Source organism: Gymnogyps californianus, chromosome 12 (assembly GCF_018139145.2).
Source record: "Gymnogyps californianus isolate 813 chromosome 12, ASM1813914v2, whole genome shotgun sequence".
Classification (NCBI taxonomy): Eukaryota; Metazoa; Chordata; class Aves; order Accipitriformes; family Cathartidae; genus Gymnogyps; species Gymnogyps californianus.
The window spans coordinates 2985740-3053951 of record NC_059482.1 but is presented as its reverse complement, the minus strand read 5'-3'; the positions used below and the strand labels follow the sequence as shown (position 1 = coordinate 3053951).

Genomic DNA, 68212 nt, shown 5'->3' with positions numbered 1-68212 from the left:
TATGGCCCCACTGCACAGCAGTCCGGCTCCCACGGCAAGACCAACAGACAGACCGCGATGGTGCAAAATGACCGTTGCTGAGCGAGCAGCGCGACGTTCGACCTCCGATCTTTATGGGTCTGCCAGAGCCGCGAGCAGAGATGATACAACAGCGTCCAGCTTCAGCCCCGGGCTGGCTCTGCTGGGACCAGCGTTGGGATGCAGCGTCGGGGAGCTGCTCTGGACAGACAGACGGACACCCTGGCAGGGACCCCACACCATCCGTGGGATTTGCAGCCTACCGCAGCCCCGCAGCCCGCATCAGGGAGCGGCACGGCTCCCCGTGTTCCTCTGGCTGCATCTCCCCTCCGCCATGCTCTCACGCCGCCCTCCCCGGTGCCGCGGGTGAGGCAAAAAGACACGGCAAAGCAAACCCGAATCGCGGCTCAGCGGCACTCGGTGCCAAATAACCCCACGCCCTCGCCACCGCCTGCCCGCTGAACCAGCAGCACTGCCGTGAGCAGCCCTCGCCTGTGTCCCGGCCGGGAAACCGGTCGGAAAATGAAAATTAAGTTTCCCTAACCAGCAAAAATACTGCGGTGAGGCTGATTATTTTAGGTGATAGCTCCAGCCAAGCAGAACCAGGACTGGGCTGTCCCCCGCCTTCAAGCAGCACCCGCTGTTCTCTCACCCCTCTCTAGCGTGTTTCCTGCCGTCACCCAGCCCCGGCGATTTCTGGGATGCTTTGTGCAATTAATCTCCGGCTGGGTGGGATGAGAGAGGGGCCAACATCATGCCCAGACCCCCCGTCAGCACCCAACGTCGTACCCCAACTCCCCATCAGCACCCACCAGGAAGGATGCGGGGTGATCAGTACAAGGTGCTGCATGCAAGCGTAGCTAGAAAAGGGCTTTATTTTCTTACAAGCTCCATTATTTCAATGCAAAGCTTTTTCTTTCCCCCACTGTGGCTTCTCACATGCAAGAAGCCACGGTGAAGCCCTTTCTCAGGAAAGTCACTGCTCTGGAGGGATTTTGCAGGGCGGGCAGCCGGCACAGAGCTCTCCCTGCAGCGGGGGGTGAGATGGGGAAACGCTCCGAGATGCTGTACGAAAAGGCTGAGCTATTTTTTTAAAAATTTTTTTTTTTTTTTCAGTTTTGCACTACCTTGTGGCTTTATGGGAACTCGTGGGAGTCTTTCGGCATGGAGCATTTTCATTAAGGAACAAGAATCCTGTTTTCTTACAGATCTTCCTCATCACCAAAACCCAAAGGGAAGAAAGAAAATTATTACCCAGGAGACGGCGAAAGCAGGTCTTCCTAAATACGTGTTTCTCAGCTTGCTGCTCCTTGCAAAGGCTGCAAACAGCAGGGACAAGCCTCTGGGTCCTTTGCAGAAAGGATGGAGTGAAGGCTGTGACGCTCCAGTCCCAGAGCCCGGCCGGGGTCTGCTGCCCAGAGCAGCATCTTCAGCTCCATCTGGGCCAGAAAATGAGATTTTGTACATGGGAAAAGGCCCACAATCTCTGTAAGCCATCCCTGCAACACGCTTCTTCACATTTCCTAATTGCCTTTTTGCAGAGGTTATTATTGAGTAATGCCTATTTTGTTGAAAAATTGCACCATAAACAGCCAATGGGGAAGGAAATAAATAATTGCTAATAAATGTCAAAGTAGATTAGCAAACCAGAAAGGCCAAGAAAGAACAACTTTTTTTTCTTTTTTTTTTTTCAGCTTGGAAAATAACTGCGGGGTTCTTGCAAAGATTGTATTTAATGAAAGCTATTCCAGTACCTTGCAGGGGAGTTAATGCTTTGTCATTTCCTCAGACTGGGTTAAAATACTGTCTGACTCCTCCGCGGTCTGCAGCAAGCCTGGAAAATAGCCTTTTCTTCTGCAAGACAAGGATAAGAAGTAAAAAACTGATGTTTTTTTTTTCTGAGCACATCGGGAGCTCAGAGGATGCAAAGGGCTCTACTGGGCTCCAGTGTTGGGAAATTTGGGGAGTTTATTAGATCTCCGGAGTCTGAAATTACACAAGATAATGTGCATTTCACTGACGTTTAGCATAAAATAAGCTTCCAAATCCCTTCAAAGCAAAGCAAAGCAAAGCTGGGGAAAATAGAATTTAAAGCCTTAAATGAACTCTAGAATCATATATAAATAAAGATGAAAATAAGAAAAAAATCAAAAATAAAGATGAAAATGCTGTTACTTCGCAGACGGTTGGTGTCTGGGAGTTTTCTGCATCTCTGACACCCTGGGCTGTGCATCCCCAGCCCGGCCCTTTCTGGAAGGAGAGGCAACATTTGATTTGGCCAACACAACCCTTCAGCTGCCCCTTTGATTTAAAGACTCATTAACATCGGTGCAAAGCTGCGCTTTCCAGGCTGACTGCTGAGAGCCGTAAAAGCGACTTGTGGAGAAGGGGAACAGGGAGAAAGAGAGGAGAAACCCCACTCAGCTCTGCCCATGGACCCACCGGCACAACCCCGCTCTCCTTCCCAGGGTGTTAACCTTGCCAAGAAAGGGCTGGTGCCTCCGGTCTCTGCAACGACCTCAGCTTTCAAAGTTCAGAAAGCTGCCTTTTTTTTAAAGAGTACACAAAGAAATGGCCCAACACAAGCTACTTCAGCACAAATCCTGGGCAATTTTTTTTTCTTTTCATTTTCGCCTCTTTACTCAGCAGAAACCCATATTTCCTTGCTCTTGTATTGAAGAAATAAAAACCTCAAGAGCATAGAGGATGCAGAAATTAATAGCTAACCCTTCTCTTATTCCTCGTGGCTCCCCTAACTACTGCCAGCTCAACTTGTGGTTGAGATTACAGCGATAAATCACAAGCTGCTCTTTGAAATAACAGCTCTGATTTCACTCAGCGCAAGGAAGAAGAAGGACCGGCGGGTTGTGCAAGGTGGGGGGACGGGGCCGCGATGGACTCCCCTGGGCTCAGTGGTGGGTCGAGGGGACCCGGACGGGACCGCACACCTTCAGGCATGGCACCAGCTCATGGTTCATGGCTGGAAACATCAGAGAGAGATTTTCCCCTGCTCCAGCTGCCGTCCTCATAAAAGGCTGGAGGGCCGGAGCATCCTTTCGGGCACGATGGGGCTCAGCCAATTTGCACAGATGCTATCAGGCGTGTGTGCAATTACAGGGAGATGCTGGGCTGGATGCAAGCCTGGACCCACTGGACGAGGTGAGGGGGCCAGACCCCGGGGTTTTCATCCCCAAATGAAAATTTGTGGGTACGGCATGGGTTTAGCACCTCTGGGCCTCAAGAAGGCAGCCCCTTGCCCGGGTGGTGACCCCAAAGAGCAAACACGGGCGACGCACGGAGGTGATGGTGATGCCCCGCTAACTCCACACACAAGAGCTACCACGCTGCCACATTTCTCCTGCTTGAGCTTCCCCGAGCAGAAATAAGCCCTTCGACACAATCAGCTCCTCCGTTAAGCCGGACCCAGTTTCACCTTATGTTTCAGGATCTTTTGAAACTCGCACCGCGCCCTTATTTTTAGCCCGTCCTCTCGGTCCCAGCTGCTCTGGCTGTGAGACCCTCGCAGGACGCCTGCGGCCGGGTGGTATTTTTAGGTATTTTTAGCCGTGTCCATCTGCGATGGGCCGGGCTGGGCGAAGGCAAGTGTGGTTTGAGCATCTGCAAGCGAGACCGGCCGGGCAGGAGCAGCAGAAACGGCTCCAGGGTTTTTTGGCCGTGGCCGGCAGAAAATGTGGAAGTGGCTCCTCGATCCTGGGGTCGGGGAGGGTTAAATAAAGAAAAGAGCCGCTATGGCCAGTGTGTCGTTTTGGGTGCAGCTGAGACCGAGCTCGCCGGTGGGATGTGGCTACATAGGAGGGGGACCGACGGAGAAGCCCCGTGCCCAAACCCATCCGTGCAAAGCCCTAACGGGGCAGAGGGTGAGGATAAGGGGAGGCTTCTCCTCTTCGGTATCACCCGTGTGTCTCATCATGCACCTCCCGGCTCTGCCACAGAAACCTCGGCATCGCTGTTGCGTTGCCCAAGGCCTGATGCAACCCGGGGTGCTGGGGCTCACCCCCCGTCTTTGCTCTCCTGAGGGGCACCCACAAGAGATGCACAACCCCGCAGCGCCGATGGCCCCAACGCTTCCCCTTTCTCAGAATAAAGCATGTTTCTCCAAAAACAACAGCAACAACAACAACAAAAAAAGCACAGCCCCAAAAAAGCAATGCTGGAACTTTTACTTTTTTTGCGCCTTTTTAGGTGAGTTTTGCTACTTTTCGGGTGGGATTTGGGAAGTTGCCGCAGGTTTGGTAGCTTTCAAGTTCGTGTTTTCACTTTTTAAAGTCTACTGCGGTGACTAATATCTGCCTGCCTGTATCACACTACCTTGCCCTGGAAATACCCACCGGTACACGGAAAATAAAAAAAAACCTATCATCTCCAAAGGAGTCTCTGATTTCTCTGAAGGCCTCACCAGAGTCCCCGGGGGCCAGCGGGGGCCGGGAGCATGCAGGGTGGGTGCGAGGCAGCCGGCTTCTCCAGAGGTGGTGGCCAAGGCCAGTGATGATGCCTCCAGGCATGGACCTCAGCAGGGGCCACCTGACCTCGCCGATGCCGCTTCCCCATCACCCAAACCTCTGTGGGGACACGGAGCCACCCAGGACTTCAGCCCCCATTGGGTGATGTGGGTTGCAGCCCGGCATCACCTTCACCATCGTTGACCCAGGGGAGTCCATGAGGTCCTTGGTGGAGTCTCCACCCCAAGACTGGTCACTCAGAGCCACCCAGCCCGAGCCCCGCATTTGCACCATCCCTGCTGGCCATTACCCCAGGGACATCACCCCACGCTGTATCACGCAGCGTCCGAGCCTGCCGTGACCCCACTGTGCACGCCGGAGCCGGGCTTTCGTACAGCCACTCCGTGTCGCGACGGCTGCTCTTCCCCTTGCCCTCTCCCGCACACTTCCTAGCCCAACAAGAGCGTGTGCTTGTCTTCAAAGCGCAAGGCTCAGGATTTATAAATAAAAGAAATAAATAAGGTCTTTTTCTGTTCAAAATTAGCCCCTGGCAGACAATGTGTACGCGCAGTGAAAGACTCGGTTTCCTGTCTGTTTGTTGAGGCTCCTAACAAGCTTCCTCTGTATAACAAACCCGGCCGGAGGGCGGAAAGGGTAAGGACCAAACTGAAACGTGTACAGTGGGATTGCACAACATCCCTGGCCACTGGCGGTCTCTGGGCTTTGTAATCCAGGGAGATCCGGGAGGTTGGGGGTGCAGTGTCCCTTCTGCACCCACCTACCCGGGGTAGTTTAAGATCCCCAGCAAGCCATCGGCTGCAAGCATCGGCATGGGACTGCGCCGGGGAGGCGCACGCTCTGTCCCAAAATAGTTCTTCGGATCCACAAATGAGTCATTTGATTTCTTGACCAAAAATATCTTCCTTCTCAACACATGGGTCTTAATAGGAAGAGCCGGACGCCGCCTGCGCCGGGCGCCGTTCAGTGATGCTGCCTTGGGAGCTGCAGCCAGCACCGGTGGATCCGTAGCCCAGAGGATGTTTGGGAGGATAATCCCTGCCGGGAGTGTGGGAAGCGCAAAGCCAGCGCTGAGAATGATGACACAGCGTTGTTCTTGCGGTATTTCTGGCCCAGCCAGAAGTGGGAAGTATCAGAAATCTCATGAGATGCAGCTTGGCCTTGTGAGATTTCCAGCTATTTTGCAAACCCCCCGAGGTCTGGATTTGTCTCTGACCTGGTTTTCTCCCTCTTTTTATTGCTTATCCCTCTCAAACTCCTCCTTTTGCCCGAAGGGGATGCCTGCCTGGACGCCCAGCTCTGACTCACCCTCCCGGCACAGGTACAAGGACGGGGCAGGAGCAAAAAAGTTAATGCGTCATCCCACCCTGCAAACTCCTGCACCAAAAAACAGTGAAAAAAAAGAATGAGGAGTCCAACGGCATTAATAACAGCAGCAAAAAGGAAATATCTCTCTCATTCACTGGCGTACTCAATATGGCAGGGAAAACCCTGCTCCTCAGCCCTGCAGCTTGTCTGGTGCAGTATTTATTGAATAAGGAAAGTGTGGGATGCAAGGGAAGCTCCTTCATTAACTGCTGACTCTATTAAGCACATGGATGGGTCCTGCTGTCCCCAAGCTCATCTCCCGCACCCGTGCCGGGCAGGTCGGGGCTGCGGAAGCGTGGGGCACAGCCGCCTGTAGCATCCCAGGGTCAGGCTAAGGGAATCCACGCTCCAGCAAGCAGCATCACAGCTGGAATACTAGCTCCCCTCCATCAGAGCGCTTTCATTTCCTTCAGGCCTAAAGATGAACGTTTGGGCAAACTGCCTTTTTTAGTTTTGTTGGGGATGGGCAGAGTTTGAAAATTGCAGAATTGAAGAGAAATCAGAGGAGAAAGTTATCTTCACTTTTTGTTCTGAATTTCAAATGGACGAAGATGCACGAACCCTTTGATCACTCCTAGCCTGCACGCGATGGGACGGTACGTCCTGGAGCCGATACCCAGTTTCCCTTTCTAATGCCTCCCCTTGCCTCCCATCTCACCCGCGCAAACAAGGGTGCTGTGCATGCAGACGGACGGATGAAGCTGCAAACACTCGATTTCCCCTCCAGCTACATTTTTGCCACTTCTGAGCAATCGAGCCCTTGCAGGGGAAAGACGATGACAAAAAAGCAGCCCTAATCCCAGCAGCGTTAAGCAACCAGCCTGCTCAGGGTGCAATGCAATTATTTTGCAGGCGTCCCTGCCATGTGCAATGGCACGGAGCGAGCTACAATGCTCCCTCGAAACTGGGGACCCACGGAGCCACCCGCTAAGGAGTTTTACAGCAAGCCGATGCGTTGCAACCTCGATGCCCAGGCTGACCTCTCTTCTCAGAGCTTCTCTAACTCCCCTGGGAGGAGAGGGACCCGCAGCAGGACACCACGATGGGTGCAGCTTGGCACGGCCGATGCGTTGTACCAACCCAACTGAGCGGGGACAATTTATCTGGCCAGTCCTGGAGAGGGTCCCAGAGTCCCTGAGGGTCCCAGGGGTGCCCTTATCATTGGCAATGACCATCGAACACTTAATTGCTCTTAAATTCTTTTGAAGTTACCACCGGGGAGAGGGTGAGCTGTTGCTGGAGGTGCCCCAAAACCAGGCAACCTCCCAGGAGGAGGGAGATCTCCGGGTGGCCTGCAGGGCTGAGCAAGCAAGACGGGGGTTCCTTTGGGGTCCTGCGCATGGAGCCCCGGGGAGGGGGGGGACAGTACATGCGGGAGCCTGGCACACACCAGGGCCACAGGACGCTGTCAGCTTCCTGAGCAAGAAGGCTTGCAGGTGCTTCCTCACCGTCACGCCACACGCAGCACCGGGAGCCCCTCGAAGCCCGCGGCAGCTCAGCGGCCAGAAATAACAACGGGACAGGTACAAGCTGCGAGCATCGGCGTTAGGCTGGGTGACAGCCTGGGGAAAGAAAGAGGAGCGGTCTCCGCACAGTGAGCCCTGGGGGTTTGCAGCTCCGTTTCCTAAGGCAGGAGATGCATGCAATGGCATCTGTGCATCTGCCTCCGTGCCTCAGCTCTACCTGATTTCAGCAGCCTCAAAAACGCTCAATTCCTGCAAACCTCCTGGAAATAGCAAATATACAATAGAGGTGATGAAGGAGAGGCCGAAGCACATGCTCAACGCCATTACTAGACACCAGTGAATCCACCCATGAGGAAAAGAGGCTTCATAGCTCGCAGGGCTTTTTGACCTCTGAGGTCTCGCTGCCAGCCCTGAGAAAGACAAAGCAAACGGGGGGCGGTTTCGGGTCGAGCCGGGAGCTGACAGGAAAGCAGCTCACGCCCGACTTCTCGCTCGCTGAGATGTAAATGTGCCCCGAGGCCGCCAGCCCGGGACCAACCCCATCACTGTCAGTCACCAGGTCTCATCGAGTCACTTTTTCTGCCAGAATTTTCAGGAGGAAATTCTGATTTTTAAAGCAGGGACACCCCCGGGCTCAGCATGCCACGGTGGGAAACCAAAGAGCCGAAATCTCGGTAAGAGCAGCACGATGCAGATTAATTAATTCCCGGCAGAGGCCAAAGTCCAAATTCAGACCCAAGGCTTGGCTTGTCGTCAGAGGGAATGGATCTTATCCCCGGGAAGTGGCTCATCCCAGCAGGAAAAGTCCTCCTTGCCTCTTTAGGGAGCAGGACGAGAGCTCAGTCGAGCAGAATAAACATTTATTTAGTGAATTTTGCTTTTCTGTGTGTACAGGCTTTGTGCACCGGAGCTCGTTTGTTTAATTTTTATCTATTTGCTTTTCAAAATTTGGTCTTAAGCCAGAATCCGTCTTTAAGTCAAGATATAGGAGGAGGCTGTAACAAAAGCACACAGCAAATAGCTGCAAAAAGGGCAGCGGTTACAGGACGGCGAGGCATTTTTGCAGCTCGTTTCAGTGAAACTCCAGGTTTTGCCAGCGTATAAAACTGAGAGCAGCTCTTGGCGTCAGGGGGAAGGGGCTGGGGATTTTTCTTTTGCAGCTTTGTGGATTTTCAAAGCTTAAGCACTCATCTTTCGTAGGCAGCGGGGCTATTTCGGAGCCAGCTGAAATAGCTGCACCTGCAGCCTCAGAAGCTGAAGCGTGTGATGGAAAAATGCGGGTTTGGGGGAGAATTAGGTCTGTCCCAAATCCACCCCGAGAAAAGCTGGTTGAACACACAGGGCAGGGAGCTGGCCAAAAGCAGCTCTGACCCTGCCAGCCTCCTCTTCTGGCCCCCAAAAATAATAAAGTGGCTAAAATTGCAGAAAAGAAAGGAATAGGAGAGATACGATCGATGCACAAGTATTTCTCATCTCAAGAAAAACCAGAGGTGTGCTAAAGTCAGCTCAGATTGGAGTGAAGGGTAGAGCGGCGGGTCCACGGGCCACCACAGGCACGATTCCCGGAAAGCCAGGATTACCACGTCATGCCCAGCTGATGGCCCAGGCTGGACGTGAACATTTACAGCGTGCCAACAAAAGAAAAAACTAACTTTAGGATTCATTCCCATTCTCCTATTTTAAGGTCTGGTCCTGCCCTGAACATCAGATCACCTCTCTGGCAAGACCTCAGCATCCATCAGTGACGGCCACGCAAATCGAGAGTGAATTATTAAATTCACCAGGCTCATTTCCAGCCTTACCTCCGCCGATCGTCCTCCAGGGATGGCAAGGCATGCGATATCTCAAGGACCGGGTCGTGATGCATCAGCTCCTGCTGAATGACTCCTGGTTGTTCGGAGATGAATGAAGTCATGGTGGTGCAAGGCGATAACCGGCGCGAGCGGCCCCAGCTGATTCAGCCTTCAGCAAACAAACCTTCCCGCGCAGGCAAGGCTTTCGTCAGTCCTGCACTTGGGGTTGATGCTGCTGTGCAAAAATGCTCCGCAGGCTGCAGTCATCATTTCCAGCATTTCTATCATTTCTCACTTTAGAAATAGGCTGCTATAAGCTACATCAGTTTCATAAAAATTAGGGTTAAATCCTCAGTTTTCCACTATTGTGCTTGAGCGTTTAAACTACTTGAGAGACAAAGTTAGGAGGGAGGACCAGAAACGACACGGCAGCCCATGCAGCGACGAATACAGCAACCCCCTTTCCTCCAGCAGCTCTAACTGATGTTGTCACTTTATTAGAAATACGAAATAATTTCTGAACAAGGCAAAACGAAGGCAAGGTTTTGCTTTCATGCTCCTGCTTTGACACCGAGGGCTGCAAACCTGCAGCGTTAGACCCCTACATTGAAATGCAGTTTCAGACTCATGGCAATAAGAGCTCCAGGCTAGGATGGGTGCTAGCAAACCAGCCCAGACAGACGCCTGCCTGCCTACTCAAAACCCTCCTGCAATGACATCTCTTGGCTTTGTAGCTTATCCTCGGGGCGAGAAGAAGCTTCACCCAGAAAGGCTGATAGGGGGAAAATTAAGAAGATGGGCTCCTCCATTCACAACCACCCTGGAGCACATCTTCCAGTGCTTTTTCTAAACACCCCAAACCATTGCCCTCCTTGAAAACCAATTTCCCCTGAGCCATCATTTCATCAGAGGACACAGCCCCCCCCGGCAGAAAGGCTGCACAGCCAGAGAAAGGGGTTTCCAGGGGGTGGCTGATAGCAGTCCCGGAGGGCTCACACCGATCCTGCCCCGCTCCATGCCACGGCTCAGCTGGGGCTCGATGTTTCTCCTGGGGGAGTTGCATACCGTGACTTTGACTGCCCGACACGGCAACCTGTAAAGCCCCTTGGTTTCTCACAACCCACGGCGAGGCTATAATTATACCAGAATTTCCAGTCTCTTGTAAAGACCGAGAGTTTCCCACATCCACCCCGAGGGCAGAGCCATACAGGCTGGGCACAACAGGTTCATTTTCCCCCCCGTGCTTAGCCTGACGCTGGCCTCCTGCCTCGTCTCAGCCCCGCGAAAGGAGACTCAGCACTGTCACTTGCTGCGGCCAGGAAAGAGGAACCGAGGCAGTGCCGTGCACTGGAGATGCTCTTGGGCTCATCAGGAGGAACCCAGGAGATTTGCCCTTTTCCAGGAGCGACCGGTGCTGTATCCTGCCCGACGGGGATAACCTCCTCTCTCCTCTCCCCTCCCCTCTCCACGTAGTCCACCTCTTGGCCATCACTTTGTAGGGGCTGGCCACCACAGCCATGAGCAGGTTCAGGGCATTAAAGACGCCCATGGAGAAGAGCTGTGCTGGGGGCTATGACCCACCACGTTGCAGGCACAGCCTGTGGTCCAGGCTGTCCCTCAGCCACTGTTTTTTATGTTCAGCAGAGCAAGATTCATCTGCCAGGCTTGCTCCTTCCTCTCCCAGAGATCATTGACTGATGTTGGGTGTAGAACCTGGGCTGGGTGGACATTTGGCGGGCCTCGGTACGGCAGATGTTCACCCTTCTCTGTTGACTTCCTTCCACCAGCTCCTCCTTCGCTGCATCAGTAATGAATCTTTCCCTCTATCCATCCTCATCCCTCACTTTCCCCCACCTTTTCGATCTCCTGCTCAGTGGTGAACACCACAGCCCACCTTCCCCAGCTTGCCAACCATGAGACTCCTTCCTCCAGGCTGTCCTTGCCCTTGCTGGCAACACCACAAGGAAACATTTTCCATTGCCTTTTTCTTCCTTGCATGAAGTGCAATCAAGTCATCCCTTCCCGCTTCTCCACCTGAAAACTCACTGCCCCAGGAGACAGAGCTGTGAGGCTTTGCCCATCCCTTGGTGGAGCGGGTCTCCTCCAGACCTCAGCGGCACCCTGGAGAAGGACGGGAGGTCGCAGTGGTGGTGAGCATTTAGGAGCAAAGAGAGAAAACCCCAGAGCCAGAACTTGGGTAGAAGCAACAAAGCAAACTGGCAAATTCTAAATATTTGGGATTTTTACAAAAGAAGTGTCCAGACCCTCCTCCAAAATAAAAACAGACTATTTTTCTGGGGCAGAGGTGTAAAAACATTCCCTAGACTGATCCCTCTCTCTATTTTCTAGCCGTGCTCGCTGGGAAGACCAACCTGCAGACACACTGCCTTTTGCACCCTGCGGACGTGTCCATGAGCCAGATTTATCTCGGGGAGAAGTGGTTACTTCTCAAGAGAAATACAGAACAGAAAGATCCAGACGAGGGAATCACTTGTTTCAAACCACCGTGCTGCTTCCACATACCTCTGTCCCTCCACCCCACGCCTCCCCCGGGGGCTGCAGCGCCCGGCTGATGGGGACCCGCTCTGCCATCGCTGTGCAAAAAATGGGGAAACGCTGATTTTGGTAGGAACCTCGCCGGGAGCCTCAAGAAGTTTCGGGTCCCAGGGTGGATTTGCACGGTGTTGTCCTAAGGTGCAAGGCTAGGCAGGGAATGGGGCTGTTTGGTGTGGGAGGAGACCAGGGTTGAATGAGGAGAAGGGCATCCTTGGATTAACCAGTGGAGGTGACTTTGCCGGCACAGAGAGACCAAGGTGACATTTGGTGGCCTCTGAACACGGCCGTGGCAGTGTGGCATGGATGGAGACCTGGCTCCTGTGCACCAAGGCATCCGATGTCAAGGAAATGTGTGTTTCCTTTATGGCCTCAGCGAGCAAACAGGTCATCACTGAATTACAACTCGTTTCTGAGCTGGAGCTCAGCACCAAGCTGAGAGGTAGATGCAACCCTGATCGCAGCCAGATCCAAGCACCACATTCAGATCAGCCGGAGGCAACTGCCGTTTAAGGGACATCGCTGACCTCACCCTCCATCTGGATGATAGAAATTGCCCCCCACACCTCTCCCTGTCCAAATACAACGGCCCTGCAAGCATCTGCACGGCACAGCTGCCTCCCACAGCACTCGGCTTGTGGGTGAGGGCAAACAGGAGAAGTCCTGTCCACACGCTTTGCTCTCCAGGGCAACGGAGACTGTCGTTGCCATCTGCTCTCCCTCAGCCTCGAGTTATAAGATACAGGCTACGTTTTTTTTTCTTAAGGCAGCTGAGCTCACAGTTTGGCTCAGCAACATCCAGTCTTGCAGCAGAAAACAGCAGATATGTGAAAGCAGTGCAGGATTCACGGCAGCAGCTCCCACACCCGTGCACCGTCCTCCAGCACCTTGTTTCTTGGCTCATTGCAGTGGAGATGCAGGAGATGAATTGGAGCAAAACTCCCTTTGAAGCCCATCAGAAGAAGAACCAGGAACCGTAGCACATTGGCAATCGATATTATTGAAATCCACAGCCTACTTGCTCCAAAATTCAAAGTCATGTTATCATTTGCGGTTCTCAGCCTTTCCTTGTAAAAGATCCATCAAAAGTAAGGAAGCTTTACGTAAGGAAGCTTTACATAAGCCATGTGAATTATACTCTCAGTGAGAGCTGGAGCAACTCTTCTGAACACCCAGCTACTCTCACACATTGGGGGGAAAAAAGAAGGAAAAGGAATGTTTCTCCAGCTTGGAGTATTTTTTTAATTGCCACATGACAAAGATCTCTTTGTGCAACAGCCTAAAATGCCCTTTTGCTTCTTCCCATTTTCATGAGCGTTTTAGGCCTGAGTCAAAGTTCTTCCATGTTACTCTACCTAAGAGCAACCGAGGCCCAGGTTACCTGGTATCTGCGTGGGCTGTGACTCACACAAAAAGCTATCTGACTGTATTTTAAGGTTCCAGCCACTTCGACGCATCAGGGTGTTTGCACTATTGCAAGAAAATCGCGTGCACTAAAAGGCTCAGAGCAGGACACAACATCTAGGCTCATGCAAACTCAGGGAGGAAGGGAGGGGATTTCAGCCTGGACCTTGGTTTCACAGACTTGGTCTTATAATAAACCCAAAGGTCTGACAAAACAAAACAAGTATCACCGTGTTTCTTCTCGTCCCTGTGTATTTTTGCAGCTGTGGCTTGGGTGGAGCCTGTTTTCATGACCTTGTGTCTGGTGTTACAGCAAAGACTTGCAGGAGGAAGAGGTCATCTGTCAAAAATGGATTCAGAAAAATAAGTGCCTGTCATGCTTGCTGGAGTTCAGGATCTCCTTTCCTCTGTGTGAGACCTTTCTGCAGCCAAGTCTAGCTCGAGGAAATCAGCAGGCTGGCTGCCTCCCCAGGCTCAGATCCTGCAACTTCAGCCTCCTTGTCCTCAGCTCTTCCCACTGCCTCCTCTCCCTTCTTCTCGGCCAGCCCTGATGGAGCTGAGATGCCCAGAGCTGATGAAATGGCTTCAGACCATCCCTCCCTTCCCATTGCCTGCACAGGTCTGACTTTATGAGAAGTGTGGTTTGATGCACGAACCAAGTCCCACCAGCCACGTAGGGTGACTATCCAAAGCAAGCGTGAGTTGGAAGTCCCACGTAATGCCGGTTTGAGCACGGAGCGGTCACGCAATGGTGCAAGGCCTTTGAGGTCCACCAAAGACAAGTCTAGGTGGGTTGTCCTGCCAGGCTTCCTTCACAAGGCATCACTGAGGTGTCCTTGGCGTTAAGACCGGCCACGGGGGGTACAAACCCTTTGGAGAGGGAGGTCCGAGCCCTCGTGCAGCTCTCCTGCCTTCCTGAGGGCAAGGAGGAGATGTCCTGCCGCTGGTGACCATGCGAAGGAGCGTGCTTGCCATATTACAACACTCTCGCAGGAAGAGCCCAGAGATGCTCGTCGTGGACAGGCTGCTGTGCTGAAATGGGGCATTGAGCAATCAAACCAGTTGGAAACCCTGGTGTCTAGAAATAAAAAGTGACTGTTTGTTTTCTAACGCCTATAGGGGCCAGTGGGGGCCCACGCCAAGCAGCAGCAGGTTGGAGGAAGCAGCTGTAGCTGGTTTACGTTGTATTCCTGAGCAGTTCAACTGTGAGCTGGGACCTGCGATTGAATTGTGGTCGTCTCTCTGCGCAGAGCACTTGGCCTCCAGAGCTGGATAGAGATGGCTGCAGAGCTTTTTCTCTTTCTCCGGGATGAGCTGGGCTAAATCTCAGGAGCTTTAGCTGGACCAAACCTCACCTTCCTTCTCCCCAGTCCAGCAAGCCTGTTCTCCGTGCAGGAGATTTGTCACCAGGTAACCCCTCACACTGTATTTCAAACGTGTAGGAGGGATGGGTAGAAGCTGGGTGTCCTCGCAGAGACTGAATTCTGCTCCCGAAGCCACATGCAGTGGTCTTTTTTGCATTTGTTGAAGGGCACGTCATGGGGAAATACTGAAGCACGTTAAGGAACAAGACTGATAATGCTGCACGATATAACCAGGCTCATTTTCTCCCAAGGAAAATGCTTCCCCAGTGGCACAACTGCCTTCCAGCCATGACAAATCTCAGGAGTAAGGTTGGCTTTGAACCCAAATGACACCCCAAGTCAGTGAGCAAAACATCAGGTAGGGGCTGCAGTGTTTCTCAAGTCCTTTGGAGCACCCAGAAATCAAAGTACTCCGGTGTATACCATGGAGTAGACATCTTGATGTTGGAAGACCTTAGAGAAGGGGTTGATAGAAAATTCCCCCACATTATCTGCCCTGGTCCACCCTTCTCTGCTGGCTGATAGGAGGATTCAGTAAGCGCATTGCTCCTTCCCAAACATGCTTGAGGAGAACTGTGTATCTCCTGCAAGGAAAGGTCTGTCTTCCTCCATGGAAACCAAGCTCCTCTCTCCTTCCCATGTGAAACCTTCACTCTGCCCTTCTGCTGCTGACAGCAGGAGTTTAGCATGGGCATCTCCCAGAAAGCACCTCCCCGTGTCCGCAGGGATTGCAGCCCTCTCCAGAGGAGCAGCAGGACCTGGTACCTGGGTTGGCCTTCCCAGGAAGCAAGGAAATATTTCCACATCAGGTGGGAGTTTGATGGCATTACTGCTCCAACTCAAACACATGCTCAAGGTGTAGGAAAGCACCTTTGGACAAGCAGCAAGCATTTTGGGGACGACAACCTTTGAGCTTCGCATTCATGCTACCCACAATCCTGCTACACCGGTGAGGATCATTCGGTGGAGAGGATGCAGCCTGTGCCACAGATGCTATATGCAGGGGGTACTGCATGCCCAGGATTTGGGGATGGGACCCTCAGCTGAAGACATGGGCCACTGCTCGGGCTTGCCAACAGATGAGCCATTGACAAAGAAGAGCCGCCACAAGGCACCAAGGTTTCACTTCAGTGAGGCCATAGAGAACCCAAGTGAACAGAAACCAACGAAAGTATTTGAGTCCCCAGTCGCCCAAAACCACTAAGCTTCGGCGCAGCTGCACCGAGCAGCTCACCGGAGGTGCCGGGGGCCAGGCGAGGTGCAGGGACAGGTGCCCGGGATGCAGGCACTGCCTCCGGCTCGGGGCGCTCCCAAACACCACCAACACCAGCTCCCCAGCCAGGGCGATGAGGGACGGCAGTGCCCTGCCTGCCTGGCCAAGAGGTTTGGGGGAAAAGCATGAGATGTGCAGAAATTCCTCCTGGCTTTTACAAAGGCCACCGCAAGTCTGGGCCAGAGCATCCCTTAGTGCGATCTGGCGCAGTTACCTCGAAACCTGCTCCCGTCTGCTGGCCCTTTGTCCGTGAGTCAGCCTTAGTCTCAGAGGCTTCTCTCATGTTGGATTTTGGGATGGGGAAGTCCAGCTTGGAAGTCCAGTTCATTAAGCACGAACCCAATGCTACTGCGAGTCCTACCTGAGACCTGAGCAAAAAGGGGACCCCTGCCCGCAGTCATGCACCCCACCGCATTATCCTTCTTGCATCCCACCTCTGCCACACGATGCTGTCCCATGGTTTTCTTCTCAGTCCCTCCACACCCACCAGTTGTCCCCTCTTGGATGTGGCTTGGAAGCTGTTTGGGATGGGAGTCGTGCTGCTGGTCTTCTGGAGTGAGGCGCAGCACGGTCCCAAACCGAGCTCTGGGCTCTATGGTAACACTAAAAATAAACAGTGCAGCCGGGTCCAACAAAAGGTACCTCTGCTCCCCACCACTCTTCCGCGGTCTTTGGGGTGGAAATTGAAAGAGCCCTGAATATGTAGCAGGTGGCTCCAGGCGAGCACAAGATGGTGGTTTCTGAGGAAGGACTTGCACCAGGACATCTGGGGAAACCGCAAGTGGTGTTTATGGTGTCCCAGCCTGCAGCCCATCATGTGTTTCACAAGTGGGCATGTGTTGTTCCAGCACAGACCGCAGCGGGTGCCTTGCTCCCACCTCCCCCCCTCGCCGGCTCCCCCCACCAAGCACCTCACCCATGGGGAGGTGAGTCTTCCTCATGCTCTGAGGGAGCACCAAGGGCTGGAACAGGTTTAAACCCCAAGGGGGACACCGTGATGGTCCTTAGAAGGAGCGGGGAAAGGCTGGGGGTGAATGCTGACAGTGCACCTGCAAGGTGCAATCCCCACTTCCGTGACCAAGCATCCCCTAAGAGCTTGCAGGAGTTGGGGACTTCATTGCACTCAGGATCCTGGTGCATCCTCAAAAATCTTGGTCTGCAGCCACCTCCACTTACAAGTGCCAAAGCCGCGTGCCACAATGCCTGCAAGGGACGTGCATAAGGGTTCAGGCACTACTACAAGTATCCCACCAACACGGTTGGGGCATGGAGAGCCATAGAATGGGGTGCTCATAGCATAAATAGCTCAGGATGCAGGGCCTCCCTTAATCCTAATGTATAACCACACAGTTTCAGCTGGGTCTCCCACCTCAGAGCACTTTTTAGGTGCTCTAAGTTGTCCACTGTGCACCTACTGCTCTTTGGGACAGAGACTGTAACTGCTTACCCTGGAGGGACACAGTGGGGTCAGCTTCAAGTCCCACGAGAGCTGAACACTTAATTATTTTAGGGAGACATCATTGGGAAGACTGAGTTGCTCACCCGCAAAACAGCTAGCAATCCTGCAGTCAGAACAACCTCCTGGCGCAGAGATGAGCTGCAGTCAACCCAGCCCAGCTCAGGGTCCTCAGGTCTTAATTGTGCCCTGACCACACGCTCGTGCTTGGGAGGTCGCTGTTATTAATAGAAAAAGGCAGAGCAGCAAAAAAAGGGCTGATCTGCTTTGATACCCAAGCAGGGAGGACAGCTTTGCATCCACCTCCTCAGCATCTCCAAAGGAGACTCAGCCTCCAACTGCCTGGATCTCCAGGCATCCCCTTCACGAGGGCCTACATCCCCCGGTACCTTGGGTACCAGGGTCACCCCATGAAGGCTGGTGCTTCTCTGCCTGCACCCCGTGGCAGGGCTGACCCAGAACACATGCCAGAGCCTGCTGTGAGGAAGGAGCTGGAGTACATGGTTGTCTTTGACAGGGGGCAAGGGGACAGATCAAATGTGGTCCTCACACCCTTCCAGAGCCCCTTGAGGTGTTGCCCCAAACACAGGCTTGAAGCGAAGGCAGGTAAGGGTGCAGATGCTCAGTCTCCCCTGCTGCAACATTGACTTTGTTGTTTGACCAAGGCAGATGCTCCCTTTTTGCCCTTGGTTCTCCCCAAACAACACCCCACCTCCACTAGACCATGCCCCATGAGAAAGGTGGATGGAGAAGACAGTGGGGAACGGCTCCACCAGGCAATGAAGGAGGAAGGGACTACAGGATGTCTTTGAGCAGGACCATAAATAACTGCCCCCCATCCCATGACCTTGGAGCACCACAGCCCACATCAGTGGGGCAGATGGGCAGGGACCCATCTTCACGTTCCCTTGAATCAAGGCCCAACAAGTGATACCCTTTTCCTCCATCGCATTACAGCATTTTGGCTTGTGCCTCTCCCACCCCAGAGATGAAGCCGGGCAGTTACAGAGTAGGAGAGAGGCGACAGCAGAGGTTTAACATACACCCCACCGCAGGAAAGACCAGGGCAGGAGCAAGTCAGAGATACCAGGCTCTCCCCACCAGAGATATGACACCCCACTCATTGCAACCAAAAAACCACATTGCAAGAGAAATACAAAATATAGCACTTTAATTGCAGGAAGATAAAAAAAATTACAAAAAAAAATGTAATAAACCTCAGGCATAAAATAAATAGGCAGCTTAGTAGCACACACACGTGCAGTCCTGGTTTGTGTCAGCTGCAAGGCACAAGCCCCATGCCCAAGTAGCTCCCTGGTGCTGGGTGCACACACAAAGCATGTTAATGAGGATTTACACATGGATGCCGCTGCCTGGTCACGCTTGGGAGAGACCAACACGTGCGTTTGGGAGGGTGAAGCCAACCTATTCACACTATGCTGTGATCTTTAAAATTAAAGATATTATATATTTATATAAACTCTGTCTCTGGTTAGGAAAAATTAAGATTCCTAAGTTCTTATATTCAACATTTACATATATAATCTCTGCATTGGTTTCCAAATGTCAAAATACTTTGGTATTACAGATAAACATATAAACCTCATAGCAAAAATAAAGAGGAATTGGAGAAAGTTCTCCTTGGAAGGCAGACCCTGTCTTCCATCAGCAGGACTCCTTGGGGGAAAAAGCTGATTTCTGGAAAGAATTTCCTACATTTGAGCATTTTAAGGCTTTTCCAAGAGTCACCGCCTACCAAATCGCTATTCTCAGCAAGGTCCGAGTTGCAGACCGCTGGGCTAGGTCATTATAGCTGTTGCTTTTTGGTTCTGCTTGACTGGCCATTAACAGAGGCAACACAAAGCACTCCCAGCCCTAACCTTCCCACACGGGTCAGACGCTCCCTTCTCCCCCTGCCATTAGCTATAGACAACGGTACCGGGACTACCCTGCTTGGTACAAAGGCCATTTTTATCAGTAAAGTGGCTGTGGGACAGCCACCAAGCATCCAACCTACTTTCTCACAGCAATTTTTCCCGCTGTATTTATACAGACTCTGGACTGGAAACAGCAAAGAACAAAAACCAACTTTCCAAAAGGGGAATTTAGGCACTAATGGGACCAAATTGGGTCTAGATCAACCCGAACCACCACGCTACATCTGCAGAGAAGGAGGCTCAGACAGCAATCTGTTGGTTTTCTCTGAAGAGCGCCCGCTGGTGCGTCCCGCAGATGTCCTGGAAGATCCTGTACACCTGGTCATGCTGTGTCTCATCAGCTACGGGGAGCATGGGGCTGCTGCTGCAGGTCTTCCCAGCCTCCTCCACCACCTGCCTGACACACAGCTGCTCCACCTACGCAAAAAGAAGAGTTATGAAGACACTGAACAAAGAGGAACCTCTTCGGGCATCTCCCGCTGCTGCCATCTAACCCCACCAGCCCAGACAGCGGGGTATGGGGTGGGAGAGACACAGCAGAGCAGTTGTGGCAAACAGAGCCGGGCGGCCAGGTCCAGCCAGGCCAACAGGTCCAACTCCACAAGCCACCTTGGCACAAGTACCTCTAGGAGAAAAGGAGCAGCCACAAGAGCTCCTCTCCCAGCAGAACTATAGGGAGATGAGGACAGGCTGGGGGACATCCCAGCACATGGAGTGATCCTCTGGTGCAGACACCCAAGGCAAGAAGAGGTGGCCAGGTCAGAAAGTTGTGCAGGGAGGCGTAGGACCAGTCTCTGAACTTGTAAAATCCCCTCAAGGACCTCACAGACTTGGTGGGTCTCTGCTTGCTCAAGGATGGACGCAACACCCTCCCTGTGCCCTCCATGCCATGTCCCTGCTGCCACAGCCTTGTGGGCCCAAGGGTGTCCCACACTGGGTGCAGGCTCCGGAAACACCCTATGCATTGCCCCAAGGCTTTGGGAACCCAGAATTGCTTTAGCTTCTCCAGGGAGAAGTTTCTGGCCAGAGCCATGGGCACTGCCCCTCTCATCCCATCCCCTCCTTCACCTTCCTGAAGGTTTCCCAGCCCCACTGCTGTCCACCATGGTCGTTCACCACATCTGTTGGCTGTTCAGCTTGAGGCTGTCCTTTAACTCAACCATTCCAGGGATTTATTCCCCTCTTTCCCACAGGAGGGCGGGCAGACATCCCAGTGCCAAGAGGCAGGAACAGGAGGAAGAGAACAGATTTCCTAGCGGTTTAGAAAAGCTTCTGCCATTTGGGAGCTTCTTTTGCAAACATGATCTACCCAGATCAAGGAGTCTCTGACAAGCAATGGCCCAAGCACCTCTCAGGAGGCTGTCGATAAGCCGATGCTCATGCCACATCTGCCACCCGACCAATTCAGGCACCCAAATGACCTGTGGCTCCAGGGCTTGAAGCTAGAGCCCTGCTTGTGGGGGCAAGAGTGCAATATGGTCCAGACAAGGGGGAAAATTCAGGAGCAGAGCTCCAAAGGGCACCCCTCCATACCTGGACAAGGATGAGCTTACACCGCAGCGGCACTGCATCTGGGAACTCCTCTCCGAAGCACAGCATGACCCTGCTGTCCGGGAAGCGGCCCTGGTTGTTGTAATACTGCTGCAGCTCTGCAAGGAGAGGGGCACAGTTGGAGGCTGCCTGCCGCAAGCTGCCAGCCTTTGCTACACAGCTTCAGGACCAAGCACCCTGCCGTGGAAGAAAGCTGCGGGCTCAAGAGAAGCCAGCTTTGCTGTGCGAAGCCTCCAACCAGGAGGAGTTTGCTAGTGACACAAGACACCAGGTTATTCTTCCTAGATCTGGTAGCATCAGCTATTCATCCAGAACACTTGGGAAACCCATCAGGGATGGACAGTGATGACTCCAAAGTGCTCCCAGGCCAAGGGCTCCACCCTTTCAATCCCACCAAGTGGCTGAAGAGAAAAAGGGAAATGCTCCTACAAACCTCTGAAGAACAAGTTGGTGTCAAATATCTTCACCACCTCATCCCGGTCCAGTTTGTTGGGCCTGTCCTTGTAGACCATGGTGTTCCCGCTCCAGAAGACCCTGCCCTGGCACAGCCTCTTGATGAAGATGCCCTGCTTGTTGCTGTGCAGCAGGACGCCCCTCTCCAGGTGCCCAAAGAGCTTCCTGGTGATCTGCTTCTGGCGGTCATTCTGGATGGCATCGGCCGAGGGGAACCGCACGTGCTCCAGGGCATCTGGGGCGTAGAGCTTCTCGCCGTGGCTGGAGGGCTGGCTGAGCGAGATCCGGCAGCCCTCGACGCACGAGGTGGTGATGTGGCCCACCAGCCTCCCGCTGTAGTAGAAGCTGATCACCATCTGGGAGTAACCTGGGACGGGATGGGCACATACACCACCCATCAGGAAAAGACAAACCCTGCCTGCTCTTCACTGCAATGCCCAAACTCTGCGAGGGCAGCAAAATTTCCTGGGAGCAAGCCTCACTTGATGGAGGAGACCTCCTCCTTGCTAGAGGACTTCTCCTCCAGCACTCAGCCTGGTAGCGGCGCTGATCAGCAAGTGAGAGCTCCCGATGCTGAACCCCTTCCTCCTGCCTTTCCTCCACAATTCCCTTGCTGAGGCAGATTCCCCCACGCCAAAGACATGGCTGATCCCAGCAGCCCAGAGCAGCCCTGCATGCCAGGGCCGTGGCCAGAGGACACCAGGCAGGATGCATCCCTGCTCAGCGTGCAAACCCCGTGGATACTCAGGAGGGTGCACCACCTCCCAAACCCAGAGCAAAGCCTCCCCAAGGCAAGGAGCAGAGTCAGAGCTGCCTTCTGCCACCGCACATGTGAGGCCAAGCCCCAGAGGGGCATTTGATGGCCACAGTCCAGAGCCAAGCAGGGGAGCTGCCTTACCTGAATGATGCTGCTCGTAGCCAGAGTATCCGTTCATCAGGGGCAACGCTGTGGGCAGAGAGAAAGCCGAGCTGTGCCTGCGTGCCCAGGTCCCAAACCCCAATCCCCCCCTCTCCCCTCCACCAGCCCCCTAGTTTTCTCTCCCAGGCACATCAGGCTTCCCAGCTCCCACACAGGAGATGCCAGCAAATACTCCCTGGTGGATTTAATCTCGGGCAATGCACACTATCAGGTGCTTGGTACCAAGCACAGTGTTCATAATTAGTACTTGAAACCCTCTTAATAAGGAAGATAATACAACTGTCGTCCATTATCCATTGCTGGACAGTAAGTTTTTTCTGCCCCAAACAAAAAGCTCGGTCCCATTAAACACCACACACGCTGTCGGCTGCTTACCAGGGCTGGGCTGCTGCACCCACCAGTCGGGTATCGGGGGGTTTCTGCAGCTCTCCTGGGGGGGCGAGGGGCTTCTCTTGATGATCCCCAGGTATTCGTCTACGCAGGGGGGCTGTGCAAGAGCAGACACCAAGATCAGAGCAGGTTCAATACCTTGGGCAGCCGCTGCCCTGCACTGAGACACTTGCAGCAGGTCCAAATGGCAATGCCAACGGGATGTCAATGAATTTTTTTGCTTAGAAAGATCAAGTTTGGCATTCCCCAGGCCGTACACTCAAATAACACCCTTGAGAGCTACCGAGCAGAAGCAGCCCAAGCTGACACCACCAAGAAGGGGAACAGAGCTGCGAAACAGCCTCTGTCCCCCGGCAAAGCTCTCGCCTGCCCGGATGCAAACCGAAAGCGTGAGCCATTTGTCACAACTGCTTCCCAGCTCTGGCTCACATGAATGACCTGCGAAACCCGGCGTTGCTCACCAGGCTGATCCCCAAAGCTCTGCAGATTGAATTTGAGGAAGGCAACACTTTATCAGGCAACTCAATGCCATCAGTCCACCTCCGGCCAAGGCCACCTGCAGCCACGGTGAGGGCTTACCTCTTTAATGAGGTCATCTATTGCAGAGGAACTGCAGTCCATCTCCGTGACGTCATTCAGGCTGCTCCCGTTGGCAATGCCCGCTTTGCCTGGAAGGAGAGGTCGGGATGCAGTGAGGACACGCACCCCTTAGCCACAGCTCGTCTCACTGCTAGGTTTTAGAAACCCTTCGCCCCGCGAAAGTTATGAAACCGAGAACCACAGCACAGCAAAGCCATGTAACACCACCTCAGAGGGGGAGCTCGCAGCCCCCTCCAACTCCACCCAGAACTGCTTTTCAGGACCAAAAACCAGTTTGCAACCCATTGCCCCAGTGCACGGTGACCAGCAGCAAGGTAAATCAAAAAATCCGGCCGGTAGCAGAGACAGAGCTAGAGCAGAGGAGAAAGTTGGGGTTTTTCTGAGCACCCCAGAGACCGGGGCTGCTGCTTCTCCTTTTTCCGCCAGCCGCCCCGAGCGCAGTCGTGCTGCTGGTGGGAACCTGCAGTGCCATTTGCATAGCGGCGGCAAGCCCCCCATGTGAACGCGGCTGGAGGAGACCGAGATGCTAAAGGCAGACTTCCTGACAGCGAGATTTTTTTTTTCTCAAGTTTTTTTACTTTTAAAAAAAAAAGGAAAAAAGCACACACAGGCCTAACCACAAATAGAGATATACTTAGCATGACCTGCGCCGCACCAGACATCACAGCAGCAACTGCTCTCTGCGAAACTACTGCTACTCTAATCACTGCTGGCAAGGAAGAAGGGATTTATTGCAGCTCCCTGCCATCCACCCAGGGCAGGTATTAGGAGGACAAGGGGTTGGGGCTCAAGTACCCCCCCAAGTGGGGAAGGATTTTGGATTTGCCCCTACAACACCTTATGGGATGGAAGCTTACACGATGCTGCAGTTATCCCCTATTTCCTAAGCAGCTGTTTAGGGGGGGTAGAAAAAAAGCCTGTCCTTCCTCCTCCCCTCCCTGCCACCGCAGTGACACAGGGGACATCTTCTGCAAAGCAGGAGAAGCAAAACATCACGGCACAAGAGCAGAGTCTGGCCAGGAAGCTCTGCTCAGATGTAGGTCAGCAGCACGAGTCCGTGGTTACTCACAGGACCGACCTGCGCCGGGGGTCAGTCCTTTATCGGGGCACTCACATTTCTGTTCCTCCTCCGGCACGATCCTGTAGACCTTGTAGGGCTCAGAGATGTCCAGCTGGGATCTGTCCGTCACCTCCTCGAAGTCAGGGCTCTTATTCAAAGCGCAGCGCAGCCGCGTCTTCCACGTGGCCGGCTCCGCTTTGTCACCTTCTTTGAACTTGCCTTTGAAAACAGCCCAGGCCTAAAACAAAGCAACGACAACAAAAAAAAAAATAATCCTCCACACGAGCTCTACAAATCCCCTCAACCCTAGTGGCAAAGGAGCTGGGGTTGCAGAGAGCATTTTGCATCTTGCTCTCCTCGCCTCTCTGCCCCTTGCACCCTCTCAACCATCCCATGCGTATTCGCCGTTTCGCTCCTAGACTGCGGACACGTGCACAGCTGCCGCGCGTGGGGACGGGTACCCGGGTGCAGAGCTGCACCACCTGCCCCAGCGATGCACCCGGGTGCAGGAAGGGCTGCAGCACCCAGGTTTTAAAAAGCAGAGGTCATAATACATGGCTTCATCTCTGCACCGACAGGTCAGGAGCTGCTGGGGACGTGAGGAATCGCTGCTGACGCAGTGATGTTCCTAATGACCTGGTAACACCTCAATTAAAAGTCAATATAAACCTCATTTTCCAGCTCCTGACTAATAAATGAAAGCTGGTTTCTTTTTAAGATCAGAACATCATTTGTGCTTTTGGTGGGAGAATACACTTTACCACTGAAGGGAGACTGCAAAATATGTATTATTTTTTAAAGACACACATTTATTTATTTTATAGATATTTATATATTTTCAGATGGCCGAATTCAATGCCATCCTCATAACTCAGTGCTCCCGAACCAGCCGCCAGCTCGCTGCCCTGAAAGTGAACTCGCTCACCAGTACAGATATTTGGAAGCAGGGGCAGATGGAAGGGAATTCCTGGGGAAGAGCCTGACCTTTTCAGTTAGGGATGGAATTTTCCAGTTTTTCCCCAAAACTGGAAATCCCCCCCTTCAGTGAAAGCCAAAATTTCCTTCCCTCCTGCAAAGTCCTTTTGGTTTTTTGGTAAATCCAGCCTTTTATCAAGAATAGCCTGATAAGAAGTTTAGAGCAGGTCAAAAGGAGCACATCCAGCTCCTTCTCATGTCAGACCAGGATTCAAACATGCTGAAAACAAACCTAAAACTGGTACCAACATTTGGCAGAAAGGAACAAAAACCCCCAAAAGAGCCTGGGAGACCAACTGTGGGGTGAAGCATCTCCTGCAAGGGTGAGAGACACAAAACCCACAGACAGCGTGGGCATCTCCCACCAGCAGGACTGTCAGCAAGGAGAAAAACAGCATCAGAGCCTAGGAACCGTTGAGAAAAGACATTAACCATCTGTCCCTACCTTGAAAATAGAAGCATCCACCTCCTGGTTGTAGTCTTGCTTCCCGGCGTGTTTCCACGGGATGCGGAACATGGTTTTCTCCTCATTCTCCCAGATGAGCCCAGGGTACAGCTCACTGTCGATCTGCTCGATCAGCCACTGCCGGAGCCTCCGCCCGCCGTTGCGGTCACACATCCTGGATGGAGCAAGAGGTTCAAGCCCCGTTAGCTCTCCCAGTACCGTCCCAGCACAACCGGGGTACAAGGGATTGTGCTGTGCTCTGGTTTGCCATGTGCACAGCTGGTAGCAGCACTGCCTGCAGAGACAAGCAGCTCTGCAAGTCCCACATGCCAACATCCGTACATTAAAATGCTCCCCCCCCGCTTCTTTTATAATAAAAAAAAATCAAGGCAATTTCCTCTGAATTACTACAAATTCTTCCTCCAGCTCTGTCAATCAAAGCTCTGCTCACAGAAACAGGCTGGCTTAGTAATCTGCTTACTCCTGTTTTTTTGCTGCCGGGTAAGTCACATAGGAAGCAGATGGATGGGGATTAAAGCGCCCAGTTGTGCTGTCACCTGAACAAGTGACACTGGACAGGCCATCCTGGGGCAGACACCCATTAGCATCTGCAGGAGACCGTAGCCAAGTGCCGTCCCCAGCTGGTCTTGGCCCAAGGGTCTGCCCCAGAGGAGATGGCAGCCCCTCTCACCGGGCACTGCCTATTTGGGGAGCAGGCACTCGTTCCAGGCAGCACCCGCAGTCACCGCAGGGATGGGGGCCACACAAGCAATCCTCTCAAACAGAGGACCTATGCCAGAACGGAGCAGGGTGAAGTCAAGCCACCCTTGCTGGGGACCTCGGGTCATTTTTAGCCAAAACCGCCGGGTGACTTCATGGAGGACCCATGAGAAAGCTTCTCCTGCCCAGCTGGAAGCAAAGTGACAGGCTCAACCCTCCCGGCATCCCCCATCACCTCCAGGGCAAGACCCGCAGGGACTTCAGGAGTTGGTGGCCTGGCAGAAGCGACCAGCAGCCCCAGGATCAGCCCTCCAGGCCTTTTGGGCTCACAGCCCTCCTCCAAGTTTTACAGGACTGCCTCTCCCTCATTCTTTTTTTCTTTACTGCCCCATGGGAAGGTTTTGGGGAGAAGGCGAGGATGCTCCCAGCACAGCCTGAGACCTGGTGGTCCCTGCTTTGCCACGGGCTCACACCAGCTCAGTGCCACCAGCTTCTGTCCCTTCTCCATTGCCCTACTGCTGCACAGTAGGACACACGCAGACCTCCCTGGCCATCCCCAGCACAGCCTCTGTTTCTAGGGATGGCGATAGCTAACACCGCCAGCCAAAACAACACCGAGGGCACAGCTCTGGATCCCAGCTGCCCCTCCAGAGCTGGATGCCCCAAAGCATATGCCACAGCTCATCCCCAGAGGGACAGGGGTACACACAGCCTCTCTGCAGGCTCCCACACCACACACCTTGCACCTGAGTTATGCCAAGATGAAGAGCCTCAGAAACGCTTGCTGAAATGGGACTCTCTTCTGAAGCAGCCCGTTTTCTAGAAAGCTTGTTCCCATCACTGGCAGAGGCCAGAGCTCCATTTCCCTCCACAAAAAGCTAGGCAAGCCCTTCAGGCTGCCGTGAGCCAGCACATACAGCACACGGCCAAGGAGTCCTTCCCATGCAGCGAGCTGTGCGCCGACCCCACGCCAGGAGGGACAAGCAGCCAGAAAAACTTGGCTGGCAGAGGCAGCACCGCACCATCACCCTCCCGAGCCCCGCTCCAAGCCACTACCAAGCTCTCCCCAACCCACCCATCCCGGGCTTTGCCCTGAAGCAACGGGGGCAGCACCTCCCGCGACTCCAGCGCCGCTCAGCATCAAGCGGGCTCAGTCCTTGCACCCCCCCCCCCCCGCAGTCACGCACGAGGCCGTGAGTACCGGGCTGGGTTCGTCCCGCATCCCCAGCCCCCCACAACCCCCTTCCCCTGCACCCCGCGACCATGTCCCGCACCCCGGAGGCGTGCGGGCAGAGCGGGACCGCCCGCAGCCGCCGCTACCTGCCCTCCGCGCCGCTCCGCGCCCCTGCCTGCGCCGCTCACCCCGCCCCCGCTTTTTATAGCGGCCCGAGGGGGCGGGCCCGCCAACGCCCACGCCCCCGCCGTTGGAATAACCAGCCGTTCCTCATGCCCGCCCCGCCCAACGGAGTCTCCGGCGGCCCAATGGGAAGCCGCCCGGTGGGGCGCGCGCGGCCGGCGCCGCTTTCTCTGAAGCGCGCGCCTTTCCGAGAAATCAGCCGGCGGGGCGGAGGCGGGGCGGAGGCGGGGCGGAGGCGGGGCGGAGGCGGGGCGGAGGCGGGGCGGAGGCGGGGCGGAGGCGGGGCGGAGGCGGGGCGGAGGCGGGGCGGGAACCGCCCAGGTGGGTCTGTCCCGGGCCGGTGCATCCCGGGTGTTGCCCCGTGTGCCCTCCGTCTGCAGCCCCAGGCCGGTCCATCCCGGGCAGAGCTCAGCCTCCCCAAGGTCCGTCCATCCCCAGTCCCAGATCAATCCAGTCCCAGACCACTCTCCCCAGTCCCAGACCGGTCCACCCCCAGTCCCAGACCAGTCTCCCCACTCCCAGATCAGTCCATCCCCAGTCCCAAACCAACCTCCCCACTCCGAGATCAATCCATCCCCACTCCCAGATCAATCCATCCCCACTCCCAGACCAGTCTCCCCAGTCCCAGACCAGTCTCCCCAGTCCCAGACCAGTCTCCCCACTCCAGATCAGTCTCCCCAGTCCCAGACCAGTCTCCCCACTCCCAGATCAGTCTCCCCAGTCCCAGACCAGCCTCCCCACTCCCAGATCAGTCTCCCAGTCCCACCAGTCTCCCACTCCCAGTCTCCCCAGTCCCAAACCAGTCTCCCCACTCCCAGATCGGTCTCCCCAGTCCCAGATCAGTCTCACCGGTCCCAGATCAGTCCCTCCCTAGTCCCAAACCAGTCTCCCCACTCCCAGACCGGTCTCCCCACTCCCAGATCGGTCTCCCCACTCCCAGATCAATCCATCCCCGGGCAGTTCCCCCGTTCCCTCTCGGATCAAGCCCAGCTCCCGGATCATTCCCTCCCTCGCTGCCCCGGCAGTGCCCGCTCTCCCCCAGCCAGGATGGGTGCCCCAGCAGTGCCCGCTCTCCCCAGCCAGGATGGGTGCCCCAGCAGTGCCCAGCAGCCCCAGTCCAGCCCGGACATACCCAGCTGGGGCCGCTGGCCGTAGCAGAGCGTAAAGGACCATCTGCAGCCTGACTTCAGCGGGGGTTTTTTGGGATTACCAGATTACACACACATTTCTTGGAAGAAAACCATAATTACTCCCATGTGGGTAATACAGAGAAATGGGAAATGCATGGAGCTGCACAGATGGTATAATAAAAATAATGATCTAAGGTACACAACCTTTACTGTCATTTCTAATAAATAACGGTTGTAATAGCCCTTGTTTTTAAACACCCGACTGATCCTAATCAGATCCCCCCCTGTGAGATTTGGGGAGAGCCAAAAACATCTTTTGCAATCAGATATGGTTAGGAAAGCTATTTCTGGGTTTTTTTACCAAGAAACAAGTTAAGCTTTGCGGGGGGGGGGTTGAATCGCTGTCCCTCGCGACACCGGTTCTGCCTCCCTGCATCGGACAGAGAACACCCATTAAAAAATTGTTTCTTTTGCAGCAGTTCTGGCAAATTTGGGATATTTTAAAGGGGTTTTGTACAATCAAGCCTCTCCATCCCCTTGTCCCCTCTCGAGGTCAACGAGCTGGAGACTAATTGCGACCCTGCTGCCAGCGGGGTGATCCCATCACCTCTGGCTTCGTTTTGGTTCTGCAACTTCATGGGCAGCCTGGAAAAGCAAAATCTCAATTCCCTGGGGCGAGGGGGATCCCAGTGGGAGGAGGAGAAAATAATAACCCCCTTAAAACGGGGTTTTCAGCCGCTCACAGTGCCAGCTGCTGCAGGCTGGAAGGGAGCGAGATGCCCTGCAGCCCTGCCAGTGGCTGGTAAGGGAAAATGCAGCAGCAAGGCCGGGAATTTCTTGCAAACTATTTCCCTGCGTGCAAGCAACACCCCAGGAAGCTCATTCATGCTTCAGCAGAGCAATTTTCCCCGCGCCAGAGGCACCGGGCTTTTGGGAGGGCCGATGCGGCGTGGGAGAGCTGAGCAGCGAAGCGTGCAATGCTCTTCGCAATGTAGAAAGAAGTGGAAATCAGCCCGGTTTTACCTGCTTCAGGGCTTGCCTTCCAGTGCTCAGAAGTCCTAAAGCCACCACAGGTCCCACTGATGTAGGCCAGAGTGGAAAAATGTATATATTCGCCTGGGACACCCCTCGAATTTGGGGGAAATTGGACTTAGGAGATGCTATTTGGGCAACGGTTGTTGCTGTGATGCCAGGCGTGGGTGATGCTGCAGCTTACGGGAAGCATCCCTTGTGACTCCCAAAAGCAAGGGGATTTTTCCAGGGGTAACAGCTGCTTTGGTGCCGCAGTTCCTTGGGGAATGTTTGAGTCCCGGGATGGCCGGTCGTGGGACGGGAAGGGGCACGACCATCCAGGCTGGCGCAGGTGCCGGGACGGCAGTGCTCCGCGGAGGTTATCACACCTACTGCAAATCTAATCTCTGCTTATCACATATCTCCGATGACTTCCTATTAACACCAGAAACCAACTTTCTTCTCTTTTTTTCCTGTGTGCAAGTTCCATTTTTCTGCTTCCTAAAATGATAACAGAGGCATTAAATCCAATATCGACCCAGTTTGCTCCACTTCCCTTCAGTCCACTCCATCAACAGCATTTATGGGCCTTGATCTCATTAATTGCTCAGGGCGCTTTCCTGCGCAGAGCGTGCTGCGGGCACGAACCGCGGCGTACCTCCATGTAGAATAACAGCTAAAGGGACCCTCTTCTCAACCTAAAAAGACAAGGAAAAGCCCCCATAGTTTTTTTCCCCAGAATTCTATACATTATGGCTAAACATTGAGTCTTTAAAATTTTTAATTTTGCTGGTGGTTCTCATCAAGAAAAAAGGAAACAGGACACAGCGGCGGAGCGAGCGGCCATGTCAGTCCATCCCTCCATTCCCACCAGGAACACCACAAATCAAGACCAGTCATCCTCATGGTTTTAATCACTCTCCTCTTTATTAGGAGTTGGGCAAGTCACCCCAAGCACTGTCACGCTCCGAGTACCCAGAAATTTTCATTAAGGGAATTCCTAGAAATATTTTAAACACCTTTTTTTTTTTTTTTTTCCTCAGAACAGATATTTTTGAGAAGCCAAAGCTTCTTATAGCAAAAGGCCAAGCTGGCATGGAAGATTTGAAGGTTTAAATGTAGACGGGCTGTGTCGACGGGTTGGGACCCCCTTTGTAGGATGGATGCGGGGAGTCCTGGGAAAGGAAGGCAGCGAGCCCACGCTTTGGAAACGCGGCGTATGAGTTTGGGATGAAAAAAGGGACACCGTCACGGCCTTTCAATATTAAAAAGGCTGTTGGAGAGGGACAGCGTTAAATTGGTCTGTGGGTCGGCTGAGTCCAATCGAGCAATTGGCTGCTTTTGCAACCGAGGACATTCAGATCGGGCAGCAGGGGAAACCCAAAACTGCTCCGGCTCCGGGGATGGAGGCGGTGGGGACGGGCAGCCTCCGGCACCGCTGGATTTCCCCCCTCCCTGGGGGGGGGGTGGGTTAACAAAAATGCCAGACAGACATCTGCCAAGGACAGGCTGGACCAGGAAAGTCCAAGCGTGGCAAGGAGCATCTGCAGCCCCAGGAGCCTTCAGCCCCTCTCTCCATCCCACAGGGTGATAGCTGGGGCTCAACAGCACACCCGCACCCCCAGGACCCATCCCTCCCTCCTCGGTGCAGCCTCGCAGGCTGCATCGGCCCCCAGCTTCACTGCAAAGCAGAAGACAAGGTGGCCTCTTCCCCATCTCATCCCGTCGTGGCTTTCCAAGGTCTGCGTCGGCATCCCCGTGCCCTGCCGGAGGAGCAGACGGATACCGTGCTGCTGGAGAGAGGGATGGGGCTTGCTGCTGCTCTGGGTGATGGAAAAGTGGCCGCGATCCACTGGGGAATGGGGGAACAGGACAGAGCAAGACACTGTCATCAATTAACTGGCTTGCCCAGAGGTATACACGGAGCTGGCAGCCAAGGGGAGGGTCTGCGAGTCCTGACCCCCCTGCTCCAACCCTCGAGCCCATGGCCGAGGCCGGCGCTGGCTGCTTTCTGCCCTAGACGTGAATCCCCGCGGGCGCTTGGCAAAGGGAAGACTGAGTTTTCCAAGCCCCAGGGCCAACGTCTGCCTGCGAGCAGCCAGCTGCTTATCTGTTCAGCCATCTGCTTCTGCTGGTGCCACCGGCGTGGTAGGGCAGCGGGTAGGTGGGAGCTGGAGAGCGGAGCCAGGAGCAATCCCTGCTCCCCAGCTGCTGCTCCTTCTGCCTCTGCTCCTGCTGGGCCAGCAAGCACTGCAGCTCCTCCTGGTCCTTGAATGGGTTCCTGCCATAGTCACGGCGGATCCAGGCGCGGTACTGCCAGGACAAAGCCAAAAGCGGTTGTCAGGGTCACCGGGCGCTGAGACACCCCCAGCTCGAGAGCTGGATCTTGCAACAGCTCCCGTGGAAAGCAGCGAGCCGAGCAGGGGCAATGCCCGCTGCATCCCAGCCGCAGCCTCAGACGAGGCCGGGGGATCCCCAGCCACAGCCAGCAAGCAGAAAGGTCCCAGTTTTGCAGGAGCCCACACGCCGTGTGACACAACTGCGTCATACGAGATGATGCGATGGTTCCCCCCCCAACCGAGTGCTCCCCGCATCCCCAGCCCGGCACAGACAGACCCGGAGAGCTGGCAGCATCCTCAGCTCCTCGTGCCAGCTGCAGCCAGGATGGCATCTTTATTTACTTTTCATTGCCAGGAAGCTGCTGTTGTTCCTTGTGTGCCCAAATTCCTGTAAGAAAAGCTTCCCCACGTTTTCTCCCCGCCGCCGCAGCGCAGGGACAGGCTGCACTCACTGCCGCAAGCTGCACAGCCAAGTCGGCTCTTGCATGCTGAGGCAGGTTTGTTTGCAGAGCGTCTTGCTCGCCGCCGGGCAGTTGAGGGGTGCCTTTCATCATCCCCCCCGCCTGCATCGCTGCAACCAGTTGCAAAGGCTGCTCCGGTGGCAGGAGCGTGCTGGTGGCCGGGGGCCAGCTGGCAGCAGGCTGAGGTCCGGACATGGCTGGGAAGCGAGAGACGGTCCGTAGAAATGCTTCCCGCTACTGCTGGGATGAGAAACAGCCAGACGGGCCCAGACTGCAGCGCCCAAGCGTGTGGGCAGGAATAGGCAGCTCTGCCAGCACCCACCGTGCCAGCTGCCCGGTGCTCGCGGGGAGCGAGCAGGGCTTTGTTGTCTTCCGAAGTAGCTGGGAACCAGCTGCTCCAGCAGGCAAGACTTACTGGGATGAGTGGAAGGAGCACACCCAGCAATACCAAACACTTTACAAAAAGGATGGAGGGCGCAGAGTCGGGAATGTGAAACCTGTAGGTGCAAAGGATCCAGAGAGGGACTGAGCGTCGGAGCCCTGGCACGGGGTAGCACTGGGACAGGCATGGGGTGCAGCCGGAGGAACCAGAGGGAGAGGGCAGGCAGCCCCCATGAGCTGCCCAGCCTCAGCACCCCCAGGGCAAGATGCCGCTGCAGTGGCTCCGGCTTCCCGGGGTGCCGCGGCAGCACCCCACGGCCAGGAGCCATCGAGCTCATGGCAAAGGTGCGGGATGCAGGACAGCGGGACGGGCAGCTCAGCCTTGTCCTGCCGGGGCTACCACTGGTGCAGGGATCACGAGCTGCAAGAGGAGAAAGTCTGAGACTGACCCTGGCTGCATCCTCTGCTCCTGCAGCCGGGGAAAGTCAGCTTGGTCAGAGGGGATTTCCACTGGGAATGTCTGGATTTCCCAAATCCACTCCCAGGACTTGCCACGGCTGCTGTGCACTCGCTGCCTGCGAGCAGGAAGACCTCTTGTTCGGGATGGACCCCGAGAGCCAAGCCTGATTTCCTTGCTAGAAAACAACCCCTGGGAAATGAGTGCCAAAGGATTTCAGACAGGATTTGGGGCAAGCATCCATGCCAGCTGCTCATGGGGGGAACATCCCTTCCACGCAAAACATCCGGAAGGATGAAGCTCCATGGGGAGACCAGCCTGGCCACCGAGGCTCAGCACCCACTGAGGCTCAGCACCCACCTCCCAGCCTCGGAGCTGGCTCCCACCATCCAGCGAAGGAGGGAAGGAGCTGGCGGGAGGCCGGGGGAAGCACCCTGCTGCTGCTGCCAGGCATTTCCTTTTAAAGCCAGAGCAAGAAGTGGTTACAGCCCGTTTCCTCCAGCGCTGACCACTAACCCGCTGCCCTCCTCCTCTCTCCTGGGGCCAGGAGCACCCGTCCCATCTGGGATGGCACTGGGGGCAGGGGGAAAGGCAGCCTGGCCGCGGTATGCCAGCACCACAGGGGGACCTTGGGGCACGGGGGGACGGATCCATCACCCGAATGCCCATCTGTGCCCTCTCTTACATCCACGCTGTCTTCTCTGCGCTCACTTACTTCCTTTTCTAACCTTACCCGTCATCCTGCTGCTGCTCTTTGTCCCTTCCTTCCTTATCCTTCTAGCCCCAGTAAGCACCATTTGCCACGCTCGAGGCGCGCTTACTGCGGCGAGGGGCCGGCTGGCCAGTCCCAGAGAGCATCTTCCCCATTTCTACCTCCTGGGGTCCCATCTGAGGTCCCCGCTCCGGATCGAGGAAACTGAGGCACCGAGGGATGCTCGCCCACAGCCCTGTGGAGGAGGTCCCAGGAGGTCCCCAGAAGGACCAACCTGCTCCTTGCAGGTTTTAACCAACAAGAAATGAGGCTTTGCCTCCTAAGCAGCCTGCCCGGCCCTTATCCACGTCTGCTCCCTAGCACTGCGTTTCCAACTTGCTGCCTGCCGGGATGACAGCTAGGCTAAATGGGGAAATCTAACCTCTTTTCTATCCTCAGCAAGAGCCGAAGCTCAGGTCACGATGCCCTTGCTCCTGCATCCTACCTCCACACACGGAAAACCACCCCAAAACCACAAACGGGAACAAGGTGTGACCTCCCGCAGCTAAGGTAAGCAAGCCAGCTGCTGCTTGGCATGAAGCAAGGCACAGGACCCACGTGGCAACGGGTCCCACGGGCTCCTGGCCACACAGGTGAATGCCTACGGCACCCACCGCCCCGCAGGGCCCCCAGCCATCCACCTCGGCTGACCTGCCCGCGCTGCCTGCAATTCCCTTCCTCTTGCAAAGACGGAGGGCGCAGGGGCGAGCTGGGAGCAGGGCATCACCGGTCAGTTTGGAGCATCCATCCTGGCTCTTCCCCTTCTTCAAATGCAGCTGTGGGTGAGTAATGCCAGAGCGTTCCCAGCTCCAGCACCCAGCCTTCGCCCCCGGGGCCGTGCTAGCAGCAGCAGTCCGCCCACGAGGGCCATCCGCAGCTTCCCTCCCCGATGCTGCGATTGTGGGGAACGCAGGGTGTTTCAAGTAAAAGGCGGCTCTTGCTAAACCCCGCGGCTCAGAAAAACGCATCCAAGCGCCTCCGCTCTTGGCTCTGCCTTTGGTATTTTCAGGGAAACGCTTGCAAAGTCCCTGGCAAAACTTTGAGGTGATGAAAAAGCAGCATCTAAGAGAAAGGGAAAAAAGTCTGGTGCCTGCTGAGCCCAGCCTGGATTTTGGGGAGCAGGAGGAATAACTCGGATGGGGGGGGACGGGGGACACAGCACAACCTGCATCACGGTCTGGGCTGGGACGCAGCCAGAGCGTGGGAAGGGTTGGGGAGAGCTGGCCCAGCCGGGGGAAGCCCCGCAGGGAATCTCCAGCGCTGCGGGTGTTTTGTAATCCCTGGGACCATTTTCCACCCTCCTCCGCGGGCATTTTTGCAAGCCGGTGATAACGGGGCAGGGCTGCGTCCTTCATGTGACAGCGCCTGCCCGCTCCTTCCAGCGCAGGGGGAAAGAGAACTTAGTGGTGGGGAAGGGGCTGACATTTGGGCCGATGTCACATGCTGTCCCTGCCTCTCTCCTGGGAGGAGAGAAATCCCCTTGAAGGGCTCGGTGCGGCCGGAGGGACCACCGGGTCCCCGCCACCATTTGCCGCGGGGCCATTGCACGATGCTCGTGGCTGCAGCGGATGGGTGGGAGGGGAGGGCTTCGTTCGGGGTCTTGCCTCCAGGGATGGGACCAAGTTTAGGGGTGACGTGGGCTGCAAGATGCCTTGTACACGTCGAGTTGTGGGTTACTCTTTCCTTGCAGAGGTCCATCTGTGGCCCGTGTGCCCTCCCGGGGCAGTTTTAGACCCCGGTCCTTTGCTGCGGAGCCCGGGGCTGGGCGGAGGAGCAGAGTTCGGTGTGGGAGGCTGGAGGGCAGCCAGGGAGCCGGGTGGGAGCTGTGCTTTTAAAGGCCTTTCCCTTTGCTTTCAAAGGCTTTCCGGGTCAAAAGTGCAGCTCTGATCCCTGCAACTAGCGCTCTTCCGATTAAACATGCCGCTGTCACTCCCAGCTGCCGGCATCCAGCTCGGCTCAGCTACAACATCATCCCTCCCTTGCACGGGACGGGAACCCACCCAGCCAGGGCTTCTGCCTTCCTAAAATCTGCTGCTCCACGTCATTTTGGGGAGGAAAGAGGAGAATTTCTCCGTCAACACTTGCTCCTGTCTGTCGCCTGCCTCTAAAAGCAGAGGACTTGCTGTCAGAGGAAGCCCAGCCAGATGCAAGCACGCTCAGACATCCCGAAGCTGCTCGCAAGAGCCTTCCTCCCTCTCCTCTCCCCCTTTCTGCCTCCGGCTCCCGCCGCGCTGCATTCCCGGGAACTGGCCCAGCGCCCTTCCTGGGGCTCCCCGGGGGACTTGCTGCTCGCCCGTCCCTCCCGCTGTGTCCTAACTGAACTCTCGAGAAAAGCACTGGGGTTTTAAAGAGCTTTTTTAAGTGCACTCGCATAATGTCTAGGCACTTCTTTTTTTTTTAATTTTCTTTTCTTTTTTTTTTTCATGCAAAACCCAAAATCCCCAGGCAATAAATAGCATGCACAAAGGCCAGCTCGGGCAAACAGCTGGCCCCTGCAGTGAGCTGCATGCAAAAGAGCCGTGCACGTTTGCAAACCCTGCAGACACGTATATAAGGGGACGTCGGCGCGGGACGTACCTCCTGCAGCAAGGTCACCTCGTACTCCTGCAGCTGCTGCTGGAAGCCAAAGTTGGGGCTGACGTAGGAGCGCACGGCCTTGGTGGCGGCCAGGCAGCCCTCCCAGCCGAGCTCGGTCACCGTCATGAGGTAAGCCACCAGGATAGTGGTGCTCCGGGAGACCCCAGCCAGGCTGGCACGGCACGAGGGAGCAGCGTCAGGGAGAGGTTTTCCCACCACGGAGGCTGGTGCAGCCCCGCAGCAAGGGACACCCATGGGATGCATCTTCCCATGGGCATCCCCTCTCGCTGGGGTGCTAGCAGGGTTCTCCAGCCATGGGTCGGGTGGGGGGTAAGGAGCCACATGCATGGACAGAGAGCTACTGCTGGTGGCCCTGGGCAGGTGGCTTCCCCGTGTCCACTCTTCTAGCCTGTCCCACCTCTTTGGATGCTCAGATTTTCCGTGCACGGACCACTCATCCCCATGGGTCTCGGCAGCAGAGACCTTCCCCTGTTGCCCTCCCGCTGTTCCTTGTCTTCTCCTCTTCTTCCTCCCCGCCACAAGTGACGTTCGACATCGAGGACACGTTTTGGGAGCCCATCCCCACCTCCCAGAGGACCGATGCGAAGCGGGGATGCAAGGCCGTTACAGCAGCTCTCACCAATGGACGAGGCAGCCTCCCCCACCGAGCCGGCATTCGTGGATGAACTTGATGCACTCCTTAAAATGCTGCAGCCTGCAAGGAGAGAGGCAGGGAGGTGAGGGTGGGAGGGCTGCCCACCCCTGCAAGGCTCCTGGCCACACCAGCAGCAGCAGTTGTGCGTGTGTGTGGGTGTGTGTGTCCCCAGGACTTCACACTGCCCTGGTGCCACCGGCGTGGGGTGGGAGCAGAGATCTTTCCTCTGCCCAGCGAAGGCAGAGGGGCTGATCTTTATCTGCCAGGAAGGAAATGACCTGGGAGATTTTCCGGGGGATTTTCTCCTTCCCATGGAATCAGGAACAGGGTGATGCCATCAGCCAAACCAGGTCGGGTAGGACCCCAGGGAGACAGCATCCAGGGCAAGGTATCATCTTGTGCCCAAGGGACATGCACATCCCCACGTCAGAGGTTGTCCTGAGCCATCAGCTCACCCCTAATTCCCAAACGATGCCAAAAACACCCGGTTCCCTTCAAGGGAAAGATGCCAGCAGTGAAGTAGGGAGGGAGAAGGTGGTTCCCGAGACGTTTTGCCTGCAGGTCCCAAAATGGTGCAACTCCCTTCTCCTCCTCACCCCAAGCAGCCCCTCCGGCCCCTTCCTACCCAAGGGAGGGCGCAGAGGGGTGCCTGTGCCAGGGAGGTAGGGCTGCCAGCAACAACAGAGGCTTGTCCCTGGATAGCTGCCTGCATTCCTGAAAGCATGACTAGTAACTGCCGGCAAGGCAGAGGGAACACGTGAACCCTAACCAGCAAGTTTTGCAGCAAAACGGGGCAGGACAGGGAGCCAGGGCTTCCTGGCAGCTCAGCTGCAACGCGCTATGGTGCTTCTCTCCTTCTGACCTGGATGCTCAGCGATATGAGCAGCACCCGTCTTTTTGAAGGCATGGAGACCTAGAAAACAGGATAAGTAACTCCATATATACTGATGAGGTAGAAGTGGATGTTCGTGGGAGGGTTATGCAGGCTCCAGTGAGATGCATCCCTTCCACTCATCACTGCATGGGATGCTGGAAGCTCCTACCGACCCCTCCTGAAGACGGCGGGCATCTCCGAGAGCCCACGCCGAGCCAGATATTCAGCTCCTCAGCACACATTTGCAATAAACGCTGCCCATCCCTGCTTGCCCTCGCAGCCGCACTGAGCCTTGGAGCAGTTTTGAGGCAGAAAACCTGATTCTGGGTAACTTGGGCTGCTGGTGAACTCCCTGACCTGACTGCCCCAGCTTTTTTGGGAGGAGAAGAGGGTCCCTTTGGCGCAGCCGAGCCAGAGCCGCCCGGCAGCGAGCGCGGGAGCCGGCAGCGCCTCTGCCCCGGCGCCAGTGCCGGACTTCCTCTGCCTCCGCGTGATGGGGTGGGTGTGCGCCTGCACAGCCTTCCTGATTTCTCAGAAGCCAAGGCATGAGCTACCACAGAGTTATTCCCCCCCTGCCCCTCGCCGAGGGCTCGCTCCCAGTGGGGCTCAGAGCCGGCTTCCCCGCAGGGACAAGGCAGAACCCATCCCTGTTAGCCCGTCGAAGGGGATGCTCTTCACCCTGCCCTGGAAGGGGGAATCGAAGGGGATGCTGCTCTTCACCCTTCCCCGGGCAGGGCTCAGGTGCCTTCTAAGAAACCAATTCCAAAATAGCAGGGGGTTCTGCTGCCCAAGAAGAGGAGAGATGGGGGAGTCTCTGAAGCTGTGGTCAGCTTCAAATATTGAAGCCTCTCAGCGCTGGAAGGAGACGTCAGTCCATCGCTCCTCATGGGCTACACACATGCCTCCTCCTCAACCACCCTAACAAACGGAGCATCGCTATTTGGGGGCGTTTGCCTGCCTAAAGCTTGTCCTGGGGGATTTCTCCTCATCCTACTCATCTTCGCAGAGCGGACAGCATCCCCCAGGGCCTGCACGTGTTGCCTACACAGGTCCAAGCTCTCCAGATCCCAGTCCTCCACTTCAGCCCCTTGGCTAGGCCCAGCAGGGATGCACCTTGCTTGCAAGGACACGATGCTCTCACCTTCAGCTCCCTCGGCACGCTTGGCACCAGCCTCCAGCCCACTCCGTGCATGCAGCATCGCTCTCCCAACCCATCCTGGAGGGAGGGAGGTGAGCAGTTCGGCCAGCCCATCCATCCTCACCCACTCCACGGGGGTTTTTTTTTCCCCCAGGCAGCCAGCCAGAGGAAACCTCTCCCCGTGCTTTTCCAGCCTCGAAGCGTGGGATCGGGGTGAGGAGCGTGGGATCGGGGTGAGGAGCGTGGTAATGCTGAGAGCCACTGAGGTCCTGAATCACAAGCATCTCCTCTGCAGGACACGAAGTTCACCAGGATTGTGAAATCCAAGGCATAAACTGACAAGCAGAAAATAGTTCCTTGAATAAGTCTTCCTTCCAGCAGCCAGCCTTCTTTTTTTTTTTTTTCCCTTTTTTTTTTTTTTTCTTTTGGTAGACATGCCACAAATGCAAAGAAATGAGAGAAGAGAAAAAATAACAACCAAAAAACCCTGTTCTTGCTGAGGCAGGGCTTTCTTGTAAAGCTTCTCTTTCCGCTCAGCGGGAGCATGAGCAAGCAGAATCACACCCCCGGGCACAGCTACTCCCAAGGATGCTGGAAAACCAGCACCTCCACAAATGGGCTTCGGTCTGGTCGCTGTGCACAAAGTTTCGATCCTTTTTAGGGTTTGATTGGCGAGAAAAATCCCTCAGAGTCACCCATTTTCTGGTTGCAACGGATGGTTTATGGATGCCCGTCGCCCAAAGCAGCAGCGGGGTGCTGTGACACCCCCCCCCAGTGCCAGCAGCACCCGCACCCAGCGCACCCCAGCGCCACGTCCCGTGAAAGCCTGGGGCTTCCTTGCAGCACCTTTCGCCAGCTTCGTCTCAAGAACGCCGTTAAAGGACTTACAAGTATCTAAGCTTTGTGCGGGGAAAAAAGCGTTGATTTTAATAAATATTTTGTTTCTCTTTCCAGGGAGAATGTCTGGAAGACTGACACAAATCATTGTCTTTCTAAACCAATAAAAAATGCTCCAATTTTCAACCCTGCCTAGTAGAATAATTCTGAAATTTGATGGAAAATTAAATTTACTGACTGCAAACACACACGACAACAGATTTTAAGCCCTACAAATGCTTTTTACTGTCTGAGAATGAACCACAGCTTCTGTCAAGCTCAGCAATGATACAAACTTTTTGCAGCATGAATGAACTGAACCTTCATTCTGCAGATTCTGAGCTTTCATTGACTGACAACTACCAACACGCAATGCTGGGAGGCAAAAGGATAGCAAACGACTTACAGGTTTTGACTGGATGAATCCGAGGCCGAGATACAGAGATAGGTCATGTCCTGCAATACAAAGATGGTTGCAGTAATAAGATACCTCCAAGAAACACAAAATCCCCCATTTCTCTCTATTCCCTCCCCCCAGCTGACCTTTTGGTGAGGGGAAAGCCGCAATCTGCTTTTGGGTGCCATCGCCTCGCTCCCCGCGGGTAGGGAGAACCATAATGGGTCACATCCATCCCACCCCGGGCTATTCCCCCCCCATTTCAGCCCAGAGCAGAGGCCAGGCTGGGAGGAACTGCTATGATGCTCAGGACCCCCCCAAAACTGAGCCAGCCCTTTCCTGGGGCCCCAACCGGCGAGCCCCGTCAGGAAGACGAGTGCGAACACGCACTGATGAAGTCACTCTCATCAATGAGTTATTTCCTCCCGGTCCTTTTAATACACAATAAATCATCCTGCCGCATGTTGGCGTAGGTCAGATTACTTTCTTTAAAACATCGCTTCCTCGATCCTCCCTGTTCTAAGCTAAAATTAGATCCTTTTCATCTGAGGGGGGGGGGTTCTTTTTTTTTTTTTTCCCCCTCAGTGAAATGGGTGGAAATCCTGCCAGCCGGAGCCGAAACGGCCAAGCACCAGGGATTGCCCCATCTCCATCAGCTCCCTGTGGCATTGCTGCCAAAAGGTCCCCCCTGGGCTGATGCAGCCCAACCCCACGGGCCACCCTCGCTTCCCTCCAGCCCAGGGCAAATCAGGAGACTGGAAAAAGCCAATTATTTAAGGAGGGAAGGGGCAGAGCGGGACGGGCACGGGGATATTTCGGTGCTGGAAAGACCCACGTTGCGAGGACGAGCGCAGGCGGGCTTTCCCGTGCATCACCTCTCCGTCCCATCCATCCTCCCCGGCCCCATCCCGCACTCGCCCCCGCCATCCCGCAGCCTCTCGCGGGACGGGGACGAGGTGCCGCAGCGATGTGCCACTTGCCGGCTCCCCGTGGTGTGCCAGCCGGCTGCTGCCCGCACGGAGAAGCTGCCAGAGAGGCCGGGGCAGGGGGAAAAAACAGAGCCAGCGGGTTCCTCATCCACATCCCCGGCCAAACCACGGCTCGCTGGCACGCAGGGGATGGCGGGCGCAGGCGGGAGCTCGGTGGGTGGAAGGGGACCATGCACCAAGGCAGGGGCACAGGGACCAGCAAGCAAACGCCAGCAGGTTTTGCAGGATGAGCCCTGATGGGCTGCGGCTTCCCGAAACCTGGCTGTGCCCCACCATGCCTGGCACCAGCCCGACCTCCCCGCGGCAAGGAGAGCCACCGTGCCGGCAAAGCCACCGTCCCAACCAGTGGAGCACCCAAAGCGACCCCATTCCTCCCCAAACCCTGACCCGCACCCCGATCCCGGATTAACTGCCAGGCCTCTAGCGGCTTCCCCTTCCCCGTGGGGCCGGGTGCCCCCATCCCACCTCGGAGAGCTGAGCCACGCATGGGAACAGTGCTGGGGTTTGCGGTTCCCGACCCGGGGCCGTGATTGACACATTGCTCAACCCACCATGCCTTTCCGGTTCCCCTTTCCACCAGCCCAGCGGCTTGCTCCATGTTGTAAGCTCGCCGTGCGGTTTGCTACGCGTCTGGCCGTGCCCCGAGCCCCACCAGCCCCAGCTGCTGCCCCTTCTCCAGCCATGAGCCGTTTCTCTGCACCGATTTTATGCAGCCTCCTTCCTTCTCTCTCTCCCCACTCCACGTTACTCAATGCCTTAGTGGGGGAAGAGGCTCGAGCTGGTGTTTTGCTGGGGCTCCCTGCCCATCTTGGCCCCAAAAGATGAGGGATCCAAGCAGTCCCTTTTGCTTTCTTGCAGCATCCTGGAATTTGGGAGCCGGCAGCGGGTCCGATGCCGGGATGAAGTGCAAGTTGCATGCGGCCACTGGCTGCAAGATGAGCAGCATGGCCCGAGCATCCCCCGCAAGGGGCTGCTCCTCCTGCTGCAGGCTCCACCCGACCCACGGCTCCGTGCAGGCAGGATTTGTGCACGAAAGACCCGGCCGGCACCTCTGGCATCAACCCACCAGGCACCTCCCTCCTGCCTCAGTTTCCCCTACTCACAGCCCGAGGGGTCCGTAGCGTTCCGGGGTCCACGGGGGAGGGGGAAGGGGGGACCGGGCAGACAAAGCCAGGGCGGCCCGGGACCCCTATCCTGGAGCAGGAGGGGGTGCTCCGGGTCCTGCTGTGCCCCCGCTCCCCGTCGGGGCTGGATGCGGCCCCGGCGCTGCCATCCGCGGGGCGCCGCCGCCCTCTCGCGGTTCTCCCCGCGGCAGCACCGGGTAACCCCGCCGGGGGCTGCGGCTGCACACCTTGACCCTCAAAACCATCGAGGAGGTGGTCGTGCCCTCCAAAACACCCCGCTCCCCTGTCCCCCGAAAGCCAGCGCTGAGTCCCCTTTGGGTGCAATTCAACACTGCGTGGTGCAAATCGGTGCAAATCCAGTATTGCTTCTCCTCTCTCTGCCCCACGCCGGGAGAAGACTGCGTGTGTCCCATCTACACCTTCCCAGCCCCTGGTGCCCCGGGGTGGTCCCCCAGGCCCCCCACCCAGGCACTCACCTCCAGCACTGGCTTGGCGCTGTTGTGGACGGAGAGGATGTGCGTCACCCCGTTCCTCAGCAGGTTTTCCCGGTCCTCGGAGTCTGGAAGCAGGAGCAGCACACGAGTCACCTGCCCTCCTGGGACATCTGCTGGACCAAGCACCCACCAGCAACCCGCACCCATCACCCACAGCCCCTCGACCTCCATGCCAGCCCCTTCCCGCTGCCTCTCACCCCGCACGATGCAGGAAAGGAGATGGGGCATCACGATGCACCTCCTTCAAAGCAAAAATCTCCCTCGGATGCACTGGGTATTCAGCAGGCTCCTAAAACCACCCCCAGAATCAGAAATTATACTGCTAACTTGGAAAAGGCTGTTGTGTCCTCGCTGTTGGGTGAAACGCAAGCTTCACCCTGCTCCCCATGGGGCCAGAGGCCCCAGCAAGAAAGCCAGGCGTTGGCCCCGCTGTAAATATTGTCTCAGCAAACACAGGAGAGGTTTCCAGCCATCCCAGGGGTTTCCTGGTGCTCCGGCATGGCTGGTGACTGCAGGTCCCCGCGGACGTCCCTTTCCTGGGCTAGAGCTGCATGGAGTCACTTGCAATTGGGATGGGGCTTTTGGGGGGCTTTGGATCTCTGGAAGATGCTGAGGTCCCCAGCTGGGAGCAGGCACAGGGAGCCCCAGAGGAGAGGGGCTCCTCCAGCCCCGCCAGCTGCCCAGGAATCCCACAGCAACGCGGAGGTGAAGCAGGGAAAGGCACTCACCACGGATGTTCCCGAGGTAGAGGCCTTTGACAACCTGGGAGGTGACAAAAAGGAGAGAGATTTCAGACGGCGCCGGGCACAACGTGCATCCGACGTGGTGGGAGCATCAAGCTGCATGCGTGGTACCAGCAGGACCAGGGCATCTGGCAGCAAACTCCCCAGGCAACAATAAACCAGGCACCTAATTAATGAATCATCTTCATTAACGAACAACAAAGGCTGAGCCCACTCAAACCACCAGCCCAAACCCCTCCAGGAGCACAGAGCTCAGGAAAACTCAGCACAGAAATGGAAGGGTCTTGCACGTCGTCCTATTGCTATCGGAAAGGCAGTGCTGGGGGCTGGATTCCCCAAACAGCTCAGCCCACCCCAGCCTCCTCCTTCAAGGTGGGGCTCCAGCGGGGACCCCCCCCCAGTTGCCCCCCACTCCTGGAGGCAGGCCAGCCCTGCTGCAGGTCGGTTTTGTTTTGCTATTCTATGGCAACCACCTCTTGCAAATAGTTTCAAAGGTTGCCTCCACCAGCTGGGGACAGAGAGGCAAAGGCGCAGGCTATTTATAACACTTTTCTGGCCAGGATGTTGCAGTAAGTGCTGTCAAGTATGCAAATTTGCTCTCCAACTCGCTGCTGCAGGGTTACGAAGGAGAAAAACGGGCAGCTCAGTGTATTTACAGGGTGTAAGAGCCCACCAGAGCAGTTTCCAGGGGCACAGAAAGGAAGAGCTGATTACCAGTTGGACTTGTTTGCACCCATCTGGCAGAAGACACCCAGTTTGAGAGGCCGTTTTCAACAGCACTGGGTCACATCCAGCCCACCTCTACCATTCAGCTGAACCCCAGCCCGCTCCTGGGGTGCAAACACCTGGATTCAGCAAACGTTCGTGCCCCGCACAGCACAAGCTGTTACCACCAAAAGGGGGACTCCGAGCCCCGCGTCTCATCAAGTCAAAGCCAGATCCTGCAACATAAATGTGTCTGCACCAACCCAGCCCCCGGCAAAGGCAGCCCGGGCTCCCCAAGAGCTGTAAAAAGCCACTTTGCAGATCAGGCTGCATCTGCAGGGGGTGAAATCCCGGTGTTAAATCACCCCAGAGCCGTGCAGAGAGAGTTTGCCCTGATCTGGTCTCTCTGTTGTTGTCCCAGAGTCTAATTTTAAACTGGAGAACGCACATACCAAGCGGTTATTTAAGGATACCAACAGAAATCAATCCCCTCTGCCAGCCCCGGAGTTTAGCTGAGCAACAAGCAGCAGCAAAACCCCACTTCCCCCTTCGCAGCGCACGGCTGCCAGGCACAGACACGTCCTGGGGCAAGGGGAGGAAGTTTCCCTGCAGGGACCCCTGTCAGCCCTCAGGATGCTAATGCCACGGCCTTACCACCCCCGGGACGAGCATCTAAAGCCAGCTGTCACTTTTCTAACACCCACAGACACTTAGCTCGCCACCTCGGATATAAATCCGGGGATCACTGTTTGCTTTCTTAATTCCCTTTCTGAAGTGCTTGAAGTTTCAAAGGGGAATGAGAAAGGGAAGAGGCAAACGGTTGTATTTAGGGCACCGTGGTGGCCTGGGAACGAGCATCCCCCCCGGGCTGCAGAAGAAAGGTCCTGCCCAAGGAGGAGATGCTGGCCAGCATCCTGCCGTCCCCCCGGTACCTTGCTCATTCCAGTCCCCATGGTTTTTCTCCCCCCAGGATCAGGATTCAGGTGGCTTCTCGGTATCCAAGGCTATCTGCAAATAAACCCCCAAAAATCCCAGACAGGACGGTGAGATCCGCTCCTCTCCAACAGCGCATCCCCTCTGCCAAGAGCAGGAGGAAGGGGAACACATGCCAGGAGGGGAGCGTGCGGAGCCCCAGCAAACTCAGCTCGCTTACCGGCTGCAGGCTGCTCCGGCAGGTTTCTGACGGGTGAAGGGGATAGAGGAGAGTGGCTGGTGCCAGGCAGGGGAGGATGAAATAAGGATCCGGGGCCGTGGCGAGGCTCAGGTTTCTCTCCCCGGCTCCCTGAGGCTTGCGTAGCCTTTTGGGGAGGGTGGAGAGGAGGATGTTCCCGGGAGGAATGACTCCCTCGTCCCAGCGATGCTGGCCGGGGCTTCATTCTGGGATGCTGCAGGCCGGTACAAGCCCCGCACTCGGCAGGATTTCTCTCCCGTTCATGCTAATTTCTCCCAGTCACAGGAACGAGAGCAGAATTCAGAATAAAGCATTTACCTCGAAAAGCAGAGCGTGCCACAAGCGATGTGCAGCTAATGGAGCATTGAGGATAAGCCCATCTCCCCCTCCCTCCAGGAAGGGGGATAAGAGGAGCTGTAAAGCAGCGCTGCAATTCCAGCACATGCTTCAAAACATCAATTTTCAAAGCAGCACTGATCTGGGAGGGGGCCGGCGAGCTATCAGCCTGCCGGAGGCACGAGCTGTACGAAGAGCAGAGAAAAGCAAACGGCGAGCGTAGCGAAAACCCCGCAGCCATCACCAGTCTGCGATTCTGTCATCCTTATAACATCCATCTCAGCCCCCCGGAGACAAATATTTCACCTAAGGGATCTTTCAGATGCAGGAAGGGGAGCTCATCGCTTAAAACCCACCAAATCATCTCGCCTTAAAATAAAAAAACCAACCCCTTCCCCGAATTTCTCAGGCTGGAAGGGAAAGGCTGGCCAGCCCCCAGCACAGCAGGCCCTCACCAGTAGCTGAGACCCCCCCCCCCCAAGGCTTTCCACCACGGCTGCTAAATACAGGCATGGATTTAAAACCGTGACAGTCCCGTAATCAGGACAAGAGCAAACCGAAGCTGAGGCTTGTTTTAGTCTTCAGAGGGGCGTTTTTACCCCGAAGGCAGAAGTCTGCCTGCAGAAAGCCTATGGCACACACCAGCTTAGCCAAAGGGAGAAATCTGGCAGCTACAGGCAGAGCAAAGCAAAGGCGCCAGCTTTCTTAGCTCGGGCCCTGAAAACGTTAAGCCACGAACCAGAACTTGTTCAGACCGCTGCATTTAACAAAAGCTCCGCCATGCTCCCACTACACGCAGCATTTCTTTCCCTCCCCCAGCCGCAGCGATCCCCTCCGAACACCCGTCACCTCCCGAAACACGCTTCAGGGTTTCACCTAAACCTATTCTCGGCCGAACAAGATCTAGCAGTTCTCGCTCTTCCTCGCTCGAGTCCGCACGGGATGCTGGAGCGAGCTCTGCAGCCTGCCCGTGCTGTTGGGAACACGTTGCCTTCACGAGGAGGACAGACAGACGGAGCAGCGTCGATCCTCGCCACGCAACCCGCGCGGTTTGAGTCGCGCCGCTGCCTTTTGGAGCGCCGACGTGCTATTTTTGGAGCGGTTACGGGACGCCGAGCCTCCGCGGGAGCTGGGATCTGCTGACCTTACCTTACGTGTAGCTTCAGAGCTCCGCACAGCGGGACTGCCGGCCGGCTGCGCCCCAGAAATATTCCCTTTAACCGATTATATACCTACCATGACAAGACTATCTGGGAAAGCTCTGCCCCTCAACCTGCACTACAGATTACCATCACAACCAGCGCATTTGAAGACCAATAAAAGGAAATTTTCAAGTTAACCAGACATTTATTAGCATCTATGTAGGTGGAGAGGTTGTTCCAGTACATAAGCAACGAGGTCACACACAGGTGATGGAATCATTTCATATTCAAGCAGAGCAGGTTCCACTGAGTTGCTTCATTTCTTCCATTCGTTCTTCTCAAAATCCCACTGGGAAGAGATGCCCTCCACGGGATTAATCCGCATGTCCAGCATTCTCTTCGTCTGCATCGACAGCCACTCGTCAGAGAAGGTGTGCGGAATAGGGCCGTACACTGCAATTCAACAGCAGGCGGAATTACAGCGCGATACAAACCGAGCAAGTTGGGAACCGAGGCCCAAGTTTCACTAACGAAAAGCTTTTTTCCCCCCCCAAAGCCATCAGCGCCGATCACGTGCACGCCATCATCTGTTCAAACCCACGTTCCCTACATCCCATTTCTGAAGCATTCGGCTCCGACCAGATTCCGGCGTTGATTCTCTAGCCGTTTCGTTCATCGGTAAAGGCTCGTACCGAGACAACAGCCTTCTCCTAAACTTTCACCGCGAGCAGATGAAGCCTCGAGACGGAGAGCAGCTCGTTTAACTGCGTGCTCTGCCTCTACGGCAGCTGGAGGGCTCCCTCGAGGCAGGATCGTTAGCTGGGAAGGAAGCCAAACATGGCAGAAACCCAAATGTTTACTACCAAGGCGGCAACAAGCTTTTGCGACAGCGGGTTTCACAGGGAGGGGAAGCTCTGGGATCAGTAGTATCACCACTCTTTCCCCTCCCTTTCCTCTCCTCCCACCAAAGCTCTCTCCACCACCTTCGCCTTTCTACGAGCCAGCTTCCTGAATATTTACGCGACGTACCCGCTGATCTCCATGAAGTTACAACTCCAGAATTGAGTTTTCAGAGACTAATGAACAGCAACTGCCAGGAGGTCACCGGAACGGCTGTTCGATACGCCATTCTGACCCCCCCGAGCAGCTTACGGACAATTCTCTCATTTCCCATCAGGTTATCAATTGATCTTGCTCTTCGTTTAAGAGTTAACGCTGTACGGCATTTACTTACTATAATGTTTCTGCCAGATGAGGATGAGACCAGTTATACCAAGAAAGAACAGTACTCCACCGATGACGGTCTTCCATTCGTTTGATCCTTTGTTCATTTCCGCGTAGGTCTCGTTAAATTTGATACGATACACTGCAAAAAAAAAAAAAGTCGAAGCGTCAAATCATTTCTTTTACTTTTCCGGCGACTCGCAGGCAACATGCCACTCTCCAGAGGGAGGTGACCAAAGCCTAAAGCTGACCGAAAGGGAAAGGCCTGACAGAAGGAGAAACGGCGCTCTCCTTCCTTCCCTCCCTCCAATTCCCAGCGCGGTTATTGACCACAAAGCTTCCCAGCACAAATACTTGCAACGGAAACGCTTGTATCTCAAAAGGTTTCTCTCAGCTTTGCCACTAAGGCCCACAATATTTTGAAGTTCAAAACAGCGTTAGGTTTGGAGAGCGTTTACGAACGTTTGAGCAGTTCCCGAAAGTGTTTTAAACCACCTCGCTTTGACACGGCTGGACGCAGCACTGTTCACAGATCAGGTTCTCACTTGCATACCATGACGGCAGTTAGAAAAGACGAGGCAGTTTTATACGCAAGTCAAAACACTTTAATTACCTGAAATTTGGTAATGCTAAGGTCAGTGGTCATTAAGATTCAAATACACAGGGTTCATTTTACTCAGCTGGACTAACAATTGCTTATTGTTATAACGAAGAGATTTTTTTCCGGCTTGTTGAAAGCAGACAGGAATCAAGAAACAAATATAATTATTATTTGATTCCTGAAAGAGGAAGAAATTGCTGAACTTGACCTCAGGTACATAACAGACACCACGGCAGGCGCTTCTGACTTTTTGAAACAGCACCAAGAATGCCAGGAACACAAACCACTGATCTCCACTCGCACAGACACAAGGAGCTCCATCGTAATTAACAAAGCTCCTTCACGGCTCACGGCTCCGCTGGCAGAGCCGTTGGAAAGAGCAGGGTCTAACAGCTGCCCTAACAGGCACCGTCCGGGGCGGCCTTTCCAGTAAAAGCCGTCAATAACGAACGCGCAACAGATCAGCTCGTGTCGTTGCTAGCTGTAAGGTTAAAGCCCCTGCTACCTACGTTCAACTTTCTCATCAACGGACAGAGCAGTCCAAGACGCCTTTTCCTTCTCTTTCAGCGCCTTCTGCTGAGCAGAGAGATCCCTTACGAAGGCCACTTCAGGCAGGGGAACGTCACGACGGTCGACATAGCCTGGGAGGCTGAAATCCTCCGCTTTGACAACACCAGCTGCACATGGGAACAGAAAAGACACCCGTTCAAGCTCCTGACTCCTGCGCAAGCATCTCTTACTGGTTACAATACAAAAAAAACCCAACAGCTCAGTCAGAAAGGTGATGACAGTTAAGGAATCCAGGAGGGAAAAGACTTCCAGATGAAGCATTCATCAGGGAGGAAGAGGGAAAAGAGAGAGTGCTTAAAAGTGGGTGCTACTTTAAGAGCGTAAGAATAAAGCAGAAGGGGAATCTACTTAAAAGGCAACGTCCCAAATCACTTGATTAACGTCTCAGCCATCTCTGTTGCCAGCTGTCACACTGCTCGCCTCCCCCACTAAATACCTAGAAGCCCTCTCCACTTTTTCCCCTCCCCGTTTCTGCCCTGCCCTCGGCTCCTGCCGCCTCCCCAGCGGCGGCCAGCCCTGCCTGCACCTCCACAATGCCATCTGCTGGCACAGCCTGCTCAGACAGACCTCCTCCCGCCAGGCAAGGCACCAGCCTCGCCAACCTCCCTCTGTCCCAATTCTTTCCTTACTCAAACCCCAGCAGCGGCTTATCATGTTCTTCCTCTAAAGCGCTTGTTCCATCATCCTTACTGAAAAACCGAAGCAGCTGCCACCTACCGTGTCCGTGTGCTCTCACGCAGATGGAGGTGGAAATGGCTCTCTTCCCAACGAGGCTGAATGCCCTTGAAGCCAACATCCTGTCGCCACAAAACAACAGCAGGTAAGTCAGCGTCAGGTGAAGATGTCGAATGTACAAAAGTGAAATAACACCATTTTCTATTTGTCTATAATAAAGAAAAGCCGGCCTAGAGGTTTCCTGCCCCTTCCCCGAAGGGCAGCACATCACACCAAACCGCTCCAGGCTTTTCAGGGATGTTCCCCCACTCGAGCTACTCGGATGAGTCTTCCTCTTCCCCCTTTTTTCCCCGCAGCCTCCTGTATTTGAGCTCAAAGGCATTCCCTTCTTCAAGTCACCCTGCTGGGATGCTTTCGCTCGGTAACAAATCGTTACTGGGCGCAAGCCAGGAGCCTCAAGCGAGCCGAATCTAAATGCCTCTCACATCCACTGAAAACACGCTCCAGCAGCGAACAATACCGACGCGTCCGAGGGCAGGGCAGACATCCAGCTAACGGTTTCTCCCACAGATCCACATGCCCGTACAAGGGCTCGCCGGGAGCGGCGCCTCCGCTCCGGGACACGGGTTTCTCACAGGCCCCTGATCTCAGCTAAAAACGCCACAAACCCCGGTGAGGTGAGCGCGGAGCCCACGGCCCACGCCTGACCTTGGCGTGGGCCTCACAGCGCAGGGAGGCACCCCCCTCCCCAAACCCCCGGTGTCACCCACGGCGGTGACGTCTCACGCCCGCCCGACATGACGTGTAAACCGGTGACATGACGCCGCACCGACACGGGGCAGCGCCGCGGCCTCTTCAAGGGGAGGGGGAAGGCCGCAGCGCTCCCCCCTCATTCCCCCACCCCAACCCGAGCTGCCCCGGCCGGCCGGCCGCCACCCCCTCAGGGCGGGCGGATGTGGCGGGGAGGGCCCGCCCTGCCAGCGGCGGGGAGCGGGCGGCCCCCGTACCCCCCGTCCCGGCCCCGCCGCCCGCCGCGGCCCGACGACCTGGCGACCGTCCTCTACGCCGGGCTGCGACCGGAAGGAGCCGCCGAGCGGAAGCGCGGTGCACGCCGGGAGACGCGGGCGAGCGAGAAGCCGCAAAGGAAAGGCCCCTGCCCGCGGGGCTGACGGGATGCGGGCGGACCGTCCCCCCTCACGTTCCCCCCCCCCTCCTCGCTTTTTACGACAGCGCCGGCGGCGCTGTGCGGCGTTTGGCGACACTTGGCGGCGGGCGGCTTGAGGGGGTAGGCGGCGGGTCCGGGACCGGGGCCGGTGCGCGGCGGCGGGGGCGGCGGCGGGGGCTGTCTGCCGTGGCAGGATGAAGCTGACCACGCAGGCCTACTGCAAAATGGTGCTGCACGGCGCCAAGTACCCGCACTGCGCCGTGAACGGGCTGCTGGTGGCCGAGCGGCCGGCGGGCGCCCCGCGCCGCGACCAGGCCGGGCCCCCCTCGCTCTTCGTCGACTGCATCCCGCTCTTCCACGGCACCCTGGCCCTGGCGCCCATGCTGGAGGTGGCCCTCACCCTGGTAAGGCCCTAGGCTTTTCCCTAGGCCTGGGAGCGAGGGGCTGGCGTGCGGGGCGGGGGGGGCTCGTCTCCCGGTCCTGGCTGAGCTCGGGGGCTGCAACCGGGGCGAGGAAGGGCCGGTGGTGAGGGCACTTGGGGCTCTGGGGTCATTGCAGCGTGTAGCTCTGCCAGCACTGCGCTAGCGGCAGCCAAATTTCTGGGGTGAGCGTAGTATTCCTAGAGTGGAAAAACGCCCGAGGCCCATCCGCTGTACAGCTTTCCGCCGGGGAAGCAGCAGAAAACTACAGAGCCTCGTAGTTTTGTCTAACTTCTTTTTCAGTGCAGAGAAACTGCTATGTATGTTGGTGTCATTATCCCTGAATAACTCCCAGAGGGAACGTCCTTATTCTACAGCAGAAAGAGCTTTTCCCAGCTTACCTTTAAGGCACTTCAAAGCAGTATCAGCTAATTGGAAAAGGGCATGCTTGTCTCCAAGTAAGAGTGTATAGATGCATATAAGTACGTATTTCTTAATTCATTTTGGTGTACTTGCCCCATTTATGGAAGCCATTAGCTTAAATAGGAAAAAAAAATGACGTCTCTTCATACTGCAGGTCTGGCTTGGGTTTGAAGAGCAGTAAGTCATCGTGGGATGATCCGTTTTCCCCCCTGTCGTCACGTAGGCAGGATGAGAACGATGTCAGGACCATAGGGCCGGCGCTTTCCAGTCTCGACCCCCTGGTCATGAAGACCGGGAGCCATCCTGCATTGGGCCATGGCTCCGTTCCGCCTGGCGTGTGGGGAGAGTCCCTTTGTCAAAACCAGAAGACAGAGGGAGCGAAAACATGCTTGGATTTTATTGTAATAGGGAGTCGGGGTGGGCTGGTGCAAATCTGGAGGCAAAGAAGTGCTTTGGCACCTTCACGGTAGACGTAGCCACCGCTAAAGTGAGATCTGGGTGTGATTTGAGCTCCGGACTGTTCTATCCGTTTTAAGACTTGTCATTATTAGCAGGAGAAAATCCATCCCTTTTTCATATCTGTAAAAATAACTGATTTCTGATTCTTCTAGCCACCTTGGTCTAAATGTTCCCCTCAGTTTAACAGGTTGCTTCATCCAAAAATATTTATTTGTAAATAAATTCCAGTTTTCTCTGGTTGAGATGATGCCGTGGGAATGTTGAGATCTTTCTGAAGCCTGGATCTTCCTGCAGCCAGAGGCGTAGGAAACGGGAGCTGAGCCTGAGCCCTGGCCGTTTAGGTTTGCCGTACTGCTGTGGAGCACGCAAAATTTGTCAGTCTTAAATGTATTGACACCAGTGTAACGGTGTAGGAGTCACACAGAAGTGTGTGCTGGTAGTGTAATCATTTTCTGCTTACGGTTTTCCTCGTGTTACTGCTTGGGAAAATGTTTATACTGTTTACGATTGCTTTAACGTAGGCAGAGCTTGACTTTACATTTTTGAATGATGGTAATTTGTTTTTCCTCTAGGAATGAGTAAGTGGAAGTTGCTAGTGAAGTATAGAATAACATGTATAATAAGTTTAAAGTATGTGTAGGGTTTATCTTTAAATCAGGATTAGATGTCTTTCTACAGGGTCGATGGCAGTGAATTTTTGTGAACTTTAGGCCTTCGGTGTAGTTCTCTGGTGTAGATCCTGCTACAGGGTCACATTATGAGGAAATAAATCCTGTTTCTTGCAACATCTGAAATATCTTACCACGCCTGCAGTAAGCAAATCATCATGGAACCAAAGAAATGGCATTGTCTTACGTATTTGCTCTTGGCTTTTGAGACAAAAAGTTAAAGATCGGAAAGCCCTGGCATTTCCCACATTAATTAGGACTTGCTAAGACATATTGTGGTTTGCAGTCACATTTGATGACTCCCGTGATATTTGGCAGCTTTAAAACACGGTGTTTGACAAGAGCCCAAGGCCTTTTGCTCCTGTTCTTTGCTTAAACAAAGGCAAAAGTGTCAATAAATACTGGCACGGCAGCTATGAAAATTGGATTTTATTGTTGTAACGTTTAAAAGGAGGGCGCTCTCGCCTCTTCCATACAACGTAACGCGTGGTTGCTGAATAAATCAGTGAGATTAGCATGATTGAAACTCAGTTTGTAGCGAAGCGCCTCTGTTTCTAAAGGATTTCGAAGCTTTGGCAGGTTTTGGTGGGATCTGTTTCTCTTCCAGTTCAATTAGTGCTGATTCTTGGTCAGGCCTGTGGACTGGTCGTACGTGTGAGGGTTTTCTAGAACGAGCCCCACGAGTTTCACCTCCTCTTCTCTGACCTGAGTTATCCCAGAACATCAAATGGGAGCAATAGTCTCCAGATTTAATCTGAAAATAGAGGGTACGCTTTCAAACGGGCTTGTCCATGTGGTAACTGCTAAAAATTGCGAGCGGTGCTTTAGCTAGCAGCAGCCTAGGTACAAGGAATCAACAAAATTAAATTTTATTAAACACACAGCAGTGCTTGAAGGTTTGTAGCTCTGGGGGAGAGAGCAGAAGCGCGTGCATTTAATTTGCACTTTGGCTGGTCGGTTTGAAATCCCTTTCAAAAAAGGAGTCGTTAAAGAAAAAGTGAATTAAGTTTCACATGGGGTTTTTTTGTGCCTTTGAATTTCTCAGCTAATTGATGTGGTTTTGCAACCGCGTCTTCTCAAAAAAAAAAAAAAAAACACAACAAAAAACAAACCCAAGCAGCACTTCCCCCTCCGTTCGCATGGCTGGCTCCCCACCGCCTGGAACAGCGGTCAGATGGCAGTAGGTTACAGCTTTTCTCTTCCCAGGACTCTTCTGAACCCCCCCTGCCACCCGCCTTTGGTGGCTGCAGCAAAGCGGAGGCCAGGCCACTTCTGATTTTTCAGGGGTGACACGCGCCGTGTGGAAGCGAGATACAATTTGTCCCCCGTTGCCTTCCCCTCGTCAGGGCTGGACATGACTAAAAATACCAGGGGCTAATTGATGCTAAGGCTACCTGCGGTGACAGTGCCGCGGTTAGAGAGTGTTTGGAAATTGCAGGTGGAAACAGCTTTTAATTCCAAAAAGATTTTTTTTCCTTTTTTTTTTTTTTTTAATGGAAGCAGTTTTTAATTACCACTTAGGGAACTGAGGACTTAAAAATCCTTCTCTTTTTTTTTTTTTTTAAGACCATTTTCAGTACGCAACAAAAATTGATTTAGAACTAAGGTTTTTAATTTTTAAATTGATGGACCTTTTTTTTTAATTATTATTAATTTTAGCGTCTGGGCTTCTGGCTTTAGTGCCAAGCTTTCGAGCCACTAACAATTAAAACCATAGTCCTAAGCCCTCAAAATGGGTTTGTAATTGAAACAGCAGTTGGCCCTCAGCTATAGCAGGGCTACACAGCTGCTTTTTTTTTTTTTTTTTTAAATCACGTAAATCCATGTCATCCCTTGTAGAGGAGGGATTATTCACATGGCTTTTTTTGTTTTTTGTTTGTGCAGTCTAATATTATAATTATTGCTAAAAATGAGGTTGGTTTGACTTACAGAATGCGACAGGTCAGCATCAGATATATTTTTGGACTCCATTTTAGTATAGCTGTTGAGGTTTTTTTGATGCATGCTCTCTAGGGACTGCAAAGGAAGATTCTAGTTGCTTTCTCCACTTCTGTCTTGCAGGGCTCTGTATTATGCTGACTCGATATCCTCAGTTATAAGGAGAAACATCATATATATATATATGTATTTTCAAAGCAAGACAGACTCAGCAGGAGGAATTCAGATCCAGCGTAAAGCAGAAAGAACAGCAGTGTGCGCGTGCTGAAACGGCACTTAAAAAAAAACCAAACCAACAAAGCTACATAAACTTTTGTATTTGTGTAAATCAAAAGTTGTGTAAATTGTATGCAAAGAAATGCATACGTTTAAGCATTTACATACAGATGTTAAATAAGGAGGAGCTGCCTGGACTGACCATGTCTATAACAGAGCTGAGAGAATTTATGCCAATAGTTCTTTCATCGAGCCCTTATCTCGTGGCTGAGCTGGAGAGTATTTTTAGAAAAGTGTTCAGTTTTGACTGAAAGATTTTAAAGAGTGGAGAATCCACCCACGGGGTTTGATAAGTTGCTCCAGTGGTTAGTTACCCTTGCAGGCGAACTCTCAAAGAAAAACAATTTTATCGCAAAAGCCTTTTTGTAACGGAGCGGGTTGAAAAAGTGATAAATGGGACAAACTTTTTCTGCCTCGTGTTTACCTTTCACTTCGAGCTTTATTTGCTAATTAAGGTAAAAAATGCTTATACTTTAGCCTAGAACTGTTATGTTGGAAATAAAATCAACAAGCTCCTTTTGAAATGACAGTACCGTCACACATCCACATGCTGAACATTTTCGAACTTCTGACTGTCGAATGAACACCAGCAGAATATAGCCGTAAACAGCAGTGGGTAAGACCTAGACTCCTCTCCCAGGTTGCTGAAGCTCTTTACTAGTCCTGTCATTCGAATTTAGGCCAGGCTTTGACTGAGATAACTTCTTGCTCTTTTTCTCCATTTGGCTAACGTTTTCCATCGTTCTCCAAATGTTCAATTTGGTTTCTCTGATCTAGTTAAATTAGCCAAACTCTGTGTGTGAGTGCACACATAAATATATATAAATATGTATATATTTAAAGAAGCAGTTGGCAAAGATATTGTAATGCTTCAATTACCGTTCTATTTGCAGGACAGACACGAGATTTCCTTAGTTCTGTAGGGTTTTCTCTTTTTTTTTTTTCCTGGGCTTAATTGTTCCAATTACTTTTTCAGATTGACTCTTGGTGCAAAGAGAATAGCTACGTGATAGCTGGATATTACCAGGCAAATGAACGTGTGAAAGATGCCAGGTGTGTTGGTGCAATATTTCCTTCTGTTTGCTCTTTTATGTTGTGCTTTGTGCTCTGCCAACAAAAATCATCGACATAAATCATGCGTGTTGATTAACTTTGACAACTGTCATCTGGTTTCACATTGTCTTCCTGGTGCTGGTGGATATGGCCTTTGTTCAGGTGCAGAAACCCCAGTCTTTCCAGAATCACTCCTCTTTAGTGGATACTATAAAAGGCCAGTCTTTGAACGACTGCCAACCAGTTTAATTACAGTTGTCAGGGAAATAGCCAAAATTTGCAGGCGTGTTTGCTTGTGCAGTACATATCTTGTAAACTCGAATGACTCCGAGTATCTTTTGGAAAGTCTTTCAGAAGTGACCTAATTCTTACTAAACTACTTAATTGTCTCCGAGTTTTATTGAAGCGTTTTCTTATGTGGTAAAGGGACGCTCTTGAAATGGAAGATGATGTCAGTCAAGCAGAGATATCTCTTTTTGCTTATTTTCCCCAGGATTAGTCATTTTTTTTCCCCTGCTAGCTAACTCAAATTACTCAATAAGCGATAAGGGAGCCTTCCTGTGGAGCCACAATATAGTTTTAGGTATGTGTATCAAATATTTTCCCCTGTATCTATTAGCCAAATACAGTATCAGGACTGAGGAGAGTACATCATACTTGCATTTAAAATAAAAATGAACAGTTTGTTTAAAATACTATGCTATGTTCCAGTTATTTTGTTAATGTATATCCTTCAGTCGCAAGTATGTTTTTTAAGTAATACTTGTGACTGGTAAGGTATCTAACAGGGATAAGGGCATTATTTGTCCTTTCCTTACAAGGGAAATAAATCTGCTGGAGACATTTTTAAGGAGAAGATACAGTTTGTCTGTTCTATTTGAGGTTTGAAAGAATATCACAGGCTTGGGGTTTTTTTAACTCCGATTTCATTTCTGAAGACAACTAACACTACGTGGAGATTGTCATCTTTGAAACATGGTAAAAGTTCTCCTTTAAAAGATTATCTGATTTTCGTAGAGAAACTGGGTAGTGAGTGGGTTCAAATGCAGACTGGGGAGCAAACTCGGTTTCTTTTTTAAATGCCTGCCAGGGCAAAGGTGGCTGCGATCTTTGGTCTGGTGGAAGAAGGTAGGAGGCCGCAAAACGTTGATTCCACATAAAGTCTGCAGTGAGCATTTTGCCGTTCAAAAACCCATTGCCTAAGCATAGCTGAGATCCAGATCGTGCGCTGAAGAGAGGAGTTGGGGTTTTATTGGCCTTCTGACTTCAATCAAGTGTAGCATCAGCTTGATATCTTGTTCCTGTTTGTAAGCACGCAGTGTAATTTTCACATCTCTTTAAGCTTATTTCCTGCTGGTTTCAGCTGAAATGTCATGGTTCACATAACACAGTTACTTTTACCTTCTGCTGCAGTCCAAACCAAGTTGCGGAAAAGGTGGCCTCCAGAATTGCAGAGGGCTTTAACGATACAGCGCTCATAATGGTAAATTTCTTCATTTCCCCCCTTCCCGACCCTTTTCTGTATTGTTAATGTTATGACCGTGGTGTTGGAGTGACCATTTAAATGCTATTCACTGGATCCTTTAATAGTGAAGTGACTAATCTTCTCTTTCCCCCCAAATGCTCTGGGGAAGAGATGCAGTGACCTGTAGCCAGTGAAGTTCTTCTCAGTAAGCCTACAGAGAGACTGTGGTTAGCTCTCTGCCATCTCAGAGGAAGTGGAAGCCTTCTCTGCTTGCGAGGCTTGAGTGAAGGCAGTGTGTTCGTGACTTCAGACCCCCTTCTGTGACTTAAACTCTTCTCTTTTATGAAACAAAAGGTGCTTTGCCTCCTTGCTGCAGTGACAAAGGATGTTGGCAGTTTAAATGTGTAAAATTTGGCTCATTTGAAGGTAGAACAGTGGACGAGTTAGTGCAAGGTGCCCTGTTTGTAAAAACTGACTTCGTTTTTTATTTCATCTCTTTACTTGGGATCTTGAGGAGGAGACTAAGGTGGTGTTTTTCTGTTGCACAACAGGTTGATAACACCAAGTTTACGATGGAGTGCGTAGAGCCTGCCATTCATGTGTATGAGCTTCATGAGAACAAGTGGAGGTGCAAGGACCCGCACGTGTGAGTAAACTTCAGGGTTTATTTGTCTTCGGGTAGTAAGGAAAAAAGGGTTGCCTGGTTAAGGGCAAAACTTTGATTGTAGCTGAGTGACCCTGTAAGGGCGGTGGGTGTAGCTGACAAAGACTTTAGAGCTGGTTTTTGCTGTAGTGAGAGAGAACAGCCGGCTCCTGCAGCCAGGCGGTGGTATGGCCACCATGACCACACTGCAGGAGGTGGTGGAGATTTTCTTTGTGATTACTATTTATTCCTGGTTGTTTTACGTCCTAGTGATTTTTGTGAAGATTGGACCGAAGCCCAGAGGATCGCTGCATCTCTCTTGGACAGCAAGTCCTACGAGGCGCTTGTAGATTTTGATAATCACCTGGATGATATCCGGAACGACTGGACAAACCCAGAGATCAACAAAGCTGTCCTCCACCTGTGTTAGAGGGGTTTCTACTGACTAATTTACGGGCATTCCCACTATGTACTGAAGAGAGAAAAATGCTATTTTTGAATGTAAATAGGATAATATCCAGTACCTTGTGTGGAAACCCGACTGATTAAAAAGGAGTGGCATGTCACATTGCAGAGTGATGGGTCCGTAAGCCATTGAATCTTTTTTGTGAGATTCCTTGGAAGAACTGCAAACTGTCAGTTACAGCTGTCCTCGTGGACGCCTTCCCAGTTGTAGTGAATGTTGCTGTTCCTTCGAAACCAGAACTACTTCTGCTTGTCCTTACTGTTCATATTACAAAGTTTTGACTAAGCTTTTCTAATCTTTAGAGAGGTTGCTTTTTAATGATTTATGGAAATGCCTTTCAAAAAAATCAGTCTTGTCCTCAGATGAGAAGTTTTAAGGTCAAGTACATAAAATGTAAGGTTAACGGTTTCTTTTGGCCTGGTTTGGAAATGTAATTCTGTCGGCACAGTAAAATGTGAACTGCTGAGGACAATGTACCATGCTCATGTGTCACCTGTTTTGCAGTGGTTTAGCATGACACAGCTACAGAGAACGTGTTAAAGCAGTATTCCCAAATGCTACGGTGATTCCTGCTCTCCGTGGGCATACAACCACAGTTATTGCTTGAATATGTTAAACCCAAGGTAAAAAAACATATTCACCTAATGATTTGTAAAAAGGACTGGAAGCACACTAGTGAGTTTGAATGACAGTTCTAAAACAGTTTGAGTCTGCAAAAGAAGAGTGAGATACCTTATTAATTTTATGCACTCTTTTGGGGTTTTATAAACAGATCTCATTTTCAACTGGTTCATATGGTGTCCATTTAAGTAGGTCTAAAATGTATCCCTCGAAGTTGAAGGCAAGCGATCTGAAACTACATCGAATCAAGGAGCCTAGATGTAGTCTAGTTCAGCTTCTGTCTGTCTTCCAATTAATGTTTGTTTCTAAGAATAAGTTTACCGGACAGTGAAGCTTTATATCGGACTAGTACGGTTCTTTGTAAGTCTTGTTGCCTTACCAGCTCATGGTTGTTTGTCAAACTGTAGTTAAACGTAACCTCAACCTGCGACAGTTTCTCTAGATTTCCTTCTCTTCCTACCCCAAAATGTTTTTACAAGGAAGATCCAAATGTCCACCAAATGATCCGCCTCTCTCCAAGTTCCTGCTTTTTCCTTAGTGTTCTTATTTTACAACGTGGGGGATGCGATTGTCAAAACCTCTTGGTCTACCTCTGCTTCTCTTTAAATAAGCACAAGTTTTATTTACTCTTGGTCTTAGTGAGAGATGGGGTAAGGCTAAAATCCCGTTCTGAAGCAGTGAATAGAACCAGGATGCCTCCAGTCAGGTCCTGCTGTGGAGTTCCTTGCAGTTCAGATTCCACAAAGCCACGAGGCGAGGTCTGAGGTTCAGCTCCCTGTCCCAAGGAGGAGGATGAAGGTTTGAAACGAACGGTTCGGTTTGTCTCCCTGCTGTGCGGTAGTAAGGTGTGATGGGCATTACAAAAGGGAATGGCACTTAGTCAGTAGCCTTTCCGAAGCATGAGTCAGATGGGCTTGCAGGAAGGGAAAATGTTTTCACTTGTTGAATGAAAACATGTATCTAGCTCACAAACAGCGAGATAAACGCGTTCCAGTGGCTGTTTTACTACACATCCACGGCTGTATGAAAAGATATCCTGGAAACAGCGATGCTCTGACAACGGATGTTCTGAGTAGACTCTGCAAATAGCAAATGCTGCAGGAAGAGGATTGTTGTCTGTCTGTACAAACACCTCATGAAATCTAACCTATTGTTCCAGAGGCAGATGTTATCTTAGCAAGATGTGTTACGTTAGTTATGTGAGATTGTCAGCCAACGCTGCCATATAAGCTGGTTATGTCTCCTGAGCCACAGGAAATGTATTTCTTATTCATTGTAACTAGATGTCATAATCAAGCTTTGATCGTATATATGCTAATACAGTCTAATCTTGCAGTACTCTCCCCTCACCCTCGTAAGACAAAGCAAAATGTGTATCATCAGTCCGTAACCTGATGGCAACGCTCCCTGTGACTAACCGTTGAGACACGTTGCTGGAAGGCGAGCCGCTTTTAATGCTCTGTCTTTCCCTTTTTTTTTATCTTCCGTTTGCTTTTAAATGAGGTCCTTTGAGTGTTTTGCCACCAGTAGAAGCCCGGGCTGGCTTTAAGCAGAAAGGACAAGCACTGCCGTGCTCAGATCTTATCTCACCTGTCCTGTTTGCATTGAAGGCTGGACAAAAGGCAGCAATTTCATAAAGGCGAGGCAGCCCGAAGCCACTCTGGCTCTTGTGAAAGAATGAGGAAGCTGCTGAGCTCAGCGAAGGCTGTGTTCCCCTTTCCTGCTGATGCACCAAACCTACCTGCAGGAGCAAGTGCTGGTTTCCTGGCTGGTGGATCAGCTGGATTCATCGGAGGAATTCAAGGTAACTCCTTTTAAAACTCCATGGAGGGGGAAGAAATCTTGGGGAAGGCATCTGCATCTCTGTTGCTGGAGCCATCGTGATAGCTGGGAAGACGGCACTGGGAACGGGTGTCCTGCTCTTTTTTGTTTTGTTAGCAATTAATGACATGCAGGATTAATTTCCCCCCCCCCCCCCATTCACCAAGATTTGGAGATTTGGCATTTGCCTGCCCAGACGTTTAACTCCCAGCTTTTTACCTCATCCATAGGACCTCAGGCACTTGGAAATGCAAAGTTATTCCTACGTGGCATTCTTTTTTTCCACTCTCAACCCTAATTTCAGAACAGTGATAAACAGACCCCGCAAGTATCTGAAAATACCAGTACAAAGTGTTTGGGTTTCCGAGTGGGAGGACGCACGCTACTTTTTGCTGGATCTACCTTGAATCCTTTAGTGACAAGGGGGAGGACGAAGAGCCTTGAGCATGCGTTGCTTCAAGCGCCCATTCAGTTTGAAATGAAGGATCAGAGTGACCTGAGACCCAGAGAGCCACGAGGCGTGTCCCCGGGTGTGCCACCAGCTGATGGCCCAGGGCACTTCCAGCTCCGGTCAGAAACTCCACCTACAGATCCAGCTTGAGAAGCCCAGAAGGGAGCAGAGAGTTTGCGGGGCTCGTAAGCATTATTTTCGCTGAGAAATGAGACTGCCTTAAAATTGCTCAGAGAATCGGTGGCTGGCTGGGGCTAGATGCACGTCGGGAACGGTCTCTGCTCCTCCTGGCTTGTGCGGTGTCACGAGTGGGAAGAGCAGATGGGTGGCAAGGGCCAAGGGGTGTCTTTGATCAGCTGCTCACGCACACAAGTGAGGTACCTGTTCCCAGGGAACGTACTGATGCCATTTTCTCTCTGAACTCATTGCTCTGTGTGTATATGAGGACACTGGGGTTTGGTTTGGTTTTTTTTAGTTCATTCAGCAAGTGAAGCGGTCTGCCGCTGGAGTTTTTTCCCCTTCCCCCCCCTCCCATCTGCCGGCTGAGCTGCTCATGGGATGTTCCCTAGCCTATGTGAGCGTGAAAACGAGCAAAGACCTACCACGTAACCTGTTTCAGCTCATCAGAGCTGCGGGAAGCAGACGAGCAGTTCAGCTGGCAGGACGGAGGAGCCGCAACCTCTTCGCCTGGCACAGCTGGAGCTGGGGGCGGACAGATGTGCAGGGCCCAGCCCCGCTCTTCATGGCGCTGCGGAGATGCACCGTGAGAGGTGGCCCCCTGCCCCCAAGAATTTCTTATCTAAGTGGCAGAGATGCGCGCCGAGGAGAGGTGACAGTGACAGATGCAGGAAGCAAACCCGGGTCTCTTTGCTCCCTGGCTGGAGGCCTAATCGCTGCACTCTGCTGCTGCTATTTGTAAAACGTCTCGAGATGCTCGAGTGGAGGGCATTACCGATACGGAAAGAGCCCGCAAATGCTAATGGAGGAGGCTGTTAGTGGGGTGAACTTGCGGTTCACTGCAGCTTGGAAAATGGCCTCAAGGGGAAATGCGCTCAGCGTGCATTTGTGAGCTGTGCTTCTAGTTTGTGTTTTAATTCGGCTCCTGGAGCGGAGCTGGGTCGCCCACCATTGCCCGTAGGAGCTGTAGTGAGCTGGTCTGGATCGGGCAGACCGGGCTGGGCAAGCTGCTTCCTTCCCAGGCTCTGTTACTCCCGACTCGAGTTAAACATCTCAATGCATCGTACTCCTGCGCTGCAAACTCCTCCTCTGCTTTACCCATCGCCCTGCAACCAGCCCTCCCGCAGCAGGCAGCGATTTCACTGTGCCGAAGTATCCGCTGAGGACTTTATCGATTTTTTTTTTTTTTAATTACTTTTTTTTTTTCCCCCATCGCTTTTAGACCACATTTTCACCCAGCCCTCTCATCCAAAAGTACACCCTAGCTGCATATTTTCCTTTGGTTTTCAGCCGTCGCCCTGTGAAAGGCGGCAGACGCGGATTCGGAGAGGACGGAGGCAGGTTGCTGGCGGGGGTTTTCCAATAACGGGACCGCGCGAAAGGTGAAAGCGGGTCCGTGCTCCTGCGTGGCTGTGCGGTGAGCTTGGCACTTTGCAACCTGCCGGAGCTGTGATGAGACAGACAGGGAACGCTGCTCTTAAAAATACCCGGTAGGTGGGCTGGGGGTAATGGGTAACTCCTTGAGTGCTTCCAGGCAGCGCCGCACCGGCTGCAGCGTGGCAGCACTTTAGCTGGATGCGGGCAGGACCGATGCCAGGCATGTCCCGGTCTGCACAGCGTCAGCCCGTGAGGGCCAAGAGAAACAACACAGCCCTTCCTAGAAATGCGCTCTGGAGCTTAAAAGATGGACCTAATTGAAAAAAATGTATCGAGGTTGTACCAGAGGATAAAAGGGAAAGCTGGGCCGAGATTAACCGGGAGCTCAGCGAGCTGAGAAGTGCGGCAGCCGCGGCCAGGTCCCTAAGCCAATTCCCAGCCACAGCCTCCCAGCCGCCCGCTGAATCCATGCCCGGCAGGGAGGCGGTTTGCTCTGGATGCAGGTCTGGCAGGAGAGCCCGGCACGCTCTGGTTTTGTGCTTCAGGTACGTGCTCGCTTTCTGCTTTGCTTCCTACCCGCCCCCCTGCCACAGCAGCTCCTGGCGCGCTCGTGAGGGCTGCTGCCACGGCCCGGTGGATTTTCTTTGGGGGTGTTTTCTGCCTGCACGGTTCCTGCCGGTTGTTCGGTCTGCCGGTCCTGCCAAGAGCCTGTGCTTGGGGAATGCTGGAGCTGCTCCAGTTTCCCCAGAGCCTACATCTTCAGCTGCTTCCTCGTGACATCCTCCTCCCTTCCCACGCCTGGCATCCCCTCCGGGTACCGCTCGCCTGCCCTAGATGGCTGCGAGCCTCCCCCGGCACGGGGCTCCGGGAGGGGGTTTCTTTTCCCCTCCCGGAACCTACTGCCTTGTTGCCACCTCCAGCTTCAGCAAGTCCCACGTAACGGCCCTGCAGCCCCCTTCTACGGCAATTTCTGAGCCAGGCTGGCACCCGCCCTTTCCCTTGCTTGAGCCAGAAGAGACCCGGGGCAGGAGGAGGAAGCAGGCAGCCTCGGCGCTCCGTTAGCACCAAGCCAGGGTGACGTGTCACCTGCGTTAGCAGACCCCGGGACTCCGTGACCCAGAAAGCTGCTTCCCCTCCCTCCTTTCTAAAACAAGCCCAGCTGGTGTTTGCAGGAGCAGCTCCTTCGAAGGGAGCCAGCGGAGCAGCTCCGTGGCGGGCTTTCCAGCCAAAGCTTTTCTTGTGGCCGGTGTTTGCAAAACACATCCCTCTCCCTGCGGTTCCTCTGGCGTCTGGGAAGCCATGAGCTCACCCTGCCCTTCCCCTTCCAGCGAAGTTATGAGGCTGCCCTCCATCCTCACCCCCCTCATCAGTGCTTCAGCCCCCTTCGCTCTCCTCTGCACCAGGGCAGGACAGGGCCAGTGGGTTGGGGAGCGCTGAGCCCGGGGAGAGGAGCAGCCCAGCTGCCGAAGGACCACAGCCAGAACTGGAAACCAGTCACCAGCCACATCAGAGGACTGCCCAGGGTGGTTGCCTGGGCTGGAGAGACAAGCCCTCCCCTGGAGAGTGAAGGTGGCTCCATACCAACCCACCAAGGAAGCTTTATGAGTCCATCCTCTTCCTCCCCCTGGCCGGCTGGCTCTTGGCGGGGTTTGGCCAGTTGCCCTGACTTGATACTCGGCGAGTCGCAGCCCCAGCCCTGTGATGGGCACCGGGAGCTCCTGGGAGGGATGCGGCTTGGAGGCAAGGCTGCGTGGGGGGTCTCACAGTGCCGCTGGAAAGGGGATGGCTGACCCATTGGGCTGCTCCCGTGCTTGGGACTCAGATCTGCCTAACGCTGGTCATCTGGTAGCCAACGGGGCTCCACGCCGGAGGGGCTCGGGGCTGTACCCAGCCAGCTCGAGGTGGCCAACCCTATGAACCTGCCCAAGCATGTCTTTGCTTCCCAGCCCGTGGGGAGGAGAGGAAGGGGTGTGCGATGCTGTGTTTGTGCCTGTCAGGTGTTGCCACACCAGCTGGAGCAGTGCTGCAGCCCGCAGAGCTAACCACAGTTATTTTAGCACGGTGATGTTTATGTTTACCTCCTTGCCGCAGCAAGCCGTCTTTTTCGGTCACTCACAGTTCTAGCAACAACTGCTGCTCCAGGCCAAGCTAATTTCAGCCCTCTTGGGTTTTGGGGCTGTTTGTTCTCACCCGACAGCAGCAAACAGGTAGTTTTGGAGAGAGGCATCAAAATAGCTAATGTGGCGGGGGTATTTCTGCTGCTCGGACTGGGTTTGTGCTGCAGTGTCAGGGCTGCCGGTGAGGGCTCCCTGGCCCCGCGGGATGCTGCGTGCACTGAGGTTGGGATGGGATCTGGAAAGACCGGGTTTGCCAGGCTCTGGCTCAGACCTTGTCCTCTAGCATTTGGACTTTGCAGCTGAACAGGCAAAAAAACCACGAGCCAGTTAATTTGTCTGTTTTTCTGGGGCAAAACTGGAGCCACGGGTTGCAAACGCCTCTGCCCCAGCCTCTGTGTCCAGGACCGGTGCCTGCAGCTGGGGCTGCAGCCTTTTCCCCGTGCCGTCTGCCCAACTCTTGAGCTTGAAGCTTTGCAATAACTCAGTTATTTGATAAACCAGAGGAGCCAAATGGGGAAGGAAATCAGCCCTTTCCATATATGTGATTTTCACCAAACATGGCAGGACCAGGCCAGCAGAAACTGGAGCAAAACCACCCGTTTCCCCTCCCTGCTCCCCTTTATGCCTGTCCCAGCAAGGCTTGGTCTCGTGCGTGGGGCTCTGATCTCGCCGGAGACCTCCCAAGCTCCTGGGATCAGTTCGCCCCGATCTCCAGGCGAAGTTCAAAGCTTTCCCTTCGTTCCTGCCTGCAGCCGCGGGGTGTTTAATGTGCGGCTGGCATTCCCGCACGCCGGCGCCCTGGATGTGAACCGCTGCTTTTCAGCTCTGTCTTGAAAAGGAGCCGTCTCGGGGCCTCGCCTCTTAATTGCGGAGGAGGTGAACATGAAAAAGCTTCTGGCTGCTTTTAATGCAGGCAAAGGCGGCTGCTCCGGAGGCAGAGCCTTCACACGGGCATCCTCGCAGCAGGGTGGTACCCGACCTGGAGCTCTCATCCTGGGGGTGGTGAGAAACCCTCTGCCTGGTGCTGTCCCACTGCCGGGCTGGTTTTTGGGCTGGCAGGTCAGACGGGAGGGGGAAAAGACCCTTTCTGGAAGCTGAAGAAGGTGAAGATGCTCCCAGAGGCTGGGAGCATCGCTGCTTTCTAGACATTAAGACCTCAGGGATGTCGATGGGTCCTGCCAGAGCTGGGTGTGGGACCCTTATACCGAACTGGTATTTGCCTTTCTAGACACTGGTTAGCCCCTCCGACTGCTTGTAGGGATGCTCGGTGGTCCAGGGGCTTCGGCTGCAGGCGAGGGGCCCTCCTGCTCCTCTTTCTCTCAGCACTGGATTGTGCAGCGGCGTGAGAGTAAAGCAGCATTTCCTCATCACCCAGGGCTTTGCTGGGCTTGGATGGGGCTGGAGGGGGCGATGGATGGGAGGAGCTGGGACTCCGCTAACCTGATTAACCAGGTTAGAAACCAACCTTCCAAAAATCCAAGCCGTCTCACTGCAGCCTCCTCCCGCCCTCCCAGGGCACGGCTGGTCCTGAGTGGGAACCCCCCACCCAGCCTCATGCCCCCCCTCCCCTCCTGCATCTGCGAGCAGCCAGGCACGCCGGGGAGGTGGGATGCAACGGCGGGCATCGTGCCTCCGGCTCCCGGGACTGGGTAAGTGTCACCTTCTCGGAGCACCGTGGCCGGCTTTGGCGCCGCTCCCCCTCCCCGGCGCACCCCCAGCCCCGCACGCCGGCTGAGCATCCCCCCCTCCGCCGCAGCTCTGCCGCCTGGGCAGCACGGCCACCGCTCCAGTGACGCTTGTGATGAGTGTCTGGGGGTTTTTGGAGCGTGAACTCATCGGGAATGCAAATGCTTCTTGGCCTGGTGCTGGCACGGGAGCAAAGTTGAAGCCCCAGCACCAACCACCAGAAATCCTCTGCGGCGGCATGTGCTGAAATGCCGACGGGAGGGAATTTCTCTACCCAAGCATCTCTCCCAGCACCGCAAGCAAGTGGTGCTGGTGTTCGGCCGCGGCGGGGATGCAGGGCTAAGAGCCAGCGGCGGTGGGAATGGGGCTGCTGTGTCCTGCAAGGGCTTTGCCACGAGGGTCTGGTCCCACAGGAGACCCCCCCGGCCCTGCGCCGTGGGGCTGGGTCTTTCCGGCACAACCCTCCTCCAGCCGCTGGCATGGCTGGTGGTGTGAGCCACCGGCAGGTGCCAAAAACCAGAGAACTCACCTCAAAACAGGTTTCCTGATATTTGGGCGGCCGCCACGATAGCTGCAAAGTGGGAGT

At 54.0% G+C, this 68212-nt stretch overlaps 4 protein-coding genes across 6 annotated transcripts; 1 reads left to right on the top strand and 3 right to left on the bottom strand.

Annotated features, from left to right (window-relative positions):
* Nucleotides 1-18327: 18327 nt before the first annotated feature.
* Nucleotides 18328-25704, bottom strand: IRF8 (interferon regulatory factor 8). Its single transcript, XM_050903814.1, has 8 exons — nt 25504-25704; nt 24138-24321; nt 23003-23091; nt 22409-22520; nt 22013-22060; nt 21095-21481; nt 20644-20759; nt 18328-19527 (listed from the first exon to the last, which is right to left on the bottom strand). Exons 1-8 carry the CDS (start codon nt 25675-25677, stop codon nt 19351-19353), a joined length of 1287 nt encoding a protein of 428 aa, XP_050759771.1. The 5' UTR covers nt 25678-25704; the 3' UTR covers nt 18328-19350.
* A 6123-nt stretch (nt 25705-31827) lies between these two features.
* LOC127021284 (dual specificity protein phosphatase 22-A-like) lies at nt 31828-45635 on the bottom strand. Its single transcript, XM_050904260.1, has 7 exons — nt 45615-45635; nt 43963-43996; nt 43217-43299; nt 40637-40686; nt 37328-37402; nt 36688-36859; nt 31828-32034 (listed from the first exon to the last, which is right to left on the bottom strand). Exons 1-7 carry the CDS (start codon nt 45633-45635, stop codon nt 31828-31830), a joined length of 642 nt encoding a protein of 213 aa, XP_050760217.1.
* Nucleotides 45636-47522: 1887 nt separating this feature from the next.
* LOC127020953 (cytochrome c oxidase subunit 4 isoform 1, mitochondrial) lies at nt 47523-51466 on the bottom strand. Of its 3 annotated transcripts, none has more exons than XM_050903812.1 (5): nt 51448-51466; nt 50444-50523; nt 49666-49833; nt 48566-48697; nt 47523-47784 (listed from the first exon to the last, which is right to left on the bottom strand). In XM_050903812.1, exons 2-5 carry the CDS (start codon nt 50520-50522, stop codon nt 47648-47650), a joined length of 516 nt encoding a protein of 171 aa, XP_050759769.1. In that variant the 5' UTR covers nt 50523; nt 51448-51466; the 3' UTR covers nt 47523-47647. The 3 variants fall into 3 exon arrangements, with proteins under 3 accessions (XP_050759769.1, XP_050759770.1, XP_050759768.1); XM_050903813.1 differs by lacking the exon at nt 51448-51466 and adding an exon at nt 51409-51428; XM_050903811.1 differs by lacking the exon at nt 51448-51466 and having other exon boundaries at nt 50444-50844.
* A 294-nt stretch (nt 51467-51760) lies between these two features.
* EMC8 (ER membrane protein complex subunit 8) lies at nt 51761-60488 on the top strand. The gene is made up of 5 exons (XM_050903815.1): nt 51761-51970; nt 56726-56802; nt 58216-58285; nt 58819-58913; nt 59181-60488. The coding sequence occupies exons 1-5, from the start codon at nt 51761-51763 to the stop codon at nt 59338-59340; spliced, it is 612 nt and encodes a 203-aa protein (XP_050759772.1). The 3' UTR covers nt 59341-60488.
* Nucleotides 60489-68212: the final 7724 nt, after the last annotated feature.

Coding starts and splice junctions, on each gene's coding strand:
- IRF8 (XM_050903814.1), bottom strand. CDS start 25,677: ATGTGTGACCGCAACGGCGGGCGGAGGCTCCGGCAGTGGCTGATCGAG. Junction 22,061..22,408: donor GGTGCAGCAGCCCAGCCCTG/GTAAGCAGCCGA, acceptor CTCTGCCCACAG/CGTTGCCCCTGATGAACGGA. Junction 19,528..20,643: donor GTAAGCTCATCCTTGTCCAG/GTATGGAGGGGT, acceptor CTTTTTGCGTAG/GTGGAGCAGCTGTGTGTCAG.
- LOC127021284 (XM_050904260.1), bottom strand. CDS start 45,635: ATGGGGACTGGAATGAGCAAG. Junction 36,860..37,327: donor GGAGGCTGCCTCGTCCATTG/GTGAGAGCTGCT, acceptor GTGCCGTGCCAG/CCTGGCTGGGGTCTCCCGGA. Junction 32,035..36,687: donor AGGTGACCTTGCTGCAGGAG/GTACGTCCCGCG, acceptor TTGTCCTGGCAG/TACCGCGCCTGGATCCGCCG.
- EMC8 (XM_050903815.1), top strand. CDS start 51,761: ATGAAGCTGACCACGCAGGCCTACTGCAAAATGGTGCTGCACGGCGCC. Junction 58,286..58,818: donor ACGATACAGCGCTCATAATG/GTAAATTTCTTC, acceptor GTTGCACAACAG/GTTGATAACACCAAGTTTAC. Junction 58,914..59,180: donor AGGTGCAAGGACCCGCACGT/GTGAGTAAACTT, acceptor TTTACGTCCTAG/TGATTTTTGTGAAGATTGGA.
- LOC127020953 (XM_050903811.1), bottom strand. CDS start 50,783: ATGCCTTTGAGCTCAAATACAGGAGGCTGCGGGGAAAAAAGGGGGAAG. Junction 49,834..50,443: donor CGTGAGAGCACACGGACACG/GTAGGTGGCAGC, acceptor TCCCATGTGCAG/CTGGTGTTGTCAAAGCGGAG. Junction 47,785..48,565: donor CATCTGGCAGAAACATTATA/GTAAGTAAATGC, acceptor GTTGAATTGCAG/TGTACGGCCCTATTCCGCAC.